We start from the raw sequence: 72,089 nt of genomic DNA on the forward strand, positions 1-72,089 counted from the left end.
GAAATCTCTCCGATGAGGAAAAAAAAAAAAAAAGTGATCGGTTTTGCCAGTTTGGATCTAGAGGGGTTTAGGAAAGAAGAATAATGTGGAGAAATTATGTTTTTAAACGATAATCTTTCATCAAGTTAGCGTTATGTCTAAACGTTTCAGGGGATGTATTACGTATAGAAAAGAATGTGAATGTGATAAAAGCTAGATGCGATAAAAAAAAGATGAATTCCTTTGCTTGGACGTTATGAAGGAATATATTATTATTATTATTATTATTTAAAGGTTTATGGGTGCAATGGAGCCATCCCAACCTATAGTGTCAACCGTCAATTTGATTTTTTTTTTTTTTTTTTGGGGGGGGGATTGCTGGGGTATGTACTTGCATTAACATATCTTCCATCTCATTTTCTCATCTCAGTATTTTGGTTTGTTGCTTTCTCAGTTTTACAAAACTAAAAAAAATCTTCAGCACATAATCAACTACTTACCAGTAATCTTATGCAATGTTCCTTCTTTTCGCATTTGTCACTTTAACACAGTAGGTGACAGGCTGACAATTATGTGAATGCTTCACTTACATCTCACATCACTAGGATATTATATCTCCCAGTTTGCGTGCCCGAGTTCTTCAAGTAAAGAACTGCCATGATAGCTTTACTTGCGAGAGTTTGGACATTGACCACTCCGATGTTTCGTTAACAACAACTACAGAGTGTGATGTCTACAGAGTGTTAGCACCTTTGCTCCAGAGCAGGTCAGACTGCCCGCCATGACCAGCTGTCTCACTGTCTCATGGGGACAGATTGGGAAGCCGTTGAATGGTGGGACATGTAGCTATGGTTTAAATGAAGGGTTCATCTGGTAAAGCACAGAGTTGGCTATGGTAATTACTGATCTCAGAGTCCTCATCTCTCTCTCTCTCTCTCTCTCTCTCTCTCTGGCTGATTTTGCATAGTGACCTTAACCTTTGATTTATTCATCAAAATATTATATTACTTAATTTTTGGCTGATCGTAAATTATTCCACCAAGTCTGTTCAAAATTTTTAAATGTTATACATTAAAGGGCCACAAATTTGGCACTATTCTGTGACCTTAAATTTTAACGAATTATGAATATCGAATCACTTCACCCTCGTTGCACTCTGTATGAATCTGCAAAATTTTGCCTGAATCAAATTAAAACTGCAAAAGCTGACCTATTTTAGACCAATTACTTTGGCCTTTTGGTGATAATATCTACCATGCCTCCGAAACAGTGGAAAATGAAATCTCTCCGTGGAGGAAAAAGGAAAAAAAAGATCGGTTTTGCCAGTTTGGAACAAGAGGGTCTTAGGAATGAAGAATAATTTGGAGAAATTATGTTTTTAAACGATTATCTTTCACCAAGATTAGCGTTATGTTTTAGACGTTGCAGGTGATGTATTAAGAATAAAAAATAATGTGGATAAATGTTGGATGCAAAAAAAAAAAAGATTATTTCCTCTGTTTGGACGTTATGAAGATATATGTTATTTTTTAAAGGTTTATGGGTGCATTGGAGCCATCCCAGCCTATAGTGTCAATCGTCAATTTGATTTTTTTTGTTGGGAGGGGGGGGGGGTTGCTGGAGTATTTACTTGCATTAACATATCTTTTATCTCATTTTCTCATCTCGGTAGTTTGGTCTGTCGCTTTCTCAGTTTTACAAAACTAAAAAATTCTCCAGTATTACCACATTAGCAACTATTTACCAGTAATCTTACGCAATGTTCTTTCTTTTTGTGTTAGAGAGAGAGAGAGAGAGAGAGAGAGAGAGAGAGAGAGTATATTTAATTAGTTGTTTTCGGGGAAGGGGTACTACCCTCCGCCAACCCACTTGCTGTCATTTAGGGAACACGTGTTGGTTGGTTATAAGGTTATTACCCAGCATTGTAAATTATTTCCTGGTTTACAGGAAATCATTTGGCTTGCCACTCAGTGTAGTACCGTTACACTCAGTGGGAGGATGATGGGCATCCCCACCTGCATGGAGAGACGACTGACAAAATAGGAAGTGAAGGAGCACTGTGGTGTGGATGTGGATGTGACAGAAAGCATTAGGAGAAATACATTGATGTGGTTGGCCATATGGAGACGACAGAGAATGAGAGACTAACGAGGAGTGTATATGCGAGTGAGCTGGAGGGTGTTATATATCTACGTTACAGTACCCTTAAACACATATTTTCTCTTATGACTTCCTTGTATCCAGTTCTTTATTGTATTACCAATACTGTTATGTACTGGAGTCTCATTACAGGATTGGGTAAATTTTTAGAAGCAACCAACGTTTTTTTTTAATGAAAATTTGTTTGTGTTCCAATGCAAAATAGTGTGTTTTAATTCAATCTGACCTTCATTTTGGGGGGAAAATCCCACCTTTGGAAATTTGAGTAAGAATTCCGAAAGTGGGTTTATCCGCCCAAATCAAGATCAAGATTAATAAAAAACACACTATTTTGCATAATACTAACCTAACCTAACCCAACCTAACCTAACCTAACCTAACCCAACCTAACCTAACCCAACCTAACCTAACCTAACCTAACCCAACCTAACTTAACACAACACAACCTAACCTAATAACCTAACCTGACCTGACCTGACCTACCTTTAACCCCTTAACTGTGGGGCGTCACTTTTGTGACGCTCGGATGCAATTGATCATACCGCAGGGCATCACCTTTGCAATTCTGTTATTTTGAATTTGCCCGGGCTTTCAATTGTTGCTTGTATCATCTGTCTGTACTGCCAGTGTCCAACAACAGTCAGTGTTGCTAATGTCATCTGTACTCCCATCCATTGTTGACAATTTAGCCATTTCTCCCCGTTCTTGACTTCCCCCCTTACCTCCCCTCCATTACCCTCTCCTCCCGCCTGCCCCAGCTGTGCCATGCTACGCAAATCTTGCCCGAACTTTTACACTCTTTTCATCCATTGAAATGAGCCCTATGCCCTATTCTTATACAATATAATATATATAAAATAGGAAAAAGGTAATTGATAGTGCCATACACCTGGAATTGGCTAATTATCACCTGGCAACACCCCACGTGCACTCATTCGCTAATTTTCCCTGTTTACCCTTGAAATATGCCGTATGACCTGTTCTCATAATAAGAATACATATATAAAAGGAAGGGAGAACCCTAAGCGATATTTACATTCACCTGGAACTACCTAATTTATGATGTATTTTCCAGATTTCCTGCCGATCATTTCACAGCATATAAACTAGCAGCTGTCACCATGCTGACGTTGTCAACCCTTGGCGGCCCCATATCCGCCTCGTCATTCAGTTCAGTGTTGTCTCCTGAGATGAAACCACGTCGCACTCACGGCCCTCCATTTCCACCACTCCTAGAGGGTCCAGTGACCTCTACTCCTACTAAACCTCGTGTGGGAAGGGGTAAAGGACTAAATGACTCTGCTGTGGAACGTGAACTGGCTAATTTATCCATGGTAATGATGGACGGTGACTACAATCTTTCTGGTGAATTGTGTGATGAGCCAGTGGAGGAAATGGTGACAAACTCCCAGTACGGGTGCTTCAGTGTGGCTCCAAGGGAATGGAGCCCTTACTTACTGCAATTAACAGTGAAAAACATAGCATAAATAAAAGAGAAATGTAAATAATGTACAGTAAATAAAATAGAAATTGTAAATAGAAATGTAAATAATTACAAATATAATATGAGTACAAGTACTTGGAATAATGACAGTGAAAGTGAATGCTTTGCTCTCTACGCTAGTTTACTGAACGAGAAAGTGAATGCTTTGCTCTCTACGCTAGTTTACTGAACGAGAAAGTGAATGCCTGGAGTGAAAATAAACTACTATTACTGAAGGAAACTTATAGATAAATAGTGTATGTATATATATTGTTACGGAACAGAGAAAGATAATGTACACTTTAAGTGAGAATACTAAAAATCACTATTGTCCCGTAAAGTTCCAGGTTCAAAATAAAAGAGTTAGGTAAAATTACAAGTTAAAGTTTAATGCTCAAACTGACAACAAAACATTCAGGACTCATAAGGATAATGTAATGGCAAAAACAGGTTAATTATATGGTTAACTACAATAGCCTCTATTAACACGAAATTAGCAAGAGTAAATTTATCTAAGTCAGCCCTGATAAAATGAAAATACACTGGGTAATGCTCAGTTAATGCAAGATAAATTATTCCACATACAAAGTATTATTAATGATGGCTGACAATAAGAACCCTACATAAATTACAAAAACCTTACTAGGCCTAAGAATTAACCTTATGCTACACAGTACAAGAAAAAATGCAACGACAGTTATACTTAAATTACACACAGCTCCTAGATGCTTGGAGACTTCCTGAGCACTCACAATAATAACTGTACAGGGGAGGACAGAGATGTGAACAAAATGAGCAGATCTAAGTGGCAATAATGCAGAGACTGAGCTCATTATATAGGGGCCAGCAGAGCTTGATACAACTTATAAGAAGGACGCGCAAATGAAGCCATAGGGTACAAAGAGCTGACAATCCTACTCTGAACAACAGAGAGGACGACTTACTCTACTATAACGGTAGAAGGGGGGAACTGAGGCAGAACACGCTCGTGATCAAACATGCAGCATACTGTGCGTTAAAATTACACAAAGGATGATGAAATCATAGGCTATGTAACACCTCCCCACAAAGAAAAAGAAATTTACAAAGGAAATTTCTTATTACTCTAAAACAATCTGTCTAAAGTCTAGATAAGCAATCTGCAATAACATTTTCTTTCCCCTTGACATGTTGTATGTCTAATGAATACTCCTGAAGAAGTAGACTCCATCTTGTCAATCTCTGATTTTTATCTTTAAACTTACTAAGGAATTTCAGTGGGTTATGATCGGTATAAATGACTATGGGGTCAAAACCAGAACACAAATAAAATGAAAAATGCTGTAAACCCAAAATCAAGGCCAAAAGCTCTTTCTCAATAGTTGAGTAGTTCTTTTGAGGTGGAGTGAACTTCGTACTGTAATAAGATACAGGGTGTTCAATACGCTGATCATCCTCTTGCAGCAAAACAGCCCCAGCTCCTGTATCACTTGCGTCAACAGCCATCTTAAAAGGCTTAGCAAAATTTGGAGTAGTGAGCACTGGCTGACTTAATAGGATAGCTTTAAGTTTGTTGAAAGAGGATTCACAGTTATCGGTCCAGACAAATTTAACTCCCTTTTTCAGTAGGTCTGTAAGTGGTGATACAAGAATAGAAAAGTTAAGAACAAATCTCCTGTAATAACCTACCATTCCCAAAAATCTTTGTAGCTCTTTCCTACTTTTAGGTCTGAGAAGATCACTTATAACCTGAACCTTAGCTCCTGGTGGTGCAACATGTCCATCACCAATTACGTACCCAAGGTACTGAACTTTAGCTTGACCAAACTCACACTTTGATAAATTAGCTACAAGATTAGCCTGAACCAAACGCTCAAGAAATTTACTGACATGGCATAGGTGATCTTTCCAGTTGTCACTGAAGATTAATACATCATCAATATAAATAACACACCCTGCCAAACCCTCTATTACAACATTCATGAGCTTCTGAAATGTGGCTGGTGCATTCTTCATATCATATGGCATTACAGAACAAGCAAAAGTCTTTCCTAGTGTTACAAAACATGAGATCTCCCTAGCACGTTCAGTCATAGGTACTTGCCAGTATCCCTTTAACAAATCAAACTTACTTATGTACCTAGCCTTTCCGATCTTGTCTATGCAATCTTCCACGCGAGGGAGAGGGTAAGTGTCTGTTTTGGTTATCTGATTAACACGTCTGTAGTCGATGCAAAGCCACTGTGACCCACCTGGCTTAGGGACTAGAGTGACAGGAGAACTCCACTCGCTCTGACAGGGCTCAATCATCTTGTGGTCCAACAGGTAGCCAAGCTCCTTCTGGATGAGAGGAACTTTCACTGGGTTCACACGGTAAGGAGGCAATTTAATTGGCTTTGCGTCTCCAACATCGACATCATGCATCAACACAGTGGTTCTTCCTGTAGTGGCACGGAACACTTGCGGGTACTCCTGCAGTAATGCCGAAAACTCCTGCCTTTCCTCGGGAGGTAGATGAGAAAGCTTAGTCTGGAGATCATTCATGATATCAAGATTCTTCCCCAAACTATCACTCAGGCTCATACTGCATGGGAGAGCTTCACTTCCAGAATCGGGTGGAACAGCTACAGTGTAGACTGGATTATTTTTGTCCCACCTGTGATATAACTTTAGCATGTTGATGTGACATAGTTGCTTGTTCTTTCTACGATCTGGTGTGGCGATGACATAGTTGACATCACTGAGTTTCTTCTCGACGAAATAAGGACCTCTAAACTTGGCTTGAAGAGGTTGCCCATGAACCGGTAGCAGAATCAAAACCTGATCTCCTGGCTGAAAGTGGCGTAACCTGGACTTCTTATCATACCAAGTCTTCATCTTCTCCTGAGCAGCTCCTAAATTCTCTCTCGCCAGTTGTAAAGCAGTGGACAGCCTTTCTTTGAACTTCATCACATACTCCAGCAGGTTGACGTCATCTTCCTCCGACAGCCAGCATTCCTTGAGTAACTTAAGGGGTCCTCTTACTTCATGGCCAAACAGTAGTTCAAAAGGTGAGAAGCCCAATGATTCATTTGAAGATTCTCTTGCAGCAAACACAACAAATGGAAGACCTTTATCCCAGTCTTTCTGATGTTCCAAACAGTATTTTTTGAGCATCGATTTGAGTGTTTGATGATATCTCTCCAACGCTCCTTGGGTCTGGGGATGGTAAGCTGAAGACGTGATCTGGGTGATCCCCAACTCTTTCAGAGACTGCTTGAAAACATTTGACATGAAATTACTTCCCCGGTCTGACTGTACCTCCTTGGGCAGACCAAACTTTGTGAAGAACCCTAGCATTTCCTTAACCACGTTCTTTGCTGAGATATTTCTAAGTGGAATGGCTTCAGGATAACGAGTAGCCATATCAATCAGGGTCAACACATAAGAAAATCCTGAAGAAGTCTTAGGAAGAGGGCCCACAATATCCACCAACACACGGGTGAATGGCGCCTCAAAAGGAGGAATGGGAACTAGAGGTGCAACCTTTTCGGTCTGATTACACTTCCCCACAACTTGACAGGTGTGACAAGACTTACAATACCAGGAAACATCCCTGAAGATACCTGGCCAGTAGAAGTGTTTCAAAATGCGTGCCACAGTCGTCCTCACACCAAGGTGTCCTGCCAAACTGGAATCATGAGCCACTCTAATGATATCCTGCCTACAAACACGAGGGATGACAACTTGATGTACAACCTCCCATTCACAGTCGGCTGATGCTGTTGGGGGTCTCCACTTCCTCATAAGTACTCCTGACATTATATAATAACAAGTAGAAGCACCAGCTGACTCTTCCTCACTGCAAGCAGAGTTAGCTAGACCTTTCAACTCAGGGTCAGCAACCTGCAACTCAACCAACTCTTGACGAGACAAATTATCAACACTACGGGGTACTGCCTCATCTGGTGAGTGGTCCAAATTAGCAAGAAAAGTGTCAGCTAGGATAACATCATCATCATCATTATCCTCTAAATCACCAGTAACTTTAGACTTAGCCCTAGTGACAGCACATGCAGGGAACACATCAGGGACATCACAATCCTGGGCCGCAGCCACTGGCTCACTAGACAACTGAGGAGCTGGACACACTTGACTTCCACCAATATCATTTCCAAGTAAGAAAGTTACACCTGACATTGGGAGTGTCTCAACCAACCCAACCATAACGGAACCATTAGCAAAACCAGACTCTAAATTCACTCTGCACAGAGGGACAGAGAAGTAATTATTCCCTACACCTTGTAAGATTACAGTTTCATCAGAGGAATTAACATTAGAGCCTAGAACACTGGTCAGCATAAAGGATTGGCAAGCACCTGTATCACGATATATTTTAACTGATTTCCTGTCATTAGTGTCCAGAGGACTGACAAAACCATCAGACAGGAAATTAGCACATGATCTCTTGAGAGTGTCACCCACGTTACTGCTCAAAAGAGGAGCTCCATCATGAGGATTTAATTTACCCCTCAAAACAGGTTCAGTTAACTCAGTTAAAGAATTCTGGGAACTCTCAAGGGTGGACACTAGACCAATTGACTGAATATTTAAAGACTCCTTTTTGTTCACATCACACTGTCTCCTGAAACATTTCTCCGTAGTATGACCAAGCTTACTACAATAAGTACATTTACTTTTCTGAAATCTAGAGGTGGAGCTGGTATTTACTTCCTGAGAAACATCATCCTTATTCTCTTTCCTGTTACCTGTACTCTGAGTAGAGGCAACGTACTTACTCTCAGCTTTCCCTTTTTCTTTAGAATATCTCTTGTGATTGAGAACATATTCATCAGCTAAAACTGCAGCATCAGACAAATTATCTATTCTTCTCTCATCAAAATATAGGCTTACATCTTTATAAATACACCTTTTGAAGTCCTCCAGCAAAATCATCTGCTTAAATTTGTCAAAATCAGAATCCACATTCTTAGAATTTAACCACTGCTCGAACAGATCTTCTTTGATTTTTGCATACTCAACATGGGATTGCTTATCTTGCTTGTAAGTTGTCCTAAATTTTACTCTATAGGCTTCAGGAACAAGCTCATAGGCCTTAAGAATCAAAGTCATAACTACATCATAATTATCAGATTGATCCTGAGGCAAAGATGCATAAGTTACTTGAGCTTTACCGGTGAGAACAGTTTGAAGGAGTACTGGCCAATACTCCTTGGGCCAATTAAAACCTGTAGCTACCCTCTCAAACAACTGAAAATACTTTGTTAAATCAGATTCATTAAAAGGAGGGAGAAGTCGAACATTTTTAGCCACATCAAAATCATCAGCGCTAGATGATCCAGTTCCACCTTGTTTCATGCGATACTCATGGTCTGCCTGAATCCTAGCTAGTTCAATTTGTGCCTGAGCCTGTATCTGTGCCTCCTGAATCCGAGCCTGAGATTCAGCCTCCCGTAGCATTTGCTTGAAATTCAGCCTCCTTAACACAAGCCTCCTTAGCCTGAGACTCAGCCTCCTTAGCACGTGCTTGAAATTCAGCTTCCTTCACACGAGCCTCCTGCAGGGCTAGCTGTAATAACTTAGCTAATTCAATCTGCGTTTGCTCATTTGGAGGAGTTACATTAAACAAGCTTTTATTAATCATGCCAACAATTTGATCTTTAGAATGATGAGAGTGAACTGCAATTCCCAATTGTTGAGCAACAAGCTTAAGTTCATTGTTTGTTCTGTTTTCTACATCACACACTGTTTGCACATTTGACAAAAAATCTTTGGCTTCATCAAGTGTAGTAATAGCAGACATCATGAATAAATCACAGTCACAAAATATCGAGCAATATCCTTATGATAATATCCTGAATATCCTGATAAGAGGTCGCCAAATTTATGTTACAGAACAGAGAAAGATAATGTACACTTTAAGTGAGAATACTAAAAATCACTACTGTCCCGTAAAGTTCCAGGTTCAAAATAAAAGAGTTAGGTAAAATTACAAGTTAAAGTTTAATGCTCAAACTAACAACAAAACATTCAGGACTCATAAGGATAATGTAATGGCAAAAACAGGTTAAATATATGGTTAACTGCAATAGCCTCTATTAACACGAAATTAGCAAGAGTAAATTTATCTAAGTCAGCCCTGATAAAATGAAAATACACTGGGTAATGCTCAGTTAATGCAAGATAAATTATTACAGATACAAAGTATTATTAATGATGGCTGACAATTAGAACCCTACATAAATTACAAAAACCTTACTAGGCCTAAGAATTAACCTTATGCTACACAGTACAAGAAAAAATGCAACAACAGTTATACTCAAATTACACACGGCTGCTAGATGGTTGGAGACTTCCTGAGCACTCACAATAATAACTGTACAGGGGAGGACAGAGATGTGAACAAAATGAGGAGCAGATCTAAGTGGCAATAATGCAGAGACTGAGCTCATTATATAGGGGCCAGCAGAGCTTGATACAACTTATAAGGACGCGCAAATGAAGCCATAGGGGACAAAGAGCTGACAATCCTACTCTGAACAACAGAAAGGACGACTTACTCTACTATAATGGTAGAAGGGGGGAACTGAGGCAGAACACGCTCGTGATCAAACATGCAGCATACTGTGTGTTAAAATTACACAAAGGATGATGAAATCATAGGCTATGTAACAATATATATATATATATATATATATATATATATATATATATATATATATATAAGTGTAATAAAGTTGTTGGAATATAAAGTGTGAGTGTGTTTATGAATAATATATGACAGAATACCAGCGGGAAACGAGCACGGGTGGGAAGCTCGTACGTACTCATAATTTTCATTACTTTCACAGTGTTTTTATTTTGGAGTATGGATTCCAAACTACTTGAAAATCATAGAATGGTGTTTCTAGTGATATTATCAGGCTGTGGCAATTATATTACAGGGTGTCGGGAAGTGTAAAGTGGAGACTTTATTACCTAACTTCAGAAGTCTCCACAAGTCCTACGGTAGTCGATGAAGGCTCAATAAACATCCCAGGAGAAAGCTGAAGGTATGTACCATAAGCATATTTATTTATAATATTCTAGGACTAATAACTGATTTTTGGCAAATATTTTTAAAAAGTCAGTCGTAGCGCAAATATCCCCGCGTGAGGTGCACGGACCGCCTTCAACATACCCGCGCTTAAGGGGTTAAGGGTGTAGAGTTGTTCTTTTATAATCGGAAACGGTAAATTTGCACTGGATCTTCCCCTTACTCTTCCGACTTTTCCTCCACCAGCCACTGATGTCTACCTTTCCGATCTTTGCAGGGCAAATTACGCAGTTTACACAGTACTTCAATTGGCAAAACCCCCTGTTTTCTTTGTAGCTCAATAGATGCTTCGTTATTACTGTGGTAGTCCTTGATAATCTGCCAGTAATCCTTGCTACAACCGATACAAGCTTGGAAATCAACAACACATTCTTTACCACTGGAGACCATGACTATGACTGACTTTCAAATCTTGGGTGTCCCTGTATCACCCACAAATTCTTTAAGGTGACTGGCTGGTTTTCCATACGACTGTTGTGACTGGCTGGTTTAAAAAGTCCCTGTTGCTCAGGGACGCCTGATTGGCTGTTTTTAAAACTTACATACATACGAAAGTACCAGCCGATTACATCTGAGTCCAGCTGACATAGACCGAGTGCACACGCCTGCACCAGCCAACATGGCGCCACATTCATCCGCTACTAGGCGTTAGCCTAATCTGTCACTACATGACTACCCTTACAAAATTTGCTCCCCCAGCTCAAACTAGGCTTAAAAGGTAAGTCTTAGAATAGTTCAGGGGCGTAATATAATGAAAATTGGTAATGTTGGTTACTTCTAATGTAATACCCAGCATTAATGTGCATTTGTTTCAGTCGTTTTTTGTTTATATGTTAGGTTTAAGTACATATACTTTTTTGAGCATCTTCCCTGTAGTGGCTGAGCAATTATATTAAACACAGCCATGAAGAAGTATTTTCATTCTACCTGTCACAACACTGCAGCAACAAGAATAGGATATATGACACATTAAGTCATACTACAGCTCCAACCTTTAACACAGCTGTATCCTTTCACACAGGTATGTGATATGAGTGAAATGAGTATGGAGTGGTAAACCGCAACAGATTGGCAACAAGGATTGGCGACGAGTGGTAAAACGTCCCAGGCAGATGACTCACCCCAAGGAGCTGTCGCCCACCCCACCATCACCATGGTCCTGGATGTTCCAGCTTCCAAGGAGTTCTCGGTACAAGAGGATCCATCTTCAGTGGCACAGAGATAGAAGAAGTGGTCATCTTCCTTTGAAATTTACCTCAGGGCTACAGGGGTAACTAAGGAAGACCAGAAGGCTGCATTGTTGCTGCACATTGCTGGATTGGAGGTGCAGGAAATTTTTGCCACTTTGACCCCAGCAAGTGAGGCTTAGGGTGACCTTAAAACTTGCCTCAATGAATATTTCACACCTAAAGCCAACATTAGGTATGAACGTTTCTTGTTTAGCCAGTGTGTTAATGAAGCAAATGAGAAAATTGATGCATTTGTGACTTAACTCAAGCGTCTAGCAAATTCTTGTGAGTTTGCAGATCCCGATGATGTCATAATTGATCAGGTCATAGCAAAATGTAATTCACATGAGGAAAAAGTTGCTCCAGGAAAAAAAAAAAACTAACTCTAGGCAAGGTACTAGAAATTGCTAGAGTGTTAGAAGCATCTAATACCGAGGCTCAAGTCAATGAGGGCATAGTACACAACAGTGCTCAGGGTCACATTAACAAATTATCAACAAACTTCAAGAAACCTCAGAAACAGTGGCAAACAAGTAACAACACAAAGCCACAAATGAAATCTGAGGTTAAGCAGCCTACAGCTGTATCTAACAAAGTGCATGATAGCCAGCCATCACAATGTAAGGTGAAAAGACAGCAACCTAAGTCTCACACATGTTACAAATGTGGTAGGGCAGGTCATCACCCCAGTGACAACAAAATGTCCCACCACCGACAAACAGCGTAACGGTTGTGGGTGCAAAGGTCATTTCAGTACTATGTGTAGGTTCTGCAAAACAGAACAACACATTAATTCAGCCTCGACCATAGATGAATCTCAATTATCAGATGTGAATGAACAGGCATTTGCTTTCCAGATCAATTCTCTCAGCAGAAATGAAAAGAGAATGATGGTAACAGTCATTATAAATGATAAGTCAGTTGTCATGCAGGTTGACACGGCTGCAGATGTTTCAGTAATGTCAGAACAGGTGACACGCAGTATTCCTGGTTTGTCCATAGAGCCCTGTGACAAGGTTCTCAAGGATTATAATTCACACTGCATTCAAGTAATAGGCATAGCTAGAGTAAATGTTCAGTATAATCAAACAGCAGATTTGTCCATCACCATTGTGAAAGGTCAAGGTCAGACACTAATGAGTCTAGATTAGCTAAAACATATTAAGTTGAATTGGACTGAGATCTTGAATGCTTTGAAGATAAAACGTAAATCAGCAGTTTCGCTGCATGAGACCTTATCACAATTTAAAGAAATTTTCAGCGAAGAACATTGTACAGTCAAAAATTTCCAAGCTTCATCAGCACTCAAAGCAGATACAACACCTAAATTTTGTGCACCAAGAGCTATCCCATATGCTCTGAAGGCATCAGTAGAACAGGAAATAAAAAAAAAAACTATAGTCAGAAGGAACATGGGAATGAGTAACATACTGTGATTGGGGAACACCATTAGTGCCAGTAGCCAAAAAAGGCAGTGGCTTTCACTTGTGTGGAGATTACAAAGTCACATTAAATCCACAACTGCAGGTAGCCCAACACCCTCACCTTAAACACCTAGGACCACAAGGCATACAAGCACTCACCAACATATTAAACTACAGCTACTCACACAACATAATACCCAGCATCTGGAAGCATGGCAATATCATCACTATCCCTAAACCCAACAAAGACCCCACGTTACCCTCCTCACATCGCCCCATCACACTCCTCTGCACCCCCTCCAAAGTCACTGAACGACTGGTACTACAACTAGTCACACCTCACATTCCCCTAGCCCAGTCACAACATGGCTTTAGGCCACTACACTCCACAAACACCCTTCTTACAGACCTTACACAGAGAGTTTTCGGTGGCATGAATTCACCTAGGCCACCACACAGAACACTCCTAATCACACTAGACATTAGCAAAGCTTTTGATGCCATCCCCCGCCACAACCTCACAAACAAAATACTCAACACAAACATGCACAATAACACAAAAAGATGGCTGGCAAACTACTTAGCAGGCAGATGTGCATCCGTAACATTTGCCGGTCAGTCTTCTAACATCAGAAACTTCACAAAAGGCGTCCCCCAAGGATTTGTTTTGTCCCCTACACTCTTTAACCTATACATGCACGACGTACCCACACCCCACACACCACAGATACACATAGCTTCCTATGCAGATGATATAACACTTACATGTATGCACCAGAACGCAAACACAGCTGCACACATCATTCAACCTTACCTCAACACACTACACGAATGGTTCACCACAAACAGGCTTAAAATAGCCCCAGCCAAATCTATAGTGACTCTTCTCACAAACTGGACAGCAGAACACAGTCACATCCCACACCTCACCATAAACAACACTCCACACACACACACACACACACACACACACACACACACACACACTAAATGACATACTAAACTTAGAGGAATACAATATATGGAGAAGAGACAGAAATTTAAAAAAAGGAGGAGGAATTATAATATTAACTAAGAAAAATCTAAAAGTCAAAGAAATAAACCTAGATATACCATCACAAGTAGAACTGATTGCAGTAGAGATCGACACATCTGAAGGTAAAGTAATTGTAGCCAATTTGTATATGCCACCCAGATCAAACACATGGGAAAGAGACGTATGAGGACCTGGCAGAGAGTACAATTCAGAGTATAAGATCCTTGCTACATAAAATGGAAGAGAAATCGGAAAGAATTATACTAACTGGGGATTTCAATACAAATATAAATTGGAATACTCTAGATATAAATAGCCAAGAAAGCTGTTGGGACCAAAAGCTCCTGGATCTCGTACAAGAGTTTTTCTTAACGCAACATGTGAGGGAAACCACTAGAAAAAGAGGACTTGATGTACCTTCAGTGCTAGATCTAATATTTACTAGGCAAGAAAATGACATTGACAGTTTAATATATCACCCTCCACTCGGCAAAAGCGATCATGCAGTACTAAATTATAACTTCAGGATAGCATATGACATAGTAAACAGCAATGACAGTTACAAAAAGAGACTAAACTATAAAAAGGGAAATTATCAAGACCTAAAGAAGTATTTCTTAGAAGTTGATTGGGAAAATGAGCTTAGAGGACAAGATTTAAATGCTGTATATAAAAAATTTTGTGAATTTTATGAAATAGGAGTCCAGAAGTACATCCCACAGCACAAAGAAGCAGATAAGAAAATACAGAAATGGTTCAATACAGAATGTAAAAAAATCAAAAGAAAGAAGAGATTTGTTGTGGAATAGATACAGAAGACACAATAGTGAAAGGGCGTATAATAATTGCAAACAGGCAAGAAACGACCATACAAGAATAAGGAGGGAAGCCCAAAAACAGTTTGAGGAGGATATAATAAATAAAAGTAGTGACCAACCAAAGCTGTTTTACAGCTTTTTCAGAAGCAAAACCAAAGTAAAAGATATAATACAATCCATCACGGACGAGGGAATCACTTATACACAAGAGAAAGATATTTGTGAAGCACTAAATAAGAATTTCCAATTAGTTTTTACAGAAAAAAAAAATTTTGAGAGGGAATATGTGGAACACGCATGTCCACACATACTGCCAGATATACAAATAGCAGAAAAAGTAATACAAGAGAAGTTAAGTAGATTAGACAGAGGAAAAGCAAGTGGTCCTGATGAAATTTCATGTTGGGTGTTACGAGAATGTGCAAAGGAGTTAAGTAAACCATTATTTTTAATTTTCAAGAAATCCTTGAGTCAAGGGAAACTACCTGATATTTGGAAAAAAGCAAATATAGTCCCCTTATTGAAGAAAGGAAATAGACAAAATCATCTCAACTACCGACCAGTATCACTGACCAGTGTTGTAAGCAAGGTAGAAGAACTTATAAGAAAAGCTTGGGTAAATCATCTAGAAGAACACATTATGATAACAGAAAGACAGTTTGGTTTCAGAAAAGGAAAATCATGTGTTACTAATCTGTTGAGCTACTATGACAGAGTAACATACACAATACAGGAAAGGGAAGGATGGGTGGACAATATCTATTTAGATTTCAAGAAAGCTTTTGACACAGTACCACACCAAAGACTTTTATGGAAGCTGTACCATCAAGGAGGAATTCGAGGCAAACTGTTTTGTTGGATGCAAGACTTTCTCATAAAAAGAGAAATGAGGACAGTACTAAGAGGAAACTACTCATCATGGAAAGTAGTGACTAGTGGAGTACCACAGGGTTCGGTGCTGGCACCAATCATGTTTCTAGTGTACATAAATGATATAAACAGTAACACTGGAAATGAGAGCTATCTGAATATGTTTGCAGTTGATGCAAAAATACAAAGAAGAATTGCTAGCACAGACTCTTGTAGGGAGCTACAAGAAGAATTAAATAAACTTCATGAATGGAGTAGTACATGGCAAATGGAATTTAATGTGGACAAGTGTCATGTAATCAAGTTTGGTAAAAGTGGAAAAAGACCTGATTGGGATTATAAGTTAGGAAATAAAACCCTATACACATCAGAAAGAGAGAAAGACCTAAGTGTGATTATCAATAACAGACTATCTCCGGCTGACCACATCAGCGAGAAGGTACGGAACATGTATACACTGCTTGCAAATATGAGAATAGCATTCACATACATAAATGAAGACATGCTAAGAAGGATAATAACATCATTCATTAGACCAACCCTGGAATATGCATCAGTAGTCTGGAGTCCTCATCTCAAAAAGCATATAGACAAGATTGAAAAAGTTCAAAGGGCCGCTACAAGATGGATACCAAGCTTAAGGGACCTAAGCTACGAAGAAAGACTAAATAAACTGAATCTACCAACACTACAGGAGAGAAGGAAAAGAGGTGACATGATAATGCTATATAAGTGCATATCAGGAAAGGAGAAAATAGACATTAATGATTACTTAACATATGGAGAAGCATCAGCAAGAGGACACTGCAAAAAAACTGCATAAGAAGAGAGGTGATAAAGACGTAAGGAAATTCAGTTTCCCAAACAGAGCAATTGATCAATGGAATGCACTACCGAATGAAATAGTGTGTGCCAAAACAATTCACAAATTTAAGGATATGTACGATAAATATGGTCTAAGACACGGGACAATACGAGCTTGACTCATTCCTGTAAAGATACAATTAAGTAAGAACACACACACACAAAATCCTTGGTGTAACATACAATACATCAATGTCATTTAAACAACACATCACAAACATTAAAAATAAAATAACACCAAGACTCAATGCTTTGAGGTCACTTGCTCATACAACATTCCGACACAACAAAGAAACCACCACCACAGTATACAAACAATACATACCTTCAGTGATGAACTATGCAAGCCCTGCCTGGGCTTCTAACCTCACCAAAACACACTACAACACACTACAGACCATACAGAACAAGGCCCTAAAAATAATCACAGGCTGCACAGCTACTACACCCACAGACCACCTACATCAAGAAACGAAAGTCCTCAAAGTCAAAGACCACCAAGACATGAGAGGCACCCAGTTTCTTGCTGCAGCCTCCACAAACCCACAACATCCACTACAGTACATGGCAGCACATCCACCCACACCAAGGAACATCAAAACAACACCCAGCACACGATACCATACACAAATACTGTCATCTCTACCCCCTCACCCACCTCAGACCAGCTTCCAGAAGCATATCCACACTCAGATCACTCGCCGTTCCATTCAGTCACTTAAATACAACACACAGCTGCATGCACGGCCTCCTGACATCCATTCTTCTGAATCCTATCTTCCTCGTGAGGACAGGGTCCACCTGGCCAGGCTGAGATGTGGGCACCATCCAGCCCTTTAAAGCTGCCAGAAGAGGCTGGATGACTCCGTCGTTGATGCCTGTCCAGGATGCAACACAGCACCCCATACTATTAAGCACATTATGGAAGACTGCATTGCATACAATCACCTGCGCCAACAACACAACATACACTCTTTGAGAGCTCTGTGGGAAAGCCCGGTCTCGGCCATGGCCTTCCTAAGGGACTCTGGGCTGTTCGGCCAGACTGCCTAGGGAACAACTACTACTACTACTACACCCTCTGCCTAACCCCTCAGATGTGTTTTCAGCTCTAGGGAAGTGCAGAGTTTTTCAAAGACTGACATGAAACAAGCTTTTCAGTAATTAGTCGTGGATGACAAATCACAGGAATACTGCACCATAAACATACATTTAGGTTTATTTCGTCCTAAGAGACTGCCATATGGTGTAGCCAGTAGCCCTGCAATATGGCAACAGACCATGGACAAAATCTTCAATGGACTACCTGGTGTATTTTGTTTCATAGATGACATACTAATTGCAGGCAAGGACGAAATAGAGCATCATGCAAGACTAACAGCAGTATTAAGATGCATCCAAGACATTGGCATAAACATTCACAGGAATAAATGCCAATTCCATGTTCCATCTATTGAATACTTGGGTGTCATTATATATGGACAAGGCATTCACAAAACTAATGAAAAGGTTAGAGCAGTTCAGTCTGCAAAAGTGGCTGAAAATGTAAAGGAACTACAATCATTTTTAGGTCTTGTAACATTTTATGGAAGGTTTATTAGGAATTTAGCTACCATTGCAGAACCCTTATATCAACTGCTTAACAAAGATGTAAAATGGAACTGGACAGAGGACTTTCAAAAATCTTTTGAGAAAATCAAAGCAGAAATAACTTCACCAAACTTCTTGGCACATTTCAGAATGGACTTGCCAGTCTAACTAATCTGTGATACCTCACAAGTAGGAGTAGGAGCAGTTTTACCTCAGGAAATGCCAGATGGTACAGAAAAACCAATTGCTTATGCATCAAGATTGCTTAACAAGGCAGAAAGAAATTACTCGCAAATCAAGAAAGAAAGTCTTGCACTTGTTTATGGTGTCAAAAAGTTCCACATATACTTGTATGGCAGGAAAGAATTCAAATTAGTCACAGATCATAAGCCATTGCTAGCTATTGTTGGTCCAAAGGCAGGTCTACCAACTTTAGTGGCTGCAAGACTGCAGTGCAGGGCTTTCACACTAGCCGCAGACAGTTACACGCTGGAGTACAGACCTACAACTAAAATGGGAAATGCAGATGCATTATCTCGCTTACCAGTAGATAAAGCGCCTGATGATCATGAGGTCAGTATTCTGCTGATAGATAGCTACAATTTACCCATCACAGCTAAACACATAGTGCAAAACACAAAACGAGATCCTACACTGTCAAAGGTACTGCACGGTCTAGTTACTGGAAGAGATTCATTACTGACATGTGAAGAGTAAACCATATGTGGCAGTATGGTCAGAGCTCAGTGTAGAACATTACTGCATATTGCGTGGATCAAGAGTAGTTGTTCCTAAACAACTTAGAGAACAGGTTCTTGCAGATTTACATGCTGACCATCAAGGCATTGTCAGAGCCAGATCAGTAGCTAGAACTTACATGTGGTGGCCAGGAATGGCTAGGGAAATTGAGATGTATATAAAACAATCTCCGTCATGTGCTATCCATCAAAATGATCCCAAACCAGTTCGTGTTCATCCGTGGGAATACCCAAGATATGCATGGCAACGACAGCACATTGACTATGGAGGTCCCTTTCTAGGATAATCATACTTAATTGTTGTAGATGCTTATAGTAAATGGCCCGATATCATTCCAGTGCAATCAACTACATTAACTACCACAATTAGGGCACTGATGCAAATCTTTGCAAAACATGGTTTTACCAGAATGCATTGTATCAAACACAGGAATTCAAAGATTTTTTAACAGTCAATGGAATTCAGCACATACAGTCAGCACCATACCATCCTGCCACAAATGGGAAAGCTGAACGATTTGTACAAACATTCAAACAGCACATGAAGTGTACAAATGCGAACAATTCAAATGTGCATTCTAGTATCAGCAAGTTTCTGTTAACTTACAGGACTACTCCGCATGCAACATCGGGTATGTCACCATCTCTTCTGTTGATGGGAGGGAGAATTAGAACCAAATTAGACTTGATGTTACCAAATTTCCTTAGTGAACAGCAAAGCAAAGGCTGGAAGCAACTGCAGCATCAAGGTAAAGTTAGAGAATCCAAACCTTCATCTCTAGTAATGGTTAGATCATACACTACACCGAACAAGTGGATACCAGGAACCATTACACGTTAAGTGGGCAAGATGCACTATGATGTCAACGTCAATGGTAGTGTAACAAAGAGACATAATGATCATTTGAAACCATCTTGGACTGATCAGACACAAAATTAATCTGTAGAACAAAATCCTTCAGCAAATCATAACAGTACACAAAAGTCAGTTCCTTCCAGCAATGGTGAACGGGTAGAACAACCCACAGTGCTTTCACCTCAAAGCCCTGTCGCACGCAGAGTTCTTAATTTCTTCCTGATAGGGCAACTAGAGGATTACCTCCTGAGAGATTAGACTTGTAAAGTAGCAGTATGTAAATGATGCTTGGTCATATTCCATTACGTAGGTTAAGTGTATTTTTGTATGTTTGTATATAGCTTCATGTTGGTGCTATAGATGTGTCCTTACTTATCTTTATGAGAGAAGGACGTGTTATATATCTTCGTTACCCTTTAACACATATTTTCTCTTATGATTTCCTAGTATCCAGTTCGTTATTGTATTACCAATATTATTATGTAGTGGAATCTCATTATAGCATTGATGCGCATTTGTTTCAGTTGTTTATTGTTTATATGTTAGGTTTAAGTACATATACTTTTTCAAGCGTCTTCAACCTGTACCGGCTGAGCAATTGTATTAAACACAGCCATGAAGTAGTAGTTTCATTCTACCTGCCACAACACTGCAGCAATGAGAATGGGATGGATATATGAATAATATGACACACTAAGTCATACTACAGCTCCAACCGTTCACACAGCGGTATCCTTTCAAACAGGTACGTGATATGAGTGAAATGAGTATGGAGTGGTAAAACACAACAGAGGGGAGGGGGGAGAGGGAGAGGGAGGCTGAGGATGAGATGGAGGGATGGAGTGGAGAGATATATGAGAGAGGGGTGTGTGAGCTGGGAGCAATCCAGTGAAGTGGCATTGGACATGGCGAAGTGTAGACGAGTTGTTTTTGATCACCCCTTACGGGATTGGCGTCTGGCAATATATATATATATATATATATATATATATATATATATATATATATATATATATATATATATATACTTGCTACATAGCCTGCCCACCTCCAATTCTGTTCTTTTATAACTTCTATAATAACTTTGACTTAAGTGTGCTCTCTCACTCAAGTTGATCTATTCCTGTCTCTTACAGGTAAAGATATTCCCAACATTGACCTTTCCATTGCTCTCTGAGAACGAATTAATTTATTTTCCATCGATTATGTCAGTTTCCAAGTCTCATAATCATATGTCATAGTTTTTTTTTTTTTTTTTTTTTTTTTTTATGTGTCGGACACTGGGCATAGGCTTCACAGCCTGCTCTCAAGGTCCAGTAGTCCTCCTACATCCCTTACACCTCTCTACATGTCACCACTTCGGCGCTAACATCTACCGTTCATATTGAATACATGGAAGAGCCGTCTCATACAGGACTGGTGTATTGGTATTAGCGGGGGTATTTTTACAACATGTCGGCGGGTCTTCTGGTAGATCAGTAAAGTCTGATTTCATGAAATTCAAATCCTTAAACTGGTCCCTGCCCCAGTGGGGATTTGAACCTGGGTCCGGTAGAACTGCAGGCCACCTCTCTACCGACTGAGCCACCGCCTCCCTCCTGGAATTAAACATTCATTATATACTTTTCGTTTCATACAAACTGGCAAGCTACTTTTCATAATGTCCCTATGTTTACCGAAAGCATTCCATCCGATTGTAATGCGTTTTTTTATTTCGCAGAGGAAAGTGGACCAATTTTAAGTCCAGGTCAGCTACGAGAGGTGGTTGTGAATTTGATAGACCGGTTGACTGGAAATTTTTGAGCCGTAGTGTCGAGTTCTGGTTGGGAACAGTTTAATTAAGAATCTGTGTTGGATATCACCTCATTCACTTTGTAAATCATACCTTATAAATCTTGAAAATATCCTTAATGATAGCTGTTTGAAATCAATATGTATTACACTGTGACGATGTAAATTCGAGTAGAGGCTAATAAATGTTAATGAGTGGCAATCCCATTCATATGTTTTTTACTACTTACGTGCTGCTATTATTTTTGGTTCTCATGTCAGAGGTCACATCAATGTTGGATGCATGAACAGAAACTGTAAACACTTTATGTCATTCTAATGAAGATTGTGTGGTAAAATACTTATCAGGGCTCTGTTCGGAACATATTGACGACATTCCAATTCTTTTCCTGCCGCCGCCAAAACGCTTTATTCATGTTGATTCATCACTCGTACTGAACAAGCTGACTATGGCATCTGTTATCTATTGTCTGATCACAGAGTTCATCAAAGGTGGCCACATCCTGAAGTGCTTCAGTCTACCTCCTTTTCTTCTTCCTCCTCCTCCTCCTCCGCCTCCAGCCCATATCATAACTATTAATTATTGCTACACTAATTCAGTACTAGTATCAAACTTTCCAAGCATTTTCCCCCCAGAGAATCTGTTATCCAAAAGGTTTTGCTGAGAGAGAGAGAGAGAGAGAGAGAGAGAGAGAGAGAGAGAGAGAGAGAGAGAGAGAGAGAGAGAGAGAGAGAGACAGACAGACAGACAGACAGAGACAGAGACAGAGAGAGAGAGAGAGACAGACAGACAGAGAGGAGTGGCGACTGAGGGAGAAGCCAGAAGATAAGGTTGTGGAAAAAGATTAAGTTTCTATTGACTTTTTCGTCCCCAAGAATATGTTGGGTGTGTGAGGGGGGGAGGGATAGCTAAAGTGTTTTTTCTGTGTCTGACTCTGGGCATATGCGTCATAGTCTGTTGCCAAGGCCCAATAGTCCTCTCACGTACCATACACCTCCATAAATCACCACTTCGGTGGTAACAACCATCGTCCATATTGAATACATGCTAGGGGTGTCTCATAAGGGACTGGTGCATTAATATTGGCTGGAATGTTTTTACGGCATGTCACCGGGCCTGCAGGTAGACTAGTAAAGTCTGCTATATATAATTCAATTCCTTAAACTGTTCTCCTCCCCAGCGGGGATTCGAAGATGGGTCCATTATGACTGCAGGCCACCTCTCTACTGATTCAACTTCCGCCTCCTGGACGGGCAAATATGAGGGAGGGAGAGAGATGAACAGGAAGAAAAGTCGGATGGTGAGAGAAGAAAATTATGGAGTGAATATGGAGGGTGAGCAGTGAGGGGAGGGTATCCAGCAAAGCTCATACTTCCAGGGCATATTTTTCTCATCGTGTCACAACACCCACCACGAATGCAGCCCACTCTGCCCATGTGTCCTCCCACACCACCTGGTCCTGAGAGATCTGAATGACATCTCCAAAGTCATTACACTGAATCGCTAATTATTTACAGTCACCTCTGTATGCATTAATTGAAACGATATCCATTGATTGGAATCAATCCGATGGTCTTCACAATGACTTAATGTAATCTGTAAGATTTAAACTGTTATACTTCATTAACCCTTATTCATGCAGGCCTGATAAATGCCTCATGCCTTTGTAGGCTTGACCAGAATCAACTTTACCGAACTCAGTATACCTGGCGGATTTTAACTGTTATGGAAGACCTAACTTGCCTCAGGTAGTCTTTATTTAACTTACGGTCTTCGGGGGGTTGAACAGCGCGCTGCATCTCCTCATGGTTCAAAATGCTGAAGTTGGCCATTGTCACATACTCATTACAGCAACCATACCTCCTAGAACAAACAGTTTACTAACAAAATACTTAATTGCCCTTCCTTTTTCCAATGCAAGTTTGAGCACGCCGCCAGGTGAAGTCGTTGAGGAGCACGAAGGTGAATAACAGTGGTAACGTATTTCTGCGTGCAGACTGCAGAGGCAGCATTCGGGAACGTTTGGTCGCTGCAGCCTGGGCTGGCTGCCGCGTGGCACTCCCTCACACTGCCGTGCTGAGTCGCCACGCATAAACCCACCCATTCGGCAGGTTTCATTCAACCAGTACGTATGGTGCTTACCAGTGCCCCAGTTTTCCAGCCATTCCAGAATGATACTGTGCCCTATGGTGTACAAAGGGTAGTTATCTTAAGGCCCCAATACACTATCAGTCATGACTGCACAATCATGGTGATTGTGCAACCAGTTCAATCATTGGTTTTGGCCACACACTGGTAATGAGATTGTGCAATCGTCAGTTGTCATGAGTGATTCATCCAGTCAAGATGAGTAGGGAGGCTGCATGTATTGCCATTGTCCTTGCCCTAGAGAGCATGGAACCAAAGAAGAAAAGGAAAACAAAGGTGTGGATGAAGGATTGGCTTAAGAAAAGACATGAATTCACCCACGACAACCTTCTACAGGAGCTTGTAATCTCTTCTCCTGTAGACTACAAGAATTTCCTATGTATGGACAAGGAAACGTTCATTGATTTGCTGGGAATGGTTATGCCACTCTTACGGAAGGTGGACACAAAGCTGAGAGATCCAATATCTGCAAGTGAAAGGCTTTCCAGTGCTTTACGGTTCCTTGCTACTGGCCAGTCGTTTAAGGACCTGAAGTTCACCACAGCTATCTCTGCACAGAGCCTGGGACAAATAATCATAGAGACGTGTAGTGCTATTGTCTCTGTGCTGAAGGAGAGTATTAAGGTAGGGGTAATAATACAAAAATTGTGTCACATATGATTTAACATGAGTACTAAAATTATCCTTGTACAGTGTAAACAAAACAATGGTAAGGTGTTAGTTAATATCATGTAGGCTGCAATGTAGGCCAACTGGAAAAAAAATCAACAATTGAACTTGAAAATTGCCATCCACCACCATAATTATTACCTACAATACCAGGACCTTTGTGAAATCAGTACTGATGGAAACTATACTGTGCATTATCATTTACTGACGTATATGTACGAAAGGGATTAACATGGTCTTGAACAGAGGGTGGTGGCATATCAATCCCCATGGAAGAGTTTGATTCAGTGTCAGGTGAAAGGACAGGAATAGGTGTGGAGACCCTACTTGGTTCAAAACTGCCTTAATTAATCTTGACAGAGTGACCGTGCAATGTCCCTAGCCGACCCTCAAAAAGGATGTCATTTATATCTTTCCTTGCATATATTTGTTGATTGGCACTCAGGTTCCTAAATTCTTGAGCCCAACTCCTTGCTAACACATCAACGGCGTCGTCACTTCGCTGCAGATGACTTCATGCCAGTGACAGAAGTTCAGTACGTTTAGCTTCGACGTCTATCTTCCTTCTTTTGTTGGATGAGCTTGCCACCATCTGTTGTGCTTCAACATGTACGTCAACACGGGATGTATTCGGTTCCTGCAGAAGGGAACAGAGGTTCGTTAGGATGGAATATTAAATGGGTAAAAGTTTAGTAGGCATATCGGATTAACACATTTCTGCTTCTCGTTTACAGATACCACAGACAGAAGATGAATGGGTAGACGTAGCTGACGCATTTGAAAGGACATAGCAGTTTCCGCATTGTATTGGGGCCATCGATGGGAAACATGTAGAGATTACCAAGCCCATTGGTTCAGGTTCATATTACTACAATTATAAGCATACATTCAGTGTAGTACTAATGGCTGTTATTAATGCCAATTATGAATTTATAATGGTAGACGTTGGTGCAAATGGTAGGGTTTCCGATGGTGGTGTGTTTGGAAACACTAAATTTTGTAAACAGTTGAAAGAAAATATACTACACATCCCTGAACCAACCTCTCTGCCTGGATGTCATGATATTATGTCATATGTTTTCGTGGAAGACGATGCCTTCCCATTAATGGACAACCTAATGAAGCCTTCTGCTCAAAGAAACCTCACCAAAGCACAAGACATTTACAATTATCGAGTGTCACGAGCACGACGTGTTGTTGAAAATGCATTTGGGATAATGTCATCACTATTTAGGGTTCTTCTATCTACTATCAATGTATGTCCAACCAAAGCTTCAACAATAGTGTTGGCTTGCTGTTATCTACATAACTACCTGCGCAGACGACATGTAAAAGCATATTTAGAAGCTGGGTTTGATATGGAAGATGTGAGTAGGCCTACTAGGCAGGGTAATGAAGAAAATTGGATATCTGACAGACAGCCTCTTCCACTGGCACTGTACGCAATGCAACTTCATCAGCTAAGGATAAAAGAGATACATTGTGTCACTATTTCAATAACACTGGATCTGTACCATGGCAGGAATCAAGGAATCGGGGATGCGAGTGAGTTAGCCTTCATGTTGTACAGTATATGGCGGGTCAGTAATGATGGTTTTGTGTAAAAAGTACAATGCTATTTTGATATGGGAATGGTTGACAATGTTCTGTTGTTGATATAAATTTGCATGACTACTTAGTACTTACTGGGTCATCCAATGAATCTTCATGATTGTTTCCCTCTCCCTCATTGTCCATGCTTGAGACTCCATCCTGTTGCACTTCCTGGTCCCGAAGAAATGTGAGGTCATTGTAGTACCACAGGGAAGGTCTGTTGATGTTGTCGATCCCAGCTCCTGACTTCTCACTATCTAACACTTTCTTTAATTCTCTCCGGTAGTTGGAGCGGAAGGCATTGATCTTTGTGACCATACTACGGGTCGCATTGGGGTCTATTTCCTTTAGTTTTTCTACTAATTTATAATAGCATTCCCCTTTAAAATTTCTGTTTTTGTATTCATCACTTTTGATCTTCCACAATGCTGGGAAACCTCGGTACAGTTCAAGAAATTCCCTCCAAAACTCCTGAGTGTCCCGTGTACTCGCCATGGCTGGTGATGGAAGACTGACGTTTTTGCCCAATCACTGCCACACACCGTCAGTCATGACTGTGCAAGCGTCATGATTGACGGTTAAATATCAAACCATGTTGGACCATCTTCAGTCATCTTCAATCATTTGCGCAATCCTTCAATCATACCCACACACTATGGATATGCTTGTGCAATCATCATTATTGCGCAGTCATGATTCATAGTGTATGGGGGCCTTTACAGTTATAATTATAACCCCTGAATGAAAATCAGACTTTTCCTAAAATAATTTTTTCACCATATATAACTATTATAACTTGATTCTCTTACTGTGCTAAACAAGTCTCTTATTTATATTTTATACTCTTATGAAAATAACAAAAACAGGCTCTTATCTTCTATGCACGCTGAAGAAATCTTTCTTCCACATACATGTAGGGGTTATCTTTCTAGAAATAAATATTTACAAACACTATATGCACATGTCACCGTCATATACACGTCACTATTGTAAATATAAACACGTCACTGCTGCACACATTATTTTACCACGTTAATTTCGTGAATAACACATCACTGTCACTCACTTTCTTCATACGTCATCTGCTACTTGCACTGCGCTTGCAGACAATATTTTCTAATGTCACAGCCAAAAACTATTTACAAAAGTCGCTGCCATGCGCTATTTACACTGTGTGGGAGAATGCCAAGACAACACACACACACACACACACACAAACGCATCACTTTTGCTCAAGAAAGGCATCGCAGGAGAGGAGGGGAGGGAGGGTGGCGCCATCTCGTGATGTCTCCTAAAATGATAAGGACTTGTAAATTGACTGGAGAGAATGCCTTATACCACTAAGCCCCTTTCTTGGACGCTCTTGTGGTGGTGACTTGCCAGGGAAGAAGGTGGGAGGCTGAGGGCGGACAGGCATTGAATTGGACGTGATGTAATTTCTTGCTTTGCGGCAAGCGCCTGACTGATGCAGTCCTATATGCACTAAGCTGACAGTAGTGAGAAGCCAGAGGCTACTTAGCACCATGTTTATGGGCACACTCTTCAAATTACGGTCATGACATTACATTTGATGACCCGAAGGATAAGGATTAATGTACAGTCCATATTGTTCCTCAGATTTATATGCTTTTTATTTATTTATTCATTTATTTAATTTAATTTTTTCATAGATTCATCAGCATCTTTATAAGGTTTTATCCAATTCTTTACAGTCTTAGGCTGATGTTGGAGCACAGATCAGGAATAACTTCTTTTTCTGCTTTTTATAAGGCTCACTACTAGAAGGAAGGCAGGAAAGAGGGAGGGAAGAAACGGGAGAAAGGGGATAGGGTGATGAAGAGAGGAGGGGAAAAGGAAGATATTAATCCACTTCAAACTAAGAACGTCAAACCTATAATACTGTTAGTGCGGTGATACGATTGTAATCAATTTATTAGAGCAGAATCTCAGTACTCAAGGAGTGGTAGGTGGTTGCATCTCTCGACTTCAATTCAGTATGAGACATCTAAGCTGAACATAATATCTGGCAATAGCGAGAATTAAATATAAATAAGTCATCCGGCTAAACGGTTAAATCGAGATTGATTTCACGAGAACCTTTTACACAGTTGGAACAATTCTTATGACGTTTGCGCGGAATTAAATAACATGTTTTTATTAACAGTGAAATAGTGATCGAGGGAACATAAGAAAACGAGAGGGGAGGAATAAAATAAAAGCAGGAGCAAGACGATGAGAGAGAGAGAGAGAGAGAGAGAGAGAGAGTTAACATAAGGAGGGATGAAGTTAGAAAAAAAAAAAACGGGAAAGAGGAATGAAGGACGATATGGGAAAGACAGAAAGAATGAAAGAAAAGCAGTCGGGAGCCGACTTTTAATCGCCCGCCAGAATACGCTGTTGACCAAGTCCAAAATTTAGGCCGTATCTTCATACCCTGAAGAATTCATGTTGATAACTCAGGCCATTCATGAGATATAATGGTGCTAAAGGCAGGCGATAAAAACTAGTTGACCTTTGGCGGCCATTTTGGTGACCTTGACTTTGACCTCGAGTGTCCATTTGCGAACCTGATCAAGATTTTGGCCATATCTTGGTACCCTGAAGGTTTCATGTTGGTAGCTTAAGCCGTTTATGAGATATAATGGGAACACACACACACACGCACACACACATAGAGGCAAACAAAAACATTATCGCTCCACCTTCTAAAAGCGGGTGATAACAAAGATGAGAGAGAGAGAGAGAGAGAGAGAGAGAGAGAGAGAGAGAGAGAGAGAGAGAGAGAGAGAGAGAGAGAGAGATGGGGGTAGGAAAATAGGAGAGACGACAGAAAAACAAAGAGAAGTGGAATTGGCTCAGAGAGCACATACCACCGCCAATGCCATTATCATTAGAAAATTTCCGAATCCAGATTCGGGTCCGCTCCCAAATTTAATCAATTCTTTCTTGGAGCATGACCCACCCTTCCACAAAATTTCATTGAATTTTATTGCAAATTTTTGGAGATATTGCGTGGGATACTCCGGACCCTGATCAGCCTCCAAATTTAATAATTTCTTCCTTGGCCCATGGTCTACCCTTACACAAAATTTCATCAATATCCATTCATAACTTTTTCAGTAATCCTGCTACAGACAAACAAACCAACTCGGGGTAAAAGACCCTCCTTAGCGGAGGTAACAGGAGTACACACTGACAGAGTTTGACACTCGCGCCCAGAGAGAGAGAGAGAGAGAGATGGGGGTAGGAAAATGAGAAAGACGGGAGAAAAACAGAATAAGAGTGGGCACCAAGACTGTTCAACAGTCGCGCCCACTGAGAGAGAGAGAGAGAGAGAGAGAGGGGGGGGGGAATGAACAAGAGTGCGTTCTGTGAAAGTGCACCACAGGTGTCACTAACTGGTCTGTGGGCTGAAAATATGACTTTGCCCTGTGACTTTGACCTTTGATAAATTACTGTCAGAATCGACATTATTCTTTCTGTCCTAACCCTTAAACCGTCAAGCAGAATTGGTTTATATATGATGATAAATCTTTGGGTTACCACCGCCCAGTGACTAACATTTGACTTTTCCTTTTGACTTTGACCTTGACTGACTTCTCAAAATCGAATCTCTTTCTCCTTATCTTAAACTAAACCTTTCCAAAAGAAATTTAGCCTATGCTGGAAAATGCCTGTTTCAATTAACTTGCTATGTGACCTTGACCATTTACCTACTGTTTCATAAAGCAATAGATCAATCTCTTGGGGGATCCAGGTGATCCTCAACCTATCTACCGAACTTAATCCAATTTCGGTTAAAATTATTAACTGTTATTTTGATCGCACTGACACATAGATACAACTTTGACTTTGCCCTCTGACCTTGGCTTTTGACTAACTATTGTCAAAACTAATTCCATGTGAATTTGTTGCATTATTAAAGGGTTCACGAAATGTTGATTCAACCAGATCAAAACAGTTTTAGTTGACCAAACCCTGATGATCTTGACTTTTGACCTTTTCCGTAACCTTGGCATTTGACTAATTGTTTTCAAAATCGAATTCTATTTTTCTTACCTAACCATCAGTCCTTCCGCTAAGAATGGTAAAACTTAAATCACAGCTGAATAGTTAACACCTCACACTTGTGGCCTCGACCACTGACTGGATGTTCTTTAAGCTGAACCACCTCATTTTTGTTGTGCCCTTAACCCTTCCTCAATAGCCTGGTCTAAATTGGATATAAAACTGTTCAAGTTCTTTGGATAAATCAATGTGACCTTCACATTTGGCGTATTGTTTTAAAAACCAATAGGTTTTTTCATTGGCTGTCTCTCTACTCCTATCCCTTCAACAGCTTTGGTTAAAATCGGAAAATAACAGGTTGAGTAAAATCGGAAAATAACAGTTTGAGTTATTTTGCACAGAGAGAGAGAGAGAGAGAGAGAGAGAGAGAGAGAGAGAGAGAGAGAGAGAGAGACGCCGGTCAGATCAAAACATCGCGTGCTTTTCGCTGGCGAGGATGTAATGATAAAGAAAAGATAATGCAATGACTGGGAGGAAATTTTATAACTGATAAGGAAGAAAGAAAGGATGATATAATATGTGGGGAAGATCTGCACAGGGAAAAGTAAGAGACTCTGGGAATAGGATAGGGGAGAGATGGGAAAAGAAAGAAAAAAACAGAAATACGAGGTGGAAATAAAAACATAGATGTACGAGACGGGGGAGGTTATGGGTGGGCGGCAGAGTCCTTTAGCACTAGGAAAATGCGTCTCTTTGAGGACAGATGCTGATTTTTCACAGCAGATCCTTCTGTTGGTGTACAGGTACAGGGATCTTTAAAAGGGAATATGGTTAGTTATTTAAATCATTGCATTATTAAGACTGTATTGTGTGACTGATTTTTTTTTTGTTCTGATACATATTCCTCATCCTCATTCAGTTTTCATGCGAATACAAATCTGGGCATGATACTTAAAAAAAATAATAATATATCTGTCGACAGCCAGAACCTTAATTCTGTAAGTGAAGGCTACAGACAAACTGTTTGGATTTAACCTTTTCCTCTGAAATTTGAATACCCTTCCTCCAACTCATACCCCATTGTTTATATAATTCTCCAATCCATCTTTCCATCTCATCCCTGGTCTCACCCTCCACCATAGTCACTTACTTTAAGACTAGGCTGCCATTCGCCATCCACTACACATGAACAAACATCTCTGAATATAATTATCTCTTAATGTTTTCAATCACATCTTCATCAATATCACAATGCACTTTTACTTCTACATTTGTCTGTCTCTCCATGGAACTCCACATAATTTGTGTACATCTAAGAGGATCCAGGATTTGACTCCACGTTAGCGTGGGGATCAAAATACTATCATGAAAGGATGATTTGTCTTCCATGGTCACTTTCCTCTTCCTTGCCAGTGTTTACAATAAACCAGCAACCTTCCTTCCCTGCTGTACCCTTTCAAACATTTCATCGTATATGTTTCCCTCTTGATATTTACAGAGTCAAAGTACTTAAATACACTCATATTAATCATTTTCTAACCATCTAACCTCATTGTGGAAAGTTTTTGTCTCATGTACTTTCACTTTATTATTACATTTCTTATATACACTCCCAAACTCATGCACCAAACCTTAAAGCTCCCATTCATCTTCATTTATCACATGGACTTACGCAAGAGGGTTGCAGTCCAGGCTCTGGAGGGACAATTTGGCTAGTTTGACAAATATTGCATAAATAACTTCAGTTATAAATCATTGTTTTGGAAATGGCATTATACTCCTTGCCATGATATATTTTTACTTAGCTTACCACAGTTACGGATTTATTTTTGTCAGAAATTTCCAAGCTGCTGGAAAATTTGCAACTATACCAGAAGGACTGACTATCGTCAAAGCCTCAGTGAGCTGCCAGTTAGTCCAATAAGCCATAACAAGCATGACGTGCTACTGTCGATAATATATCCTTCCATCTCCCCTCTCCACTGCTGGCCTTGCATTCGATTTTTTAATTAAAAAAGAAAAGAAAAGAACGTTCTTTGAGGCAAGTTCAAGTCTTCCTCAGATGCTTATACCATACCTTGATATATGGATCAGGAAGTGTATGAATTTGGCTTAGAGTAATTACTAATTTGTTTCTAGGTTTAACATAGGGGATGGAGATGAAAGACAATAGAAAGCCTGACATCCCATAAAAACTGTAGGACACTGCTCCATCAAGAAACTACATGGAACATTGTTAACAAGACCAATCCGAGACTGCAAATCTCTGGCAAGGCTGAAATTGCCATTATCCCACAATGGTAAAGAATCCTTTAAATGTTTCTTGGATCTGTTTTAGGATCCAAATCACTAGCAAAATCTCCAAAGGATTGTTCCTTGGGTCAAACCCTCAAAAAAAAAAAAAAAAAATCAACAAAATCCATTCATAACCTTTTGAGTAATCCTGCAAACAGACAGACAAACCAACCAACCAACGCCAGCAAAAAGCATACCTCCTTGGCACAGGTATATATCTTTTTCATATGAGGTAGGTCGCATGGTGGTGGAGTTGACTCACTTGGGATACGCTGCACACCACGGGTTAATGGCACATTATCATCACCAAATGAAACTAAAGTAAGCTTTCAAACTCTACCTTCTCTCATTAAGGGCAATCTGCCATTTGCTCCCCTACCTTACATAGCTTTTACAAATCAATCCCTATATAAACTGAACTACCGTGGAGAGATGACACCCTTTTTCAATATTTACATCACAGAACTAAACTTAGTTCACTATCCACTAGCACTGCAGCCTAGTGCCCTCGTACTTTATGTACTATTCACAGAGCCTAGCAATTTGCCATTTAATCTCTAAATTTTTAATAACATCCAGTTTCCTTGTCTGCCTAGTCTTGCCATTATGTTTCGTCCAGATCCAGGAAGGCAGCATACAACTTTCCCTTCTCTAGATACTTTTGCAGTTAGCTTCTTATATCGAATATATTATGACATACACCAATTCTTTCCTTCCAAAGCCCCTATGTTCTTCTTTAAGCAGTTCTTCGGTCATTTCCCGAATTCTGCCATTATGTATCTTGCTATATATTTTTCCTCTTACACAGAGAATAAATACATCTCTCTGGCTATCACACACACTGCTCTTTCCATTTTTTTTTTTTAAATTGGGGAACAGTTATAACTGACCTACGTCATCTTCGACATACATTCTACCACTCTCTCTCTCCCAGTAATTTTGCCACACATTCCATTAGTTCCTAGGACTTTCACTTTTTGATTTTCTTCATTACTTCAGATACTTCCAGCCTTCTGATCCCTTTCTCCAGATTCGTCTTTCTTCTTCGTCCAGCCATTCCCTAACGACATTTACACGTGCTATTTTTGCTTACTGTTTTCCACAATTTCTTTATTTGTTCTCTGGCCCCACTCACGCTTTCTCCCTCCTCCACTGACATTTTGCTGATTTTATCTTTAGCTCTTCTACTGTCTCCTTTATCACCCTTTCTTACGTTTTTGACTTTCCTCCAAAATAATTATCTACATTCTTTCCTTCCCTCCTATAGATATCTTCCATACTAATTATCCACTTTCCTTACTCTTTCCTTGTATTTTCACCTATTTTCTTTGCATATTTCGTGGCACTTTTCCATCTCTCAGCATTATCCACTCGTGTACTTCCCATCCAGTCACTATATGCTTGCATCTTATCTTTCACAGCTTGCTTCGTCTCTTCATTCCACCATGCTGTTCCTTGCACCTCATTGTGTCTTCTTTTCTTCCTGCTGTCTACCTCACATGCAGATTTCTCTGTGAATATCTTACATATGCATTCCACCTCCCCTGTCTGCCCCCAAACATACCTAGCTTGTCGCTGCTCTTCTATCTTGAATTCCACATTTTTTAATCTTTCTGTAACCTTGCTACTCTCATTACAGGAACTACTTCCTACTGTCTTTCTCCTCATCCGTTCACCCAACGCGTTTGCACCCCTTTCGTCGACTATCGTATGCAAAGATCAGATGGTCCACTCGCCCTGTCTATAAATATTCTCTCAAGTCTTCAACAGAGATCTTCGCATTTGCTCATCCAATCACCCTTGATCATCCAACTCACCATCCATTCTCTTTAGTAATCCTTATGTATACCTGTTGATCATTCTGGGTCAAAAAATGGTAATGGTTATTGTCAAGGCCTTCTTTACCTCCACCAGAGCATTACCATTCTCACTTACTTCAATAGGTACACCTGCTTTATTGAACTGGCGGCCTCCTGGCAAAATCCGGTCCTGGAGTCGTTTTTATTTGGCCTATCGACCGACTCAGAAGAATGAAAATAAACAAATAAAAAGCATAAAACAGAAAGTTTTACATCTTTCTTTTTACTCATGTATTTAGCAGAAAATTAAATATAAAAATATATATGAATTTCTTGTTTCTATGTATAAATGTTCAGATTGGAAAATTGAGATAATGTATGACCTCTTCGTTAATGACTCAAAATTCGGCCCTACTTCTAGTTTTATCGATAAATGTAGTTTATCGTAGTTTACCGTTGTTCACACTGCAGCTAATATCGATGAACGTAGCCGAGGGGTTAGATTAAATGGAGAGATTGTAGGAGTATCGTAGATTATGGCTTCCCCTCTATCACCAGTGGAGTGTCACGTTGGCTGCTGCTCAGTAAAATGGTGCATCGTCGAGCAGAGTGAATAGGTAGGTCTCTCTCTTCCTTACCTTCCCCCTTTGTGTAACGGAAGCGAGGTGAGTTACAAAGCACTCTTGGCTTACGGAGTTTATTGTACACAGTTATGTCGAAGTGTGACTGACAGCGTACTGTAGCTTGACGGCAAACCTCTTAGCTGACCCTATCTCCTGCCGTCTGCCCTTGATCGTATTCTCGGTTTCTCTCTAACCCCTTCTGACCTGAAGGGAATCTCTCCGACATTATATACAGCTCGAGGGGGATGTGTGTGTGTGATATAGTGTCCGGTAGATTTAATCGACTAGAGCTGGTTACCCCACATGTTTGAATACGTCACGAAATTCTGATCGTCTGAACTACAAAGGGATTGTCTGAGATACATCATGTTTTAAGACATTCTTGATGGTCTGGGACAACAGTTTTGCGGATATACATCATGTGGATTGACATTCCTAGTGAGAAGCTGTGCATGTCTCCAGCAGACACTACATCCTACACATTGTGATATGAGATATATACTAGTGCCTATAATGCCTACAGTTGAATATCCTTGAGGTACACCGTACCCACCAACCACCCCATCTTCCTTTACATTCCCATAATATATCCAATGAAAAACGCTCTCACACCCCTCTGAAACTTTTCCAAGCACGCTTCCACATTCACACAAACCTCATCTATAACATATGAATTAGTGAAAGCTGGGGATATGGAGAGCTGGAGCTCCCGTTTCATCAGCCCTAGGATTAACTTCTAACCTTCCCCCTTTCCTGAACTTTTTCAGTGTTTCACTAGCACAGAGAGTAGGTCAGAGTATTCTCATATACAATTTCCTCTTTCAGCACCAATTTGCATGCACATTACACATCACACTTCCCAGTCTAAATTCGGCAAAAATGGCATCTCAGCACCGAGGCTTGGGGTCCCACAAGAGGGGAGGGGGGCATAAAAGCCCCTACCATCCTTCCCTTTTCTGGTTACAATCAAGTGAGATGCATGGGACCATTGCCTGACTCACTCCTTGTTCGTTTCTGTAAAATTCGTGGCCTTTCCTAAAAAATTTTCTCTGTTGAAACCACCTCTCATCCTCGAAACCTCACCTCTTCCTTACTGAGACTCAGCTGCCTGCGGCAACTGATAGCAAACCTTTCTCTGTATCCTTTTTCTATCTCCATACTCACCTCAAACCCACGGGTGGCTGTTGTCTGTGTGTATGCAACAACATATCTTGTTCTCGTGCTCCTGAACTTGAATCTTCGGAATTTACTAATCTCTGCTTCGATTAACCTGTCATTCTCTGTATATAAATCTGTGCTGTGTACTTGTCCCCTAATTCTACTGACTATGAAAAATTCTTTGACAATCATACTTCTGTAATGGAATACATCCTGTCAGTTTCTCCTTACTCTGAAATCTCCATTTTAGGTGACGTCAAGGTTCATAACCACCTTTGGCTCTCCTCTTCATTCACTAATGCACCTGGTGAACAATCCCACATATCTTCAATTTTTAATTACCTAGAAAAGCTTGTATAGCATCCTACCTTTACCCTGAAGTCTTTGGGGAGAGTAAAACACACTTGACCTTGAAAGGAGAAACCTGTACTGTACACTGGAAAATTCCTCTAACATATTGCCAATATGTCGGGAATCGAACCCGGGACTCTCAGATGTGAAGCAGGCTGCATACCACTACACCATGACCAGGTAAAAGTTGTGTCACATTGTCACAATCTTGTAAACAATGTTTCTCCGAGTCCCAACTATGTGCCCGACAGGATGAGAGGGAAAAACTCATGAGTGGTCACTACTCCTTTGGACGTTGTGCTTCGATCCCTGCACCACTATGGTATGGTTGGTGTGCAACACCAGTCTGGGCGCAAACTGTCATCCCTCTTCTATCCAACTCTGTAATGCAGTACTTAACCAATACCTCCAGTCCTTCATGAATACAACGTATGAGCTCTGTAACTGGCCTCTTTTGCCTGTATTTCCTGCTGCCCATGACCTCCAGTCCTTTAAACGCAATGTGGCTATGCAACTCGAAGTAAACGGATCTTGAATTTGACTCTCTGTTTTTCGTTTTTATTATTTAATGGGAACAATATTGCTGGAGTCTGACCTTTGGTTCCTTAGTCCTTGCATAAAAAGTACTTTTGCACTATGTATATATTTGTATTACTCTGTATAAGATATTAAAACAGCAGGTTTCTTACAGTTTCTCAAATAAACATGCGATTTCTCTATATATCAAGATATTCTACTGTAACCTTTCAGTCTTAAAATATGCACTATTTCCTACATATTGAATCATGTAGTACTTGTTTGGCGATCACAGAAACTTTGGGTATTTTCAGGACAAACTCCTTCCCACCCAGTGCCTTCCTGTACACTTATGAAAATAAAATATTTGATGAAAGAAAGAATGTATGAGATAAGGAGAAAATGAAAGACAAAGGGAACGGCAGAAGAAAGAAAAGCAAGAGACAAACAAGGAAGAAAAAAACGAGAAAAGATGCGCGATAGGCTGAATTAAATGTGAAAAAGGAAGTCCGGAAGGACAATGAGAAGAAAAGAAACGAATAACTGGAAACAAACAGAAAGTGTAAAAAGTAAACAGGTATTAGGATAAATGAATTAAAATGTAAACGAGACAGGCAGTAAAGCGGGAAAAAGTAAATTTTTAGGGCAGTACGTGCATGTATTTCACATTTTCTTTCTATCACAACCTTCTTTCCGATCGTCAGTATGGGTTCCGTTAGGGACGCTCCACTGGCGATCTTCTCACCTACCTTTCAGACTCCTGGTCATCCTCCTTTCGGGACTTTGGCGAAAGCTTTGCCATTGCACTTGACATCTCAAAGGCTTTCGATCGAGTCTGGCATAAATCTTTAATTTCCAAACTGCCCTCCTACGGTTTCTATCCTTCTATCTGTGCCTTCGTCGCTAGCTTCCTTTCTGGTCGTTCTATAGCCGCTGTTGTAGACGGCCATCGTTCTTCTCCTAGATCTATCAACAGTGGTGTTCCTCAGGGCTCTGTCCTATCACCAACTCTCTTCCTTTTGTTCATCAATGATCTTCTAAGCTGTGCATCTAACCCTATCCACTCATACGCTGATGACTCCACCCTTCACCTTTCCATTCGGTTCCCGCAACGCCCATCTCAACAGTTGCTTCAACAAACAAGGGATGAGGCTATGGCACACCTAATGTCTGACTTGGCTCGTATCTCTGACTGGGGTAAAAATAATATGGTTGTTTTTAATGCATCTAAGACTCAGTTCTTACACCTATCAACCCGACAAAATCTTCCACAGGTATACCCATTAATGTTTAATAATATTCAGCTTAATCTTGCATCATCCTTGAACATGCTTGGGGTTTCATTTACTCGGGACTTATCTTGGAAAGATCATATTACATCTCTTGTGAAATCTGCTTCCAAGGGATTGGGTGTGCTAAGCCGACTCTGCTCTTTCTTTACCCCTGCACAATTGTTGACTCTATACAGGGGTTTTATCCTCCCCTGTGTGGAGTACAACTCTCATATGTGGGGAGGCTCCCCACATACAGCCCTTCTCAATAGGGTGGAGTCAAAGGCTTTTCGTCTCATTAACTCTCCTCCTCTTACTGACTCCCTTCAACCTCTGTCTCTTCGCCGCACTGTTGCATCTTTATCTCTTTTCTATCGCTACTCTAATGGTCACTGCTCCTCTGAACTGTCTGCTTGCATTCCTCCACCTCTATGACGGGTGCGTAGCACCCGTCTGGCATCAAACTCTCATCCCTTTTCTGTCCAACTCTCTAATGCAAGAATTAACCGTTACTCCCAGTCTTTCATTTATGCAACAGGTCAGCTCTGCAACTGTCTCCCTCTGTCTGTATTTCCTGCTGCCTATGATCTCCAGTCTTTCAAACGCAGTGTGTCCAGGCATCTCAAAATGATCGGATCTTGAATTTGGCTCTCTACGAGATATTGTATTTTGTTTTTCTCTTTGAGAGAACTGTTACTGCGGGCTCATGGCCTTTGGTTCCTTCTTCCTCGCATAAAAAAAAAAAAACTGGCACTTAAATAATTCACCAAAAGATGATATTTTACTTTATACAATTCTCTCGATGGTCAGCGATAACTAGACTTGTTTAATCTGATCTACTTCGACTGGGTATTCAGGCAAAAATAGCGCCAACCGTGATGGACTTGAAAGCAAACAAGCTTAATGTTCTAAGGAAATAAAGAGGAGTGGCAAAAAAAAGTTTATGGAAAATAGGGGAAAATATTAGACAAAAACATTGCACAATACAGAAACTACGAATCCATGAATGTACTGTCCGAAATATTACCCATGAGAGGAAAGAAAGAGATGAAGAAATAAAAAAAGGAAACTCGAGGAGAGGGAGAGACAGAGAGCATGACAATGAAAAATGTAAGTTGAGAATGAAGATGAAATAAAGCAAGAAACAGTACAATATGCAAGGAAGAAAAGAGAGGGATTGAAAGGAAATTCGACAAAACAACTAACAAGGGAAGTGAAGAAGTAAGCAGAATAGGAAAAAAAAAATGAAGAAATGAGGCAAATTAAAAAAAAAAAAAAAAAAAGGCAAATGAGAGGGGGGGGGAGATCAAATTAACAGGTGAGGATGTTTTTGGAGAGGCAGCGTTAAATGAGAACTTAATTGTCGGAGGAAACGAGGAAATAAAACAGGTTACCGTTAAGGTGCTTCACGAGAAAAAATGAATTAACAGAAAACATGGTGGAAAATTAAAAGGAACGACTACAGAGACGAGAGTTGGGAAATCAGGAATAAACTTTAGTGAATGGGGGCTATGCATGAGAGAGAGAGAGAGAGAGAGAGAGAGAGAGAGAGAAGCTGGAGAGCAAGAAAAATGAAAAACGGGGTCCTCTTAAAAAAAAAAAAAACATGTTTCTGGCCGGTAAACAATTCGCTGTCAGAACATTAAATGACTGCGTTATAGCATTTCTGCATTTCCAGATATCCACTGTTAACCATTTCAGCCCAAGGGATTAGTCAAACAAATATATAGTTGCAGATATAAATTTCGATTCAGTTCATTAGGATGAATGACATAATTGAGATCAATGATTTTTTCTCAACATTTCACTACTTTGAGTATACTGTAGGTGCCACAACTTTCCTACTAAAAAGATCATCACTATTCCAGGTCACAGTTTTATAAAACTTTTTGCGGACAATAATATTGTTTCATTTTTAGTCAAGGAATGATCACACTCATTAAACAATATTTTGAAGAGATTGCAATGCGCCGTAGATCATATCACAGTGTTAACTCACCGTCACTTCCTCGCTGTTTTTCAGAATGAACTTGAACATCATTTATGTTCGGAAATGAAACAGTATTTATGTTCGTAACATTACACTCAGGGTCAAAATTTCGCCAATGTTTCGACTATGGCAATTTCACAGTTAGGGCTTGTCCGTCACTCGCCATCCTAGCGTATGATAATCAGAGAGAATTATTTATGGGTAAAGGAAAATTACCAAATTATCTCTAAGGTACATGTAGGTTAGTAAAGAGGTGAAATGTTTGACGAAATTGTGTCCTTGACTGAATACGAGACCTCATGAGGCTTAACTGTTTACTGATTTTGTATATTTTGGCCTAATACTGTACTTTAGGTATTACACTAAAAGTTTAGTAGATTCAACTTTACCAAAGGAGTTCTCAGTCGGGAAACAATGGATTATCTAATTGGGAATATACAGCAAACACTACATCAGCTGAGCCTTGTACGACCTACTAAATTAGTCAAAAGGCATTATTGTTTATCCTCACTATGGACTTGTTGAATACTATTTTTGTATCCTGCTGTAGGTCTGTATAATTGTCGCGTCTCCGCCAACACTCCTGACCTCCTCTCCTCCTACCCCAGTACCTCGACCTCCTTCCCTCCTTGTCATCACCCGTTCATCACGGGCAGGTAGAATGGATGGCTCTGGCTGAACATGGGTCGGGAAATTTTTTTATGACTTTGATTGTACAAGAGGTGAAATATTAGGCAATTTGTCGGAGGCTGTACATTTTATGTCCCTCACTGACCAGCAATATACGAAAATTTTGGTTTGCCTTTCATATTGGCACACAGTGCAGGCAAAGCAGTGATGAAGTTAGAGAGTTTATTAAATATGTACCAGTCCATTATTTGACGATGAAATATTGATGAGAGAGAGAGAGAGAGAGAGAGAGAGAGAGAGAGAGAGAGAGAGAGAGAGAGAGAGAGAGAAAGGTTTGATGGGGAATGGGGGTTGTTGACTAGTTATCCGTGATGTCCAAAGTAATATAACGTACTCTACTTCCTCACACTGTTTACAGTCTGATTTCTTTCATCTTGCCTGGCTGGGGTTGACATTTTCTCCTTTAAGTGTTCTTGATCTCTGGGCAAAATTATAATGCCCTCGCCTTGTAGGACCCCCTGACGTGAGCTTCAAAATAAAATGATCAGTTATTAGCCATAAATTGGAAACTAAGTTATACGAAAGTTAATTCGTTCAAGAAATATATGTCGTAACTCTCTGGCCATCTCCATCACGAAATTATAATGCTTTCTTAACCCTTCGACTGAAAGGGACTTTCCTTACCCGAATTCAGTCATCTAAATTTGGCCAAAATCAATACCTGACTTTGGCACCAACAAAGAGGAGGTTGGCATGCATACTTTGGATATGTTGGCATTTTCCACTTCATTTAGGCTAATGTTCTCTCACTTAGGACTACGTAATACTTGTAAAAAAAAAAAATCAATCTCCCATTCATATTGTCCTATATGTCACTTCGTGACACCTCTTCCTCAGCAATTTGCTTTGCATGTTGGTCATTGACATTCTCTTGTATTATATTTAATCCATATAAAATTCAACATACTTTCCATCGGTAACGTTCATAAGAATATTATCCCCTTTATATCAATGTCAAATTTTTCCTCATACTAGCCTTATCCAATCACTTTTATTAAACTCAGAAATTTTCAAATCTGGGGGGCTTGATACAGGTTTCATTAACCCATTCTCTACGAAAAAAGGTAATGTAAATGACATGAAACATTTTGAGGTCAGAAACATTATGCAGTAAAGCACGTCTCCGTACTGATGGGGTTAAAAGTGACAAATTTCCAGTTGGCGGAATAACTTGGCTGTTGATGAAATGATTCTTAAACGGTCAGTGGAATGACATTAACCCCTACACCGCGAGGTTGTTTTTGTGCTCCTTGCACGTCCCGCGAGGATATTCGTCCTCCAACTGACTTTTTAAAAATATTTGCCAAAAATCAGTTATTAGTCCTAGAATATTAAAATTAAACATGCATATGGCACATACCTTCAGCTTTCCCCTGGGATGTTTGTTGAGCCTTCGTCGTCTACCGTAGGACTTGTGGAGACTTCTGAAGTTGGGTAATGAAGTCTCCACTTTACACTTCCCGATACCCCGTAATATGGTTACAGGCCCGTCCCCAGAAGTCTAACCATAGGGGGCCAATTGAGATATTGAGGGGGGCAGGTTATTAGGAGGCAGTCAATAATATAGAGCAAATATTCAGTCCTGCCTATGTTAATGCATGGGACCATAGTTGTCATGGCAATAGTTACGATATAATCAAAACCAACATTACTTTCTCTCTCTCTCTCTCTCTCTCTCTCTCTCTCTCTCTCACACACACACACACACACACACACACACACACACACACACACACACACAGTCACACACACAGGAAGACATGGAAAAAAAATTAGGGTTGCATTTATTGACGATTTCCAGGTCTCTACAAACAAAAGTCCAAGTGATATTAACAGTTTCTGCTTTAGATAAGAACTAATAAGATTTGATTGTTAGGAAAATTAATGAAATTTTACATAAATTTACAGTGTGTTGGTAATTTCATCACTTCAAATAAACTAAACTTTGAAGTAATAATTATATGTCTAAACAACATAGCTCATCATTTTAATAAAGGAAAAGAGAAAGGAAATGTCTTAGACTTCAAATCTGCTGCTGCTATTTATACAATTGGATCTTCCTGCTTCTTGCAGCAAATGTATGGAGAAATTCATCCATATTAATTTTCTGAGTGTATTCAGCGAGAAATGAGAGTAGTACAAGGTTGCTTTTTCTTTTATGGGTCATAGATCGTCTGTAAGGTGTTAGTACACGTGAGAGTGTTGAAAAGGATTTTTCACATACAGCATTACTAGAGTCAAATGTGTGAACAGCTGCATACAATTGGTAGACTTCACTGAATCCTTTTCTATAAGGATGAAGAAGCAAGCACAAGTCGTTTAGAGTTTTGTGTACTTTGTCATCAAACTCTCTTTCAGTGAAGGTCCTTCAGTATTAAGACCTATGAGAGAAGCTAATGGGGCAATTTTTTTAGGATCTAAGAAACTCACACTGGGTTCTGGCCAATGGCATGAGATTGCAGCAGTCACTGCACTACTGCATTCACCAAATCTAGCATCAAGCTCCCCAAGGCAGTTATCTACAGTGCTGCAATAAAACTGTCTGAAAATTGTTGCTTCACTTTCTGCATTGCTAGGATCTTCTGAATGTCCTACACTGGCCTCAACAACTGAATCTTTTGACAAATGTGCAGGCAGTTTGCGGCTCTGCTTTGGAACCTTATGTACCTGTACATATTCAGGTTCAGAGAGATTATGATGTGCAAGTTTTGTAATGATTCCCTCAAAAATTTGTACATCATTTCTCATGTCTTTTACATTGCAGACTACAGATTCAATTAGTCTAGTTCCAGTCATCAAATCACAATCACTTGATTGTAGGAGCTTATCAGCAGGTTTAATTAAACTCAAGACTGTCTGAACACAATATGCAATGAACATATACTTCCTACTTCTGATCTGCTTCAATAAACCTGTTGCCTCAATACAAATTACAGCATTACATCCATTTTCTTCACAAGATTCAAGTGCATTCACTATCCTTTCATGGTTTTCTAAGATAGAGGACACAGTATCTAAATGACCTGACCATCTCTGTTCCAGAAGTCGTTTGAGTTTTGTTCCATCATAAATCCTGTCTAGCTTTGGACGGTGTAGAAAGTTGTACAAGCTACTGCAAATGGAAAAAAAAACAATTTTACATCATTCTGCATTTCAACTGCATGTACCACAACCAATTGGAGTTGGTGATTGAAACAATGTACATATGGGATTTCCTTCTGTTTTTCTTGTAGCTTTTTTTCAACACCTCCATGCTGACCTGAGATCACAGATGCTCCATCATAACATTGAGATAATATATTACTGCAATCAAGTCCACATTCATTTAGTGTTTTAAGTATTAATGAGGCCAGGCTTTCTGCATCAAAATCATCTGTTGTTGGCATACCAATTAGACTCTCATTTACTTTACCACCCTTTACATATCTTACAACTACAGATATATTTTCTGTGTTGGTAGGGTCACGAGTTCAATCAGACTTAATGCTAAAAAATGGTATGTCAGCCTCCTTGATATCATTAACAACATTCTCTATGACAGTGTCTTTCATAATGTCTATTATCTCATTCTGAATCCTAGCAGAAGTATAGGTGGCATTCTTTGGAATCATTTGAATAATCTCTAAGAGCTTCTTATCTTTAGACAATGTATACTGAAATAACTTCATAAAAAGACCAGATGGCTCACCTTGAGACTCACTACTTGTATCGAGACACCCTGCTCCACTCTTACCATCTCCACGCATAGGTAGCTCATTCACACATAAAAACTGAATTACCTCTACCACTGATTTAATATAGTACCTGTTTTTCTCCAACTGCTTTTCATTTACCATTGTACTGACACTCTGGTTCTTCTCTATGCGCATTTTTCTCTCCTGCCATATAACCATAGCTTCTACATGAGTTTGAGAATTTTCGTGTTTTTGGAAACCTTTGTGTTTGTCTAATGCATGGCGCCAGTTTGAGTAACCCACTTTAGTAAATGTACGGTCTTTAGAAGAACTTTCAAAATGTCTACAGGGAAAACAAAATGCTGCCCCCTTTTCTACTGAATACTCAAGCCATGTGCGTCCATTATACCAGGATGCTGAGAAGTCTCTCTTACTATTACCATACTGCTTTGGATTAAAAGAAGCAATCTTAGGCTGTACTGGTTCATGATCAGCCTCCCCTAAATCTGAAGGAATTTTGATTTCACTTGGTCCTGATCCATCTCTACCAGTCTTGTTTTTCTCTGGTTCTTTTTCTTTCTTATCAGAAGATGAATTTGGTTCCGGTTGCTTCCCATGTGAACCAACAGGCTTGAAGTATGAAGTAATAGACATAGCTGATAATTTCTGAAGATTCTTCACATAAATCTATCCATATGGTCACAATGCTCCTGACCTGTGGATGAGTGACACCAAGTTCTCGGTAAAATCATATTATGGTATGTGGTAAAAAAATGTGAGTGTGTGCACAGTGGCAGAATGGCAGGTAAGTCATTTGGCTTTTTGTGTAAAATTAACAGAACTGGAATAGGCTAGGCCAATGTCCTTGGCTAGACAGGTTAGTTTAATTTAAAAAAAAAAAAAAAAAGGATAAATTACCCTTTAGCACAGAATAGGAATTACCGAAAAATAAATAATAGAAAATAAGTAAATAAACAATAACCTTGTAAAAGTATAGGGGATGATAGTACAAAGTAAAATATTACCAAACAATAACATATACAGTATATAATAAGAATTCTGAAAGTCGGCCAAAATCCTTTGGCCTACCCTTAATAAAAACAGGACAAACCTTAATGTTATGGTTATTATTAACTTTATGTATCAATTTACTTGAATACAAGCTGCATGTCTATACTGTATCTAGGCCTAAAAAAAAACTAGGCTAGGCCTAAAATTAATGAAAAAAATAGCCTAGGCCTATCCTAGCCCGACCTAACCTCATAACACTGGTTAAGAAATCTTGATAAAACTTATGAAAATCATTTATCTACTTCACTTTATACATGTATAAATTAAAGGTCAAGGATTCAGACAAGGAATGACAACCTAAACAGAAGGCATAAATTTCTCTTTTGTAATTTTTTCCCATAAATTATCTGAGTAAAAAGGAACTCAGATCTTTCCTGAATGATATGATAGTATGATACGTTGCACATTATAACTAAAAGAGAAAGAGCAGTTACATACTCAAGTGCTCATCTAGCCACGTACCGCTTTGCCCCTTCCCGTCCATTACTTGTTTGTCAGCATTCAACACTGAATTTGAACATTCGAGTAAATGGTGTTCGGAAATGCTTCAAAATACTTACCATAAAAAGGCTAGCAGCTAGAATCAAACAAAAATATGTTTTCCCACGTCATATGCATTACAGTGCATACATAAATGTAGACCTATTCTAAAGTCGAAAACAATAAATCTAACCTTGTAATTCCCATCCACCACAAGTTCTGTTCAAGACCACGGTCCATGCCACACTACACCGGCGCCAGGCTCCACCAAGCATCAGCTGACCGGCAGCTGATTATAGAAACGTTTTTCTTTACCCCGGTTTCAGTCTCATTTTCTTTAGCTTTAGGGTATACTATTTTAAAGTACCGTACCTGCAACTGTTGAATTACTGAATGACGAATGGCCTGCAGTCAATTACAGCAGTAGGCCTACAGTAATCTCATAATTCTCATTAATGTCAGACTTTAAGTTGGGGGAGCAGAGAACCTGATAGGGGGGGCAGTGCTACCCCTTGCCCCCCCCCATGGACGGGCCCGTATGGTTTCCACTGCCTGATATTATAACTACAAACACTATTCTGTGAATTTCAATTAGTTTGGAATCCATATTAAAAAAAAAAGAAAAAAAAAACACTGTGAAAGCAATTTAAATTACGAGCGCATACGAGCTTCCCTCCCTTGCTGGTTCCCCGATTGTATTCTGAGGCGGAGCTGTCATTTATTACTTATAAACACACTCACACTTTATATTTCTAGTACTTTGTTACACTTATTTAAATATACAGTGTTTATCTATAAGTTTCTTTCAGTATTAGTAGTTTATTTTCACTCCAGGCATTCACTTTCTCGTCCTGTATACTAGTGTTGAGAGCGAATCTGTCACTTTCACTTTCATAACTCGCAGTTTTCATACATGCTAGAGTGAAACTTTCACTTTCATTACTCCGAGTATATATACTCGTATTCTTATATTACTACTCATTTACATTTCTATTTATTCTCTATTTTATTAACATTATTTACATTTCTATTTTATTTACACTATGTTATGCACTGTCACTTGCATTAACTTATAAAACTATTTTCCACTGTTCACTTATATTTACATTCATTGCTTTCACTTGTTGTTTTTACATTATTTACACATTATTTACATTTCCACTTGCACTATTTTAGAGTCACCAGAAAGATCGTAGTCACTGTCCATCATTTTCTTTGATAAACTAGCCAGTTCACGTTCCACAGCAGTCACTTAGCCCTTTACCCCTTTCCACACGAGGTTTAGTAGGGGTAGAGGTCACAGGACCTTTGCATGGGGCTAATAAGCGGCGGAATGGGACAGGCGCGAATCCGATATGGTTTCACCTTGAAAGATGACAGTAAACTGAACGCTGTTGCCTACAGGCAGTGAAGGGCTGCCAATGTCAGCGTGGTGACAGCTGCTAATATATATGCTATGAAATGATTGGCAGGAAATCTAGACAATACATAATAAATTAGGTAGTTCCAGGTGAATGTAAATATCACTTAGGCTTCTCCCTTCCTTTCTTATATATATTTTTATTATGAGAACAGGTCATACGGAATATTTCAAGGGGAAATAAACAGGGAAAATTAGCGAACGAGTGCACGTGACGTGTTTCCAGGTGATAATTAGCCCATTCCAGATGTATGGCAGTATCAATTACCTTTTCTCTTTCTTTTATATATTATTTTGTATAAGAATAGGGCAAAGGGCACATTTCAATGGATAAAATGAATGGAAAAATCCAGTCAGCATTTGTGTAGCGCAACGCAGCTGGTCAGGCGGGAGGAGAGGATAATGGAGGGGATGTAAGGAAGGGGGGAAGCAAGGACAGGAGAAAAATGGCTAAATTGTCAACAGTGGATGGGAGTACAGGTGACATTACACTTGAAAGCCCGGGCAAATTCAAAATAACACAGAATCACAAAAGTGACGCCCAGTGGTATGATCCCTTGCTCCCGAGCATCACAAAAGTGATGCCCCCCGGTTAAGGGGTTAAAGTAGGGGACTCTCGAAAATGCAGCAGCTAGTTTTAGTTATCCCTCTCTTGGTCGGGGTTACTCTTGCATTCTATTCCAGTCGATGCCAAACTATTTTTTTTCCAGTAGAAAATGAGTCATAGAGACCCGCAAGTGTTAATATTGTCACAATAACTCTCTAACAGCCGAACAACTCAGGCACGAAGCTTAAGGTCAAAAACAGAGTTCTCTTTGCTCTAACATTTTCTGCCGTATGGGAGATGCTGGGCTTTAAGAGGTTAACCCCTTACATCTGTTGAAATAATTTTATTACATTCATGCTACTTTCAGACAATATTGTTTAGCTTCTGGGTAACTTACGGAAATCAGGGAGTTAAATTATAGTTTCATTTACCCATTGACTGCAGTACATCATTCCAAAATTGAATAAAAATCCCATAATAGTAGAAAGACTAGAATACAAAATACATCATGGCAATGCAGTGGTTGAGAATGCCTGGTGCCATATTATTCTTACTTCCACACAGGTCATGAAGGTCACACTGAGCCGGGGATGTCTTTCATATAACGCTTGCCATCTTTTGACAGTTATTTACATCTTAGCAAGGACTATGGGATCTGGAGTCAATGAATATAACCTTAACAAACCCCATCATTCCAATGGACCTTAAACCAAAGCGATTAGCACAGCATGATTTGGGCAACAATAACTGGCAAGCTCCATGCTGCCCTTAAAATTAGTTGGGTGTTCTTTCTTGTAGATTTGTATTCTTGTTTAATTGTGGCAGGCACCTCTACCCTTAAGAATTGATTACTCCGAACAAACCTGGAAACAACGACCACCCTATGACATAGCTGTGTCTGCAAGGTTTTGGTTGCTAGGCAACGAGCAGTTGCCTAGCAAAGACCGAAAAAATACTTTTTTCACACTTCACATTTTGAGCTGTAGAAGCATTACTAATGGGCATGGAAAACTCTGATTTCTTTAGGTGTAATCTTGAGGTCATTCCCTATCGGAAGTATTCCATTCATTTTTTCCCTCTCTCCTCTTGTTTTCGAGTGACAATCCTGTAAAAAATGGCACCAGCATCTCTAGCAGTCTTCTTTAATTGTGGCAGGTGCTTCTACCAATTGGAATTGACCGATTCCGACCAAACCTGGTCATAGTTGCCAGCCTATGACTTAGTTGTGTCTGCAAGGTTTTGGTTGCTAGGCAACAACTCGTTACCTAGCAAAATCCAGCTTAGTCCCTCTGTGGCTGTGGGTCCAGAAATTGTTGGGACCCAGTGGCCTGCCCTGGCACCATTTTTTCATTTTTCGAATATGGAGTTTTTTCCCCTTACTAAGCTGAAGAGAAACGTCTGGTGAACCTGGCAATGCAATTTTTAGTTTCCTAAACCCGTCCTGTGCTTTGCAATGAAGTGCAAAAAAAATTGCAAAATGACTGCCTTCACGCTGCTGAAAACTAAGGAAAGCAGTGAAAAAACATTGCATCCGTGTTTTCATCCCTCAAAAAAAATTTCAATGCTTGTGAAATGGTTTGAAATGACTAAATACGTGTATTACGAAAAAAAAAAAAATCAGTACATAATATGGGAGGTTTCATTTTTATAAAAGTGATTTTTTCACATTTTTTGACATTTATTGTGTTTATGCAAGTATTGAGTTATTTCTGTTGTCTAGGTTTCTTAGCCTCTGTCCAAAGAGAGGCAAGAGATGATATTTTAAGATTCTAACCAGATAAGGGTCCTCCTCTGTGTGTAGGCCGAACTGAAACAGCCCACTTACAGCCAGCCTACCAGCATGTTTAAAATGCCGTCACCTTGTGATACACCAGAGGTACAACAAATTACTGTCACGGATACTTTCCAATATAGGCTATTAATAGGCCGGGATACTGTTTACATTCACGTCCCCCTAGAGCAGTTTATGACAGGTTATCTGTGCTGGACGACATGAATTTGTATACTTTCCTACTGGCTTCGTTTGGGGGGACTGGAAGGTGAGAAATATACTGATGTATAGGTAATGAGTAAATGTCAAATAGCCTCTAACTTTGAGTTTGTAAAGCACGACTAAGACTTGTATCAGTCGTTCTCAAAGGTGTGTCGCGAGAGGAATTTCAGTCAGTTGCACTTACAAAAATTAGGCCTAATATTTTCAGTGTATTTTACTTACGTCATTGAAATTATTATTATCATTACTACACTATGAGCATGTTCTTTTTTTTTATAGATAATGAATGGAGGAAGGAAAAACAAAGGAAAAAAAAAAAGGTCCATGTGCCTAAAGGCATCCTCCATTCATAAAATATTTATAACAACTGGATTTAAACTGAAGTCGATTAAATGTTTGTGGGAAGCAACTCCCAGGAAGTGAATTCCAGAAAGTAGTAGTTCTGGGGATAAATGAATTTTGATAAGCAGAGGTTCTGCATTGCAGGGGAGTGTGTGTGAGTTCATGGACGCTCCCAGCTGCCCAAGTATTATGGGAGAAAATATGAAGGGGTAGCACAATTGAAGCCAGTTCGTCAGAGCATTTACGGTAAAAATATCGATAAAATAATGCTAAAGAAGCAACATCTCTATGTACTGATAATGGAGGAAGGTCCTGCGTTATGGCAGGATTATTGATTAATCTAATGGTTTTATTTTGAATTTTGTCCTAATGCCTCAATGCAACAGCTACACATGTACTCCACAGTGGTGAACAGTATTCGATCTGAGAATGCACATGACTTTTGTATATTGTGGCCATCTGCTCATCAGTGAAGAACTCACGAACTCTGTACATAAGTCTCAATTTTTTTTAGAAACATTTTCAGCAAGAGATGTAATATAAGCTGTCCAGCTTAGGTTAAGATTTAGAGTAACACCTAGGATATCAACTGTACTGCTTTTGGGAATATTGACATCATTAAAAATTATGTGGGAATCTGAGTGATTCTTTCTGTTGGAGAAATTAATGTATTTAGTTTTCTGAGCATTAAATGAGACCAGTTTTGTTTGTCCTCACTGATTACTTTTATAAAGGTCCTGGTTCAGAGAAATTGCTGTGTTTATTTGGGAATTTATAATATCAAAGTGTGTAAAGAAGGTACTAAACGTGAAAGAACTATGAAGGGTCGAGTCATTGGCAAAAAGAATGTATTGGGTTGTGTGTGACAGATAGGAGGTCATTTATATGAATGAGAAAGAGGCTTGGCGCCAAAACTGATCCCTGAGGTACGCCAGCATTTATGGAATGAAACTGAGAATAAATTCCATCTACCATGACCCGTATTTTTCTATTATGAAGGTAAGAAGAAATTAGAGGAACCAGTGATGCAAGGCCATAGTGTGACATCTTAGACAATAAGGCTCGGTGCCACACTCTGTCGAATGCTTTCGAAATATCAAGAGCTATTGTGTGTGTGTCACCGTGTTGGTCTATTGTTTTGTTAATCTGATGGGTAAGAAGGTAAAGCATGTCTAGAGTTGAACGATCTTGTCTAAATCTATACTGCCGATCACTGATTAATTTATTGATTTCTAGATGCTTGTCTACTGTATGTGTTTGTTAATTAGCGTCTCAAAAACTTTACTGAGAACGGAAGTTATTGCAACTGGTCTATAGTTTGATGGATCAGAAGTTGCCCCCTTTTTTGGAACAGGATGGATATTTGCTTCTTTCCAAGAGTCTGGAAAAGTTGAGATAAGGATGCATAAGTGGAAACATTTTGCCAATACAGGAGCCAACACTGAGGAGCAATTTTTAAGTACTATTGAAGGAATTTCATCTGGACCAGTAGCTTTGTCTGCTGAGAGATTCTGTAATACAGCATGTAGGTATCTGGTGTGAATCATGAAACGAGGTATTTGAGGGGAATCAAAATCAAGTACAGGAATATTGTGATTTTCTGTATTTAGGGCTGAGTTTGTTGAAAAAATGTCAACAAGAAGGTTCGCTTTCCACTTGGGTCACTTGCTAGATTTCCATTGAGGGACTGTAACAGTGGAATGGAAGAGGTGGTTGTAAACTTAGTTTTGAATGAATTAAGGGTTGACCAGAATATTTTATCATTTGGGTTGTTTAGTAGTTTGTTAGCTTGTTTATGTAGAAAGTCTGATTTAGAGATTGATAATACTTTTGGCATGGTTTCTGATATTTCTATAATAGTTAAAGGCTTCTTTGGTTTTGGACCTTATATAAGTGTTATAGGCTATTGATTTATGTTCTGTTACTCTAGCACAATTGTGGTCAAACCATTTAGGAGAATAACATCTTTTTCTGTAACTATGATGGGGAATGAATATTTCCATGCAGACTTTAATGAAATCCTGTATGTGGCCCAATGTGGAATTTGCATCCTGGGAGAAAAAGGAGGTCCAAGGAACATCCAAGTCTGCCCTGTCGTAGTGCCATTTAGTCACCACGACAGGTTCAGAGCAGGAGAGTGTGGCAGGTGTTAAACTGGTGGCTTGAATTAGATAATGATCCGAGTATCCGAGGGGGGACTTCACATCGTCATTATAATTATCTGAACTGGTTGTTAGAAACAAGTCCAATAGGTGGGGATTTTGATCTGGGTTGTCTGGTACACGGGTGGGTTGACTGACTAACTGGGTGAGATTAAATGAATCTGCAAATAGCTCACATTCAAGACCAGGGTCATCAGTTCTCGCTGAATAAGTGAGCCATTCAACATTATGGACATTAAAATCACCCAGAATAGTAATTTCTGGGCTTAAAAACAGTACTTCCGATAGTCAGAATGAAATCATGAAAATATGCAGAACGTTATTAGAGGTGTCATCACTTAGTCGAGTGTGATATTTAACTTTACAACAGTTACGCTCCATGAGCTTTTGTACTGCCACCCCCCACCCATCCCCTGATTCTCACTTTCTCATCGTCACCATCATACCACGTGTTCAGCACCTCCTTCTAATAACGTCCGTTGTTACACATGAGCTGACTGGCAGACTCTCAGCAATGCATAACCAGTTCACACTATAAACTTATATTCCTCAAAATTAACCTGATTATCCTTCAAGATTAAGAGAATTTGATGCCTGAATATCATTATCTGTGCTTTGATGTGTAATTTTGATATAAGAAAAAACTATATTGTGATATCAGTCTGACTAAAAGTGGGACCTGCCGCAGTAGCACAGGGCAGCAAGGACAATGAAGGTTAACAATACAGTAACACTTCATAAGCTGCCGTTTGTGTGTGTGTGTGTGTGAGAGAGAGAGAGAGAGAGAGAGAGAGAGAGAGAGAGAGAGAGATTCGGGGAAGCAGGGTTCTTGAACCTGTATCAACACTAAATTCTCTCTCTCTCTCTCTCTCTCTCTCTCTCTCTCTACGGTATATATATTTACACACACACACACACACACACACACACATATATATATATATATATATATATATATATATATATATATATATATATATATATATATATATATATATATATATATATTTTTAAGGAACAGAGAAAGATAATGTACACTTTAAGTGAGAATACGAAGAGTCACTACTGTCCAGTAAAGTTCCAGGTTCAAAACAAAAGAGTTAGGTAAAATTACAAGTTAAAGTTTAATGCTCAAACTAACAACAAAACATTCAGGACTCATAAGGATAATGTAATGGCAAATAAACAGGTTAAATATATGGTTAACTGCAATAGCCTCTATTAATACGAAATTAGCAAGAGTAAATTCATCTAAGTCAGCCCTGATAAAATGAAAATACACCGGGTAATGCTCAGTTAATGTAAGATAAATTATTACAGATACAAACTATTATAAAAAATGACTGACATAAAACCCAACAGTAATCAAAAAACTCACTAGGCCTAAGAATTAACCTCATGCTACACAGTACAAGAAAAAATACAACAGTTATACTCAAATTACACACAGCTGCTAGATGTTTGGAGATTTCTTGAGCACTCACAATAATAATAACTGTACAGGGGAGGACAGAGATGTGAACAAAATGAGGAGCAGATCTAAGTGGCCATGATGCAGAGACTGAGCTCATTATATAGGGGCCGGCAGAGCTTGATACAACTTGTAAGAAGGACGCGCAAATGAAGCCATGGGGACAAAGAGTTGACAATCCTTCTCTGAACTCCAGAAATGACGACTTACTCTACTATAACGGTAGAAGGGGGGAACTGAGGCAGAACACGCTCGTGATCAAACATGCAGCATACTGTGCGTTAAAATTACACAAAGGATGATGAAATCATAGGCTATGTAACACCTCCCCACAAAGAAAAAGAAATTTACAGAGGAAATTTCTTATTACTCTAAAACAATCTGTCTAAAGTCTAGATAAGCAATCTGCAATAACATTTTCTTTCCCCTTGACATGTTGTATGTCTAATGAATACTCCTGAAGAAGTAGACTCCATCTTGTCAATCTCTGATTTTTATCTTTAAACTTACTAAGGAATTTCAGTGGGTTATGATCGGTATAAATGACTATGGGGTCAAAACCAGAACACAAATAAAATGAAAAATGCTGTAAACCCAAAATCAAGGCCAAAAGCTCTTTCTCAATAGTTGAGTAGTTCTTTTGAGGTGGAGTGAACTTCTTTTTAGGATGTTCAATACCCTGATCATCCTCTTGCAGCAAAACAGCCCCAGCTCCTGTATCACTTGCATCAACAGACATCTTAAAAGGCTTAGCAAAATTTGGAGTAGCGAGCACTGGCTGACTTAATAGAATAGCTTTAAGTTTGTTGAAAGAGGATTCACAGTTATCGGTCCAAATTTAACTCCCTTTTTCAGTAGGTTTGTAAGTAGTGATACAAGAATAGAAAAGTTAAGAACAAATCTCCTGTAATAACCTACCATTCCCAAAAATCTTTGTAGCTCTTTCCTACTTTTAGGTCTGGGAAGATCACTTATAACCTGAACCTTAGCTCCTGGTGGTGCAACATGTCCATCGCCAATTACATACCCAACGTACTGAACTTTAGCTTGACCAAACTCACACTTTGATAAATTAGCTACAAGATTAGCATGAACTAAACGGTCAAGAAATTTACTGACATGGCATAGGTGATCTTTCCAGTTGTCACTGAAGATTAATACATCATCAATATAAACAACACACCCTGCCAAACCCTCTGTTACAACATTCATGAGCTTCTGAAATGTGGCTGGTGCATTCTTCATACCATATGGCATTACCGAACATGCAAAAGTCTTTCCTAGGTTACAAAACATGAGATCTCCCTAGCACGTTCAGTCATAGGTACTTGCCAGTATCCCTTTAACAAATCAAACTTACTTATGTACCTAGCCTTTCCGATCTTGTCTATGCAATCTTCCACGCGAGGGAGAGGGTAAGTGTCTGTTTTGGTTATCTGATTAATACGTCTGTAGTCGATGCAAAGCCGCTGTGACCCACCTGGCTTAGGGACTAGAGTGACAGAACTCCACTCGCTCTGACAGGGCTCAATCATCTTGTGGTCCAACAGGTAGCCAAGCTCCTTCTGGATGAGAGGAACTTTCACTGGGTTCACACGGTAAGGAGGCAATTTAATTGGCTTTGCGTCTCCAACATCGACATCATGCATCAACACAGTGGTTCTTCCTGGAGTAGCACGGAACACTTGCGGGTACTCCTGCAGTAATGCCGAAAACTCCTGCCTTTCCTTGGGTGGTAGATGAGAAAGCTTAGTCTGGAGATCATTCATGATATCAGGATTCTTCCCCAAATTATCACTCAGGCTCATACTGCATGGGAGAGCTTCACTTGCAGACTCGGGTGGAACAGCTACAGTGCAGACTGGATTATTTTCGTCCCGCCTGTGATATAATTTTAGCATGTTGATGTGACATAGTTGCTTGTTCTTTCTACGATCTGGTGTGGCGATGACATAGTTGACATCACTGAGTTTCTTCTCGACGAAATAAGGACCACTAAACTTGGCTTGAAGAGGTTGCCCATGAACTGGTAGCAGAATCAAAACCTGATCTCCTGGCAGAAAGTGGCGCAACCTGGACTTCTTATCATACCAAGTCTTCATCTTCTCCTGGGCAGCTCCTAACTTCTCTCTTGCCAGCTGTAAAGCAGTGGACAGCCGTTCTTTGAACTTCATCACATACTTCAGCAGGTTGACGTCATCTTCCTCCGACAGCCAGCATTCCTTGAGTAACTTAAGGGGTCCTCTTACTTCATGGACAAACAGTAGTTCAAAACGTGAGAAGCCCAGTGATTCATTTGGAGATTCTCTTGCGGCAAACACAACGAATGGAAGACCTTTATCCCAGTCTTTCTGATGTTCCAAACAGTATTTCTTGAGCATTGATTTGAGTGTTTGATGATATCTCTCCAACGCTCCTTGGGTCTGGGGATGGTAAGCTGAAGACGTGATCTGGGTGATGCCCAACTCTTTCAGAGACTGCTTGAAAACGTTTGACATGAAATTACTTCCCCGGCCGGACTGTACCTCCTTGGGCAGACCAAACTTTGTGAAGAACCCCAGCATTTCCTTAACCACGTTCTTTGCTGAGATGTTTCTAAGTGGAATGGCTTCAGGATAACGAGTAGCTATATCAATCATGGTCAACACATAAGAAAATCCTGAAGAAGTCTTAGGAAGAGGGCCCACAATATCCACCAACACACGGGTGAAAGGCGCCTCAAAAGGAGGAATGGGAACTAGAGGTGCAACCTTTTCGGTCTGATTACACTTCCCCACAACTTGACAGGTGTGACAAGACTTACAATACCAGGAAACATCCCTGAAGATACCTGGCCAGTAGAAGTGTTTCAAAATGCGTGCCACAGTCTTCCTCACTCCAAGGTGTCCTGCCAAACTGGAATCATGAGCCACTCTAATGATATCCTGCCTACAAACACGAGGGATGACAACTTGATGTACAACCTCCCATTCACAGTCGGCTGATGCTGTTGGGGGTCTCCACTTCCTCATAAGTACTCCTGACTTTACATAATAACAAGTAGAAGCACCGGCTGACTCTTCTTCACTGTAAGCAGAGTTAGCTAGACCTTTCAACTCAGGGTCAGCAACCTGCAACTCAACCAACTCTTGACGAGACAAATTATCAACACTACGGGGTACTGCCTCATCTGATGAGTGGTCCAAATTAGCAAGAAAAGTGTCAGCTAGGATAACATCATCATCATCATTATCCTCTAAATCACCAGTAACTTTAGACTTAGCCCTAGTGACAGCACATGCAGGGAACACATCAGGGACATCACAATCCTGGGACGCAGCCACTGGCTCACTAGACAACTGAGGAGCTGGACACACTTGACTTCCACCAATATCATTTCCAAGTAAGAAAGTTACACCTGACATTGGGAGTGTCTCAACCAACCCAACCATAACGGAACCATTAACAAAACCAGACTCTAAATTCACTCTGCACAGAGGGACAGAGAAGTAATTATTCCCTACACCTTGTAAGATTACAGTTTCATCAGAGGAATTAACATTAGAGCCTAGAACACTGGTCAGCATAAGGGATTGGCAAGCACCTGTGTCACGATATATTTTAACTGATTTCCTGTCATTACTGTCAAGAGGACTGACAAAACCATCAGACAGGAAATTAGCACGTGAACTCTTGAGAGTGTCACCCACGTTACTGCTCAAAAGAGGAGCTCCATCATGAGAATTTAAGTTACCCCTCAAAGCAGGTTCAGTTAACTCAGTTAAAGAATTCTGGGAACTCTCAAGGGTGGACACTAGACCAGTTGACTGAATATTTAAAGACTCCTTTTTGTTCACATCACGCTGTCTCCTGAAACATTTCTCCGTAGTATGACCAAGCTTACTACAATAAGTACATTTACTTTTCTGAAATCTAGAGGTGAAGCTGGTATTTACTTCCTGAGAAACATCTCCTTTATTCTCTTTCCTGTTACCTGTACTCTGAGTAGAGGCAACGTACTTACTCTCAGCTTTCCCTTTTTCTCTAGAATATCTCTTGTGAGTGAGAACATATTCATCAGCTAAAACTGCAGCATCAGACAAATTATCTATTCTTTTCTCATCAAGAGATAGGCTTACATCTTTATAAATACACCTCTTGAAGTCCTCCAGCAAAATCATCTGCTTAAATTTACCAAAATCAGAATCCACATTCTTAGAATTTAACCACTGCTCTAACAGATCTTCTTTGATTTTTGCATACTCAACATGGGATTGCTTATCTTGCTTGTAAGTTGTCCTAAATTTTACTCTTCAGGAACAAGCTCATAGGCCTTAAGAATCAAGGTCTTAACTACATCATAATTATCAGATTGATCCTGAGGCAAAGATGCATAAGTTACTTGAGCTTTACCGGTGAGAACAGTTTGAAGGAGTACTGGCCAATACTCCTTGGGCCAATTAAAACCTGTAGCTACCCTCTCAACCAACTGAAAATACTTTGTTAAATCAGATTCATTAAAAGGAGGGACAAGTTTAACATTTTTAGCCACATCAAAATCATCAGAGCTAGATGATCCAGTTCCACCTTGTTTCATGCGATACTCATGGTCTGCCTGAATCCTAGCTAGTTCAATTTGTGCCTGAGCCTGTATCTGTGCCTCCTGAATCCGAACCTGAGATTCAGCCTCCTTAGCATTTGCTTGAAATTCAGCCTCCTGAATACGAGCCTGAGACTCCGCCTCCTTACCCTGAGACTCCGCCTCCTTAGCCTGAGACTCCACCTCCTTAGCCTGAGACTCAGCCTCCTTAGCACGTGCTTGAAATTCAGCCTCCTTAACACGAGCCTCCTGCAGGGCTAGCTGTAACTTAGCTAATTCAATCTGCGTTTGCTCATTTGGAGGAGTTACATTAAACAAGCTTTTATTAATCATGCAAACAATTTGATCTTTAGAATGATGAGAGTGAACTGCAATTCCCAATTGTTGAGCAACAAGCTTAAGTTCATTCTTTGTTCTGTTTTCTACATCACACACTGTTTGCACATTTGACAAAAAATCTTTGGCTTCATCAAGTGTAGTAATAGTAGACATCATGAATAAGTAACAGTCACAAAATATCAAGCAATATCCTTATGATAATATCCTGAATATACTGATGAGAGGTCGCCAAATTTATGTTACGGAACAGAGAAAGATAATGTACACTTTAAGTGAGAATACGAAGAGTCACTACTGTCCAGTAAAGTTCCAGGTTCAAAACAAAAGAGTTAGGTAAAATTACAAGTTAAAAATTTAATGCTCAAACTAACAACAAAACATTCAGGACTCATAAGGATAATGTAATGGCTAATAAACAGGTTAAATATATGGTTAACTGCAATAGCCTCTATTAACACGAAATTAGCAAGAGTAAATTTATTTAAGTCAGCCCTGATAAAATGAAAATACACCGGGTAATGCTCAGTTAATGCAAGATAAATTATTACAGATACAAACTATTATAAAAAATGACTGACATAAAACCCAACAGTAATCAAAAACCTCACTAGGCCTAAGAATTAACCTTATGCTACACAGTACAAGAAAAAATACAACAGTTATACTCAAATTACACACAGCTGCTAGATGTTTGGAGATTTCTTGAGCACTCACAATAATAATAACTGTACAGGGGAGGACAGACATGTGAACAAAATGAGGAGCAGATCTAAGTGGCCATGATGCAGTGACTGAGCTCATTATATAGGGGCCGGCAGAGCTTGATGCAACTTGTAAGAAGGACGCGCAAATGAAGCCATGGGGACAAAGAGTTGACAATCCTTCTCTGAACTCCAGAAATGACGACTTACTCTACTATAACGGTAGAAGGGGGGAACTGAGGCAGAACACGCTCGTGATCAAACATGCAGCATACTGTGCGTTAAAATTACACAAAGGATGATGAAATCATAGGCTATGTAACAATATATATATATATATATATATATATATATATATATATATATATATATATAGATATATATCTGTGTGTGTGTGTGTGTGTGTGTGTGTGTGTGTGTGTGTGTGTGGAAAGAGAGAGAGAGAGAGAGAGAGAGAGAGAGAGAGAGAGAGAGAGAGAGAGATGATGCGCCAGGGCCAATGGTAAAACTTATTCAGTCGATTTAAGAATTTGTGTTTACCTCTCAGACTTATATTTCTTACTTTTCACTTTTCGCTTGTATAAGAGACACCCTAATATATATATATATATATATATATATATATATATATATATATATATATATATATATATATATATATATTTCTTTTCACTTTTCGCTTGTTTAAGAGACACCCTAATATATATATATATATATATATATATATATATATATATATATATATATATATATATATATATATATATATTTCTTACTTTTCATTTTTCGCTTGTATAAGTGACATCCTAAGAGAGAGAGAGAGAGAGAGAGAGAGAGAGAGAGAGAGATTTTAACATGTCCACATGTCACCACTTCGGCACTAACACCCACCATCCATATTGCATACATGATAGGGCTGTCTCATACAGGACTGATGTTCTGGTATTAGCGGGGGTACTTTTATGACAAATCAGCGGGTCATCTGGTAGTTCAGAAAAGTCTGATTTTTATGAAATTCAAATCCTTAAACTATTCCCTGCCCCAGCCAGGATTCGAACCTGGGTCTCTTATACTGTGCAAGTGAAAAGTGAAAAGTAAGAGATATAAGTTTGAGAGTTAAACCCCCAATTTTTTAATCAACTGAATAAGTTTTACCGTTGGATCTGGCGCATCATCTCTCTCTATATCAACCTCTCTAATATAATGAAGCCGAAACACGTTGTTTCCACAATCATATTATTTAACTAAGAACTATATGTTTAAAGTTTTATAGACTTAGAAAATCCCAGCAGTCGTTTTCAGGGTAGTCTTGCTAAATTTCCCCCCCCCCCCTTGGCCTTCACCATCATCCTGTGCTCTGCCACCACCAGGAACCTGCTCTGCAAATCCTCTTCATTCCTACTCGCGAGGAGAAAGTCTTTCGTGAGTTTAACAGTTCGCACTGCCGGAATGTTAACACAGATAAGACTTGTGATGAACCCTTTGAATTTCCTGAACCCCTCTTCCTCTTACCAGTCCTTCACTTCTTTGCCTAGCCTTTTCACATTCTTCAGCCTATTCATCTCCAAGTACTCGAAAATCAGCCAGTTCTCCAGGCCAACAAACCCCGGCAGAGTGGGTCTGGATCCATCATTCAGCCAGTAGCTCAGTTTGGAACGAAGTAAAGGCCGGGTATTATAATATTTCCATCTCCTGTGAGAAATTCGACAGGGGGGTCAGTTGGCATTAGAACGTCAGTGATCTCTTTGTTCTCTTCTTCAGAGATGTCTTCATCAGCTAAGCTGAAAATGACCACAGAGGGAGTAAGGTAATCCAGGTGGTTGAGTAGACTCTTTAAGTTTCTTCTCCGGTTCTTCCTTTACCTTTCCATACTCCCTCATTTCTTCAAGGGCCACAAGGTTGTTTAAAGGAGTAGCAGCTGTTTTGGACATGCTGAGAAAGTTGTGAGTATGGAAGACCGCACAGAGTTCAGCCATGACTTAAATCTCACTCTTCTCTTCCTCAGTGAACAAGTTAACCAAGTTTGACAGCAACTCCATCGTGATGTAGTATATGGCTCTCTGCATGAACGTAGCAGAGCTGATTCTCTTTGGCTTGAAGGAATTGGAGCCAGTCACGCCGTCCCCAAGGTAGAGGATCACTGGTGTGAGAAGTTCACGATAGTCTGACCTTGAGAATGCTGTGGAAAAGAGATTGTGCTGGGCCCATGCACACACGGAGTGTGCTATTGCCTCCATGAAGGCACCCTAGTATTTTTCCCAGTTGAACCGAACCAGGTGCATGTACTTTATTTGTCATCTTATGCTATCCCAATAGCTGCCAAGAGTTTTGAAAAATTCGCCCCCTTGGCTGATCGTCTAATGCCTTGAAACCACCAGAGCTGCATGGTTGGCACAGAGCTCATACAGATGCCTCCTGCAGGGTATTTTGAGGAGCTTCCTCTCCAGTCATTCCTCCAGCAGAATATTGGAGCCCTTGTGACGGCCATTTTTAGACCCAGCTGTGTCAAACACAGTGGCAGTAATGGCAGTATCAGTCTTAAACTTGTCAAAGAGCTCCCCAACAGTCTGATCCTGTGCCACACCAGTGCTGGAATCCATTCTAGGGATTCCGAAGAGCTGTTCTGTGCCAAGGCCGTCAAGAGAGGTGACGAGTACTGCCAATCTGTCCTTTTTCTTCTTCATCCTGCCCAGCTGGTCTCTAACTTCATCCTCCAACAGGTTTCCATCTGTGTGGAGAACCAGTCTCATATCACTCTTACTGAGTGTTTCCTTGATGTCACAGACCTTGCATTGCATGAAACTTTTTCCAAAGACCTATCTCTTGCCACAGATGCCTTAGATATGGGAAAATCATCACCACTGCTTTCTGTAATGAAAGCCACAATCATTCCTTGATGTTGGGCAATACTCATATGAAAACTCTGAGCCGTGACAGCTGTTTTCTCAATAAAATTGAGTGGAATATTGAGAAAAACAGTCTTCTCTCTGGCCTTCCTAGTCCGTTTTGCCAACTGCTTTTTAGTTGACGATGGTCGGGGAAATTCCATAGAAGACTCACCTTCTTCAAACTCATATTCCATTTCATCATTGTCCCCATATTCAACATCCTCTGCTTCCCTTTCTCTTCCTTCACTTCCCTGGTGAGGCTTCTCTGCTTTTTGCTAACTAAACTGCCTGGTACTTTTTGTCAATAATAATGAACATCATCTTCCACTCACCAAACTGGTCTTTGAGAATGACAAGGTCATGTTCCTTGTCTGCCATTCTCAAAGTGTCGTATCTAATCTTATTTTCTGTATCTTTGGCCAAAATATCGAACACCTTGTCCAATTTCTTCCTGAATCTTTGTCTTTCCTCTTTGGTAGGTCTTGTCAATCTTTTACTCCTTTTGATTAACGTTCTGATAACTCGATCTCAGATAATTTTGAACCCTGCCTACTGCCACATGGTCTTCACTTCTCTTAGAGTTCACCAATTCTTTCTCTATCTCTACGTTCACTAGATTGGGCACACATTACAGTAAATGTTTTGCCTCTGCCAGGTCTGGAGATAGTGCTAATAATTGGTTGATGAAATTTGTTTCTTTTTTGGTTCTTCCATGCAATCTCCTGTTGTTGGGAAGAAGCCATCAAGAATATCGGGACAAGCCTGTCTGGTTAAAAACATCCTCGTGCAGGATTTGTCTTGAGTCCCCATAATTAATGTTTTCTTCTGAAACGGATAAATTCTGTAATGAGACCTCAGCACCTTGGAAATTTCCTATGCATGCATATTATTATATCATGATTAATCGAAAAGGTTGTGATTAAAATCAGTATGATGATAAAAGGAGGAAGCTTTCGCTTTGAGTAAGTTTAAGAATGCTATTGTTTGATCGTTTTTCTTCACACTTTCACATTTCTTTCCGCTGTCACTTATACATTTCCTCACCTCTTTCCAGAATAACTATCAATTTTCAGAGGAGTTTGCATTCATTTTGCTTCCTAGATCATTATTTACCTCCTTCTTTTTCGTCTTCACTAGTTGCTTTACAAGCTTCTTGTTCTCAGTACAATCAGTTCCTATTTCAACTGAACCCCTGTACTGTTACCATCCTAGTCACTACTTCCTCTTTTCCTCCACTGCTCTCTTAACCTCTTCATCCCACAATTCCCTACCTTTCTTCTTTGTTGATACTCTTGCCACACCACACACTGCTTTAGCATCCTAACTAAGCAGTCCCTATATGCATTCCACAGGCTGTCCAGATCTATTTAATTCCAATTCACTGATTCCAACTCCTCCCCTAGTTTGGTCCCGTATTCATCTGCTATTTCTTTGACCCTCAGCTTCTCGACTTTCAGTCTTTCTCCCTAACTGCTCCTCTCTCTCCTGGTCCTCCTCAATCCTTTCAGCTCGGTCGTGCATACCACAGTAATATGATTTGACAGACCTCCACATCGTCCTTTTACAACCCTCGTATCAGCAACCAATCCCAGCATGGACCTCTCTACGAGCACATAATCAACCAGGCTCCTTTCAACACGATCCCCGTTCCCTCTATAGCATGTATAATTATTTATGTGCATTTTTGTGCGTTGGGTCTGGTTAGTACTTGGATGGGTGACCGCCTGGGAACACCAGATGCTGTTGGCATCCCTACGTGTCAAGTGGGGTTGGTGGAGGATTAGTGCCCCTCCCTGTAAAACAATTAACTCTAAGCCCTTGGCCACCCCGTTTGGGATACATGGCGTCTGGCAATGAATGAATGAATGAAATGAATTTTTGTGCTTGAAATATGAATTACAAATGCACAACTTCCTTTCCTCTCTCTCTTTCACACACACACACACACACACACACACACACACACACACACACACACACACACACACACACACACACACACATTTAGGAAAAAGGTGAATATGAAGACCTGCCAGAGAACACAATTCAAAGCTGAAGAGCATTACTATATAGAATGGAGGAGTAATATGAAACAATTTTACTAACTGGAGATTTCAATACAAATATAAATTGGAATACTCTAGATATAAAATGCCAGGAAAGCTGTTGGGACCAAAAGCTCCTGGACCAAGCAGGAGTTTTTCCTAACACAACATGTAAAGGAATGCACCAGAAAAAGAGGACTTGACATACCATCAGTACTAGATCTTATATTTAAGAGGCAAAAAATGATGTTGACAATATCACCCTCCATTCAGCAAAAGTGACCATGCAGTATTAAATTACAACTTCAGGATTGCATATGACATAGTTAATAGTAATGAAAGTTACAAAAAGAGCTTTGACTACAAAAAGGGCAACTATCATGACCTAAAGAAATACTTCTTAGAAATAGTTTGGGAATAAGAGCTTAGAAGAAAAGATTTAAATGTTATATACAGAAAATTCTGTGAACTTTATGAAATAGGAGTCCCATATTACATCACTCGGCACAAAGAAGCAGAAATGAATATAAGGAAATGGTTTAACCCACTACGTGCCAGTGGCGTTTTAAAACAGTCAGACATAGCTCCACGGCCAGTGCCAGTGCCATTTTAAAACGGTTTACTGTGACCGCATTTTTCAAGATCTGTGGGTAAAAATTGGCAGGCATGTATGGTAACTGTTTCTCTACCATCCCCCAGGCTGTCAAGGCCATACACTCACACACTTCCCCCCTCATGCTCACTCTGCCTCACTCTGCCTCTGTGCCTCACCCAGTGCTGTACATAATGAAGACATTTTGTGAATATTTTCATGTATAAGTTGTAAATATTTTCTCGTAACTGTAAGAACTATATAGTGAAGTCAAGTTGTAAATACCTTCTTGTAAGTGCCAGGATTCTACGTGATGAAGTCAGGTTGTACCTGTCTTCAAGTAAGTGTAAGATAATGCAGTCACAGTGAGAAAGACATGCAAATTGTGATAGATGCTGAATAAGTCATCAGAAAAGTGTACTGAACATTGCTATTCCTTCCCAGCATAAATACCTGAGTATACCTTACATAGAAAACGGCTTTCTCTCATGCACGTGGTGAGTGTCAGAGAGCGACTATGCCTGTACACAAGTATGCAGGACTCAATAAAACTAATTTCCAAGCCTCGGTGAGCATTTTAATGGCGAAATTCGTTATTTCCACATCAAAATCAATCATTTTAGCTAAAAAAAACAGAAGGTTGAAAAGTGGCTGACACTGGGGTGACCCATAGGTCTAAAAATAGCCAGTACGCGGTGGGTTAATAAAGAATGTAAAAGATCAACTGAAAATGAGACTCGTTGTGTAATAGATACAGAAGACACAATAGTGAGAGGGCACATAACAACTATAAACAGGCAAGAAACGACTACACAAGAATAAAGAGGGAAGCCCAACAACATTTTGAGGAGGACATCCTAATCAATAGTAGCGATCAACCGAAGCTATTTTACAGCTACATCCAAAGCAAAACCAAAGTAAAAGATAAAATACAATCCATTACGGATGAAGGGATCCTCTATACACAAGAGAAGGGTATTCGTGAAGCACTAAATAACAATTTCCAATAAATTTTTACAGAAGAAAATAATTTTGAGAGGAATGATATGGGGCATGCATGCAGTGGCGCAGCCGTGGGGGGGGGGCACAGGGGTCTGGGCCTCCCCCTGAAATTTCTAGGTGTGTTCGAGGATAGACCGCAAATTATAAATGTCGAATACTTGTTTAATCCAGGGTGTAATACTCGGTATGTCATATTTTTGGAGAACTAAAAAAAATATGCAATTTTGAGTAAAAAGTGTTGTATACATATACACTTTTTAAGAATTACTTTATGTGCGAGACAGATATTCGAATTTTTACCTGGACGGGTGAGGAGATGAGGCGGGAAAGGAAGCAAGACACTTTTGCTGCTCTGTGAAATTTTTATTTTTTTTATGTACCTTATGACACATCTTCAATAATGGAAACTTCGCTACTATTAGGTTTATGTAATTAACTAGTTAGGATTACCTGTGGGCATGTAGGCCTACATGTGGCAGAATGGACAATAAAAATAAACATCGTTGGCAACGTTTACCGGCCATCAGTTGTCACTCGCTCATCACCCGCCTGTGCCATCAGTCATCAGTCATCTCTCATCAGATCGTGTTGCATCAGTGACCAGTCCATACAACTTGATAATTACGCTACTTGCACTCTGTACTATGACAAGAAGTGAAAAGACGTATTCCGTGGGTTTCCCTGGATCACTTGATTATGAAATGGAAGCAGCTGCAGCGGTCAAGTATTACTTCGTGAGTTCAAGTTCTAAAAGGTCAGTTTATGTTTATAGTAGGATTTGCGCACGTTTGCGGCTGTGGTGTGGCCCGCACCTGTGTACAATGGTGCCACGTTTCCCCAACTTGCGATGTGAAACGGAAGCTATTTATGTACAAGGCATCACAAATTCGATAAATTCAGATGAATAAAACTTACACTTGTGTATTTTGATGGATGAATCAACAGTAATCTTATTATGCATAAAATATTTATACAGTAACACAGAAACATGGCATACATATTGTACAGTGTTGCTAAAAGAAATTGTAGTCACTTTTAATGGTTTTTAGCATAGTTTTAGGGTGGGTAATAATATCACAGTTATGGATATAAGATAATGAGCCTGAAAAAAGAAGAAATATGCCAATATCCAAAGTAAAAGAAATAATTCATGTAATTCTTGTGAGTGGCAACACTGACACACCCATCTGGTCTAAGGTAAAGTACGTACCTCCGTAGACCCAACCATAGTTTGTACAGGTGTTGCTAGAGAAAAATGCTCACATTTACTGGCTTTTACCATAATTTTAAGGGCGAGGAATAATCACATTTATAATCATAAGCTAATATGTAGGACAAAATAGTAGGCATATGCCAATACCGAAGTAAAAAAAAAAAAAAAGCATTATTCACTCGCGAGCGGCAACACTTCCACACCTAGTCGGTGAGAGAGAGCGCGCGCGCGCGAGCGAGCGACAGAGAGAGAGAGAGAGAGAGAGAGAGAGAGAGAGAGAGAGGCAGGAGAGGGGCATGCATTGAATGCATTGTCGGCATCACTAAATATAACAAAACCAAATTAACAAATGAAAGCACAATTATAAATAACTTATAAAAGAATCAAAAGTACTCAAGGTGGCTCACATTTCCCGCCAGGATAGAGAGAGAGAGAGAGAGAGAGATAACGGTATAGAAAACGTGGCAACACTGTACACAGGTGCGGGCCACACCACAGCCGCAAACGTAGGCGAGTCCTACTATAGCAAATGCATTACATTGTAGAGGATATTATTACTGCCAGTAATAATAACATATGATAAAGACATGCCATGAGCTCTACATAAGTGTAGGTACACGCAGAAACTGGAAGCCAATGATTGCTTAAGATTTTCCTTGTGATGTATTTCAGACTTTACCTACCTGTGCCCTGTGTGGCAACCATCACTGACGTAAACTAATCATCACTGAACTAAGTGAAGTGTTTGTCAGAAAATTGATTTTAACAGACATTACTGTTGAGTGTGGTGAGTTGGGACAGTGCAGGACACGGGGTGAGTTGGAACAGTGGGCACTGCAGTGCCAAATGCCAAGAGATTTCCATTTTATGATGCCCATTCAATAGCCCTGCCCCAACTTTACAAAATGTTGTTAATACTAGTTTTCTATAGAACCACGAATAATGCGTGAAAATTGTGCAAATATGAAAAGGTAGCATTTTGACCTTTGCAGAATTCCATTTTTGAAAATAAACATATTTTGCCAATTTTCACCTCCAGCAGTCAGTTTTAGAGCTAAAGGTCTACTTTTTGGTGGGTGAAATCTTCAATTGTTATAGTTGTTTTTGTGATTTATCCAGAAAAAGCATTTTTACAGCAGAGCAGTGCTGAAGGATTAATAGACAACTACTGGGCCTTGAAAGCAGGCTGTGAAGCCTATGCCCAGAGTCGGTCACAAAAAAAGAAAGAAAAAAAAAAAAAATTGTCCCGACTCGCCCACCATTTTTTTTTTTTTAACCCAGGGTGAGTTGGGACAACAATTTCATTTGTGATTTTCACAAGGAAAGACCAACTTTTCATGCATTATATACTAGTGTATTTTATAGTTTGCTGTATTTATGGTGGTTTTAGGTGTCAACAAGTAGATATTTCTCATTTTCAGGTTGCATGCAGGCCCTAAAGAGAGAAAATACTGTGATGTGGATTACGGCAAAAAAAGCATATATTGGTATAGTGTTAAGAGTAGGGAAAAAGAGTTGTACAATGAAATTTTTGGGAAGGAGAGGAACTGAGAAATGCAACTGGCCAGTTTGTGATGATATACTGTATATTGACGATGATTTTCGGCACTATATCATTGGTGGACCTGTCTTATTAGCAGGAACCGTACCTTTTACGATGCAAGAGGTGCACAAGCCTTTCATGATTATAAAAAGCATATTTCTCAGTGAAATTTTTCAGCGTAAATAGCTACAGGCAACTTTGTGGAACTACCTACGGAATACGTGTAGCGTAGTCCGTCCTTAAGGGCGAGGCATGGGGAGGGGGGGGCTTGGCTTATGATGGAAGAGTTGTGACTCTTGGTTATTCATTGTGCCTCCCCCCCCCTCGAATTAAGCTTTTGGCTGCGCCCCTGCATGCATACCCAAACATATTACCAGATACACAAATATCATAAAAAGAAATACAAGAGGAGTTAAGTAAATTGGACAAAGGAAAAGCAAATGGTCCACATGAAATTTCATGTTGGGTGCTACATGAATGTGCAAAGAGGAGTTAGGTAGACCATTATCCTTAATATTCAAGGAATCCTTGGGTCAAGGTAAACTACCTGATATCTGGAAGAAAGCAAACATTGTTCCCTTATTCAAGAAAGTGAATAGACAAAATCCACTCAACTACCGACCAGTATCACTAACCAGTGTAGTAAGTTACTGGAAAAACTGATAACAAAAGTTTGGGTAAGCCATCTGGAACACAGTAAGATAACAGAGAGGCAATTTGGATTCAGAAAGGGTAAATCATGTGTTACTAATCTATTGAGCTACTATGACAGAGTTGCAGAAACATTACAGAAAAGAGAAGGATGGGTGGACAGTATCTATCCAGATTTCAAGAAAGCATTTGACAGAGTACCACACCAAAGACTTTTATGGAAACTATACCATCAAGGAAGAATCTGAGGCAAACTGTACTGTTAGATGCAAGATTTTCTCAGAAAAAGGGAACTTAGAACAGTACTAAGAGGAAATTACTCATCATGGAGGGAAGTGACCAGCGGAGTTCCACAGGGCTCAGTGCTGGCACCAATTATATTTTTGGTGTATATAAATGATACAGGTAGTAACATTGGAAATGAAAGCTATTTCAATATGTCTGCTGATGATGCAAAAATACGAAGGAGAATTACTAACACAGACTCTTGTAAAGAGCTACAAGAAGAATGAAATAAACTTAATGAATGGAGTAATATATGACAAATGGAATTCAATGTGGACAAGTGTCATGTAATCAGGTTTGGTAAAAGTGGGAAAAGACCAGATTAGGATTATAAGTTAGGAAGTAAAACCCTACACATATCAGAAAGAGAGAAGGACTTAGGTGTGATTATCAATAACAGACTATCTCTGGCTGACCATATAAGTGAGAAGGTACAGAACATGTACAGAACATGTATACACTGCTTGCAAATATGAGAATAGCATTCACATACACAAATGAACACATGCTGAGGAAGATAATAACATCTTTCATCAGACCAACCCTGGAGTAAGGATCAGTTGTCTGGAATCCAAATCTCAAGAAACACATAGATAAGATTGAAAAAGTTCAAAGGGCCGCTGCAAGATGCCAACACAACAGGAGAGAAGAAAAAGAGAAAACATGATTATGCTATATAAATGCATATCAGGGATGAAGAAGATATACATAACTGAATATATAATCTATGGGGAAGCATCAGCGAGAGGACACTGCAAAAAACTGCATAAAAACAGAGCGATAAGACTTAGGGAAATTTAATTTCTCAAATAGTGCAATTGATCAGTGGAATGCACTACCGGCTGAAATAGTGTGTGCCAAAACAATTCATAAATTTAAGGAGATGTATGATAAAAATGGTTTAAGACACTGGACAGTACTAGCTTGACTCATTCCTGTAAAGATACAATTAGGTAAGCACACACACACACACACACACACACACACACACACACACACACACACACACACACACACACACGTGTCTATGTATCTATTGCCAGACGCCTTAATCCCGTAAGGGGTGGCCACAAACAAATCGCCTCCATGTCGCCCTATTCCCTGCCATTTCATTGCGCTGCTGCCAGCTCAGATCCCCCCCCCTCTCTCTCATATATCTCTCCATCCCTCTATCTCATCCTAGGCCTCCCCCTCCCTCTTCCCCCTCCATCGCACACACATGCACTCTCCTTATTAGTCTCTTACTCTCCATCCTCTCCACATGGCCAATCCACCTCAGTTTGTTTCTCCTAACGTTTCCTATCACATCCACACCCACACCACAGTGATCATTCAGTTCCTCATTTGTCAATCTGTCTCCCCATGTGCCTCCACATGCTCCCCTCAAATAACTTGTTTCCACCTCTCTCACTCTTGATTTCTGCCTCTCAAGCAAGGTCCAAGAGTCACTCCCATACGTTAGAGTTGGTATCACAATACTGTCATGTAGTAATTTTTTCACTTCCATGCTCACTTCCCTGTTTCTTATCACTGCTTTCAGAGAACCAGCAACCTTTCTTCCTTGTTGTACCCTTTCAAGCACTGCACTCTCTAAACTTCCATCCTTACTCATCACACTATCCATGTACTTAAACGCACTCAAGTTTTCCATTTCCTCCTCATCCAACCTCACTGTACATTCACTGACTTCACCTCTCTCGAAGACCATAATTTTACTCTTTCCTACATTCAACTTTAGATTCCGTTTCTTACATACTCTCCCAAACTCATCCACCAAGCCTTGCAGCTCCCCTTTGTCTTTACTGAACAACGCAGTATCATCTGCAAACAACAAAAAAGGAGTTACCAAACACTGCCCTCTCTCATTAGGGCCACTCCAACATCCATTGCCCTACCTTGTATCTCTTTTATAACGCCATCCATATACAGACTGAAAAACCATGGAGACATGACACATCCGTGTTTCTATCCAACCTTCAAATAGAAAAATGCACTCAGTTCACTATCCACATGCACTGCAGCCTTGGCACGCTCGTACAAACTCTT

General features: G+C 39.8%; 1 protein-coding gene and 1 pseudogene across 1 annotated transcript; both read right to left on the reverse strand.

Moving 5' to 3' along the window:
• Positions 1-25,094: 25,094 nt before the first annotated feature.
• Positions 25,095-26,839, reverse strand: LOC145391199 (uncharacterized; annotated as a pseudogene).
• Positions 26,840-44,515: 17,676 nt separating this feature from the next.
• Positions 44,516-45,373, reverse strand: LOC145391140 (zinc finger MYM-type protein 1-like). The gene has a single exon (XM_080265821.1). It carries the CDS (start codon positions 45,371-45,373, stop codon positions 44,516-44,518), a length of 858 nt encoding a protein of 285 aa, XP_080121947.1.
• Between the last annotated feature and the right edge of the window lie 26,716 nt (positions 45,374-72,089).

This window comes from Coenobita brevimanus, chromosome 17 (assembly GCF_032717465.1).
Source record: "Coenobita brevimanus isolate Jiangsu-jjx chromosome 17, ASM3271746v2, whole genome shotgun sequence".
Lineage (NCBI taxonomy): Eukaryota > Metazoa > Arthropoda > Malacostraca > Decapoda > Coenobitidae > Coenobita > Coenobita brevimanus.

Bases quoted from the DNA above. Each gene is read 5' to 3' on its own strand.
- LOC145391140 (XM_080265821.1), bottom strand. From the start codon at position 45,373: ATGTCTATTACTTCATACTTCAAGCCTGTTGGTTCACATGGGAAGCAA.